This window comes from Anastrepha obliqua, chromosome 5 (genome assembly GCF_027943255.1).
Source record: "Anastrepha obliqua isolate idAnaObli1 chromosome 5, idAnaObli1_1.0, whole genome shotgun sequence".
In the NCBI taxonomy this organism is placed as follows: domain Eukaryota; kingdom Metazoa; phylum Arthropoda; class Insecta; order Diptera; family Tephritidae; genus Anastrepha; species Anastrepha obliqua.
In genome coordinates, this window is record NC_072896.1 from 30,161,449 (window position 1) to 30,233,537 (window position 72,089).

The window sequence follows — 72,089 nt, forward strand, 5'->3', positions numbered from 1 at the left end:
ATCGCAATTCATTTCTTCCACCAATTCACGGCTGGTTTGGGAGCCGTTCTTCTTCGAAAGTGATTTGAGATGTTCGCCAGCGAATTCAGAAGGTCTTCCGCTGCGGGACGTGTCTTTGACGTCAACGACGCAATTTTTGAACTTTGCAAACCATTTCCGTGATGTAGATTTCCCTACGAGACCTTCTGTACACACGTCGCAAATATCCCGGGCTGCTTCGGCAACTTTTTGACCTCGATGAAAAATAAAGAAGAGCAGATGTCGAAAATGTTGATTTTTGCCCCCTGGGTATTCCATTTCTAAGCATGAAAACTAAAAAAAAATTAAGTAACTCAAAAATACGATTAACATGGTTTTGTAGAGCTGAAAGATTTCTATCGTATAAAACAAACAAACAGCAAACAAATCGTTGTAAAATAAAAGAAAATATAAAAACGCTATGAATTTATTCCCCAACCCAATACCAGTTATTTTTTATAAAAAAAAGTCGTAGAAATAGATATACTTTTTTTTGATCCGAGAGATCCTGATTTAAGCCCTATTGAAAATTTATGAGCTATTCTAAAGAAACGGCTAATATCTGACGAAATTTCCTCAAAGAGCATCGACGAACTATGATGGTCAAGAATTTAGAAGAAATTGCGTGATCTTCCACACTCAACTATTAAAAAACTGATCGAGGCATGCCAAGACGCATAAAGGCTTAAGGTTTGTGGAGAAATTATTAATATTAAGATTTATGTAATAAAAGTTACCGTCAAGCGAAACTGGCTGAATAAAAATTTTACTTCTTTTTATAATCTCTTTTTCATTTTTAAATATTTTGTGAACTTTAATTAATTATCTATCTTGAATTATTAATAACTTGAATTATTATTTACTATTTCGTAATAAATAAAGCATTTAGCCTGAAAGTGTGTTAACATTAATTTGAAAAATAACTCTACAGCAATCAAAAATGCATGAATCTGGTAAGCACTCAGCCAGTTCTGCTCGCCACTGTACATATACCACAATCGCTCACCAATCCAGGACAAAACACAACGACACATGCACCTACATGAGCACATATGTGTGTCTATATCGCCGTAAAATAGGCAATGAGGCAATGAAGTCACTCAATGAAACAGTCAGACAGCCGTAAAGGCAGGCGACCGGCAGTGAGTTGCTTGTATTGAAAAATGTCATTGACGGCAAAAATGTGTGTAACATCAACGGTTTTCAATTCGCATAATGGGCAGTGAGTTGTATGCGCGCACAAGTGTACAAATAAATAATGCATGCAAATGAACAAACAACAAATTTAACATGGGTGTGCGTTTTTTCTTTTATATGTCAAACGCAAATAGTCTTAACGGAACTGTGAGATGTTTTTTTTATTATAAGTTTAGGTGCGATCAGATATGGCGAGGAAAGTGATTTCTCAACTTAGGTTGCCAACGAAGAAATCTTTAGTCACACGGATGAGTGGTAGTAGGCGATAGTATCGAGTAAGTTATTTTCAGCTTTCCAAAAGCAAGGAAAAATTCTAATCTAATGCAAAAATTCAACTATCGGAACTATAGGCAGGTCTGGAGAGTATAACCAAGCCTTATTGTAGAACAATAAATATCATTGACAGCAATCATTCGGAGATCATGTATGCCTTTCATCGATAAACACAGTATAATACATATAAAAAGGCACAGGAGTGAGTCAATCGTATTTACAGTACTTGCCAAAATGATCGCTCTCTTAAAAGAGCTATACTCGCACGCTTCCAGCCGCGTGAAACATGAAAATGTTTCGAATGAAGGCGACGAAGTTCAATACGGCGTCAGAGAAGGCTGCGTACTTTCTCTACTTTTATTCAGTTTAGAATTGGACCTAATAGTGTGTATAGTAGCCGATAGTAACAGAGGTATTTCCTGAAGTTTGTGTAGTCACCTAGAAAACCTAGACTATGCAGATGACATCTGTTTACTATCCCGTAAATATATATATATATATATATATAATTGGCGCGTACACCCTTTTTGTGTGTTTGGCCGAAGCTCCTCCTCCTATTTGTCGTGTGCGTCTTGATGTTGTTCCACAAATGGAGGGACCTACAGTTTCAAGCCCATTCTGAACGGCAGATATTTTTATGAGGAGATTTTTCATGGCAGAAACGTAAATACTCTCATATATAAACAAAACTAAGAGCGGTAAGCGACTCTGCAGCACAAATTGCAAAAACAAAAGTAATGCGTATCAACACCACCAAAACGCAAGCTCTTCAAATTGCCGGCACGCCATTGGAAGACGTGGGTGAATTTTGTTACCTTGAAAGCATTATCTCAAAAACTTTAGTTCTATAAACATTAGAATGACTTAAATTTTCATCTCTCATAAATTCACATTGGGAATGAGACAGAGAGCAGACTCTATCTGGAGGATGATGAAACCACATATGTAGCATATTTTGTGCAACAGTATTGCCTTGGCATAGACAAGACTGCATCGAGATCAAATGGATCCGAATGAAATCAAAACTATTTCTGTTGCAGATATTCTGAAACTTGAGCGCAAGACGAAAAATGTACTGAAAGAATTAGGCTTTCAACCAATTCCCAATCTGAGATGGCAGAGAACATCTAGGTTAAATAGAACCAGATGTAATGCAATCATTTGATAGTAGTGCTAGTCAATACATCCTAAGGTGTGCGTACATTAGGATGGCCCAAAAAAATAAATTTGTTTTTCAAATTCTATAAAATTATAAATACCAATGCAACTCGAATTATCGTGGAACTTCGCCACATTGATGGGAAGCGAAGGAACGATGCGAGACGAACGCGCAAGCAACCACAACTGTCGCATTGATACAAAGAAGCAAGACGAACAGTAGACGAATATAACTTACGATTGAGTTTATTGCTCACAAAAGACGTAATTAGCAAAACGGTATCCCTGTAGGATGAACCGTGGGACTTGAGTTGCTTTTAGTGGCTTTAAAGTCCCAGCCTTAGTCAGTGGCTTTCGAATGCTTTTACACCTCGTTAAAAAAAATAAAAAAAAGTAAAGTTAAGCTTAGTTAAGATAAGTTCCAAAATTCCACCATAATAAATCAAAAAGTGGAAGAAAACGTTTCACTTGTGTACGGGAAGACCGAGTCCCTCCAGGATCGTCAAAAATCCCTTTCTGTCCTTTCTGTTGGAAGAAATTTGAAAATCCGATAGTACCGAACAGCTAGAAAACGACTTCTGCAAATAGGTTTAAAAGGATGCAAAGCCCGAAAAAAGCCTGTGACTTTCAGAAAAAAGAAACGTTTAAAATGAGCTCTCCGCTATCAACATTTTACAAAGGAAGATTGGTGGCATGTTCTGTAGCCTGATTAATTGAACCTCGAGCGAGGCTTAGTCTGCATCAACATTCGTAGGTTCTTACTCCAGTCCAATTTCGAGGAAATCACACAAATTTTATAAAACGATTTTTTTTTAACAAGAATGTACAGTGTTTTTATAGCAATTGATTATGAAATGCTAGCATTTAATACCATTACTATAATATTATATTTTGGTTATGTGCACACGCATTTTATGTATCTATGTATCCTGTATATTTTACGATATCAGTTGGTCCAATAGAACAGTTAAAGTAAAACTTGCATTACTCCTGTGCTTTGGGGAAACTTCCGAAAAGCTGGTAGGTGTGGATGAGTGTATGTAATAATGAACCCACTTTTGCTTTTGGCTAAGTTTCTTGGTGCTTTTGGTTTTTACTTTCAGCTCTTATAAGTAAGCTTATTTAAGTTAGTTAGCTTTGTTAACAGAATTCGATGAAATTGTTAGCTCAATTATTCGTTCGTATAAATGTCATACCAGAGAATGCATACCTACCTACATATGAAAATATTGGCAAGAATTTCAAGATAATATACGAGTATTTTATGCTGTGTTCAAAAAAAAATACCATAAAGATATGCAGGTGCTAAAATATTCTCGTCAACAACCGGAACCGCAAAGCTCTGTATATGGGAATAAAAATGGTTTGAGGTATTACACTTCAACATCAAATAGTCTAAAATGTCTCCAACTCTGATTTTATTCATAGCAATTACATACATTCACTTATACTCGAAGATTTGGAATTGCCTGCTAAAGAACGACCACTATCAGAAAAAAACGGCTTCTATCATTTAGTGTGTCATGTCTGGGACTTCAAGTCTGGAGACCATCGAATGGTTGGTTAAAGTGATGATTCTTCCAGAATCCAACTAGCGCTTCCGCACCATTTTGTTGCCACATCCTCGTTACCAACTTGTTTAACGGTTATTGACAGCATGACTATATCCAGTCTGTGGGGTTTAAAAACTTTGTTAGGTTGTTGAAATCTAAGCCAGACAGCTGTTCGAGACTCTCGTCCTTCCATAGGGCAGGGCATTCACAGAGGAAATGGAAGATTGTTTCCTTTTTCTCCGGTTGCTTTTTCGTTACCTCCAATGTTCCGATGTCCCGGGACCAAGATTAAGGTAACTGCATGGTTTTCACTCAAGGTGGTGGGGCTATTCCTACTTTTTTCCACCCCTTTAGAGGTTGTTGTATCCGAACCCAGTGCCTGGATTGCAGCTTGGCTATCCGAAAGAATAGCAATATTTCACTTAAAAGAGAAATCTGCGAATAGTAGCCTACAAGCTTCCTTAATTGCCAGTACTTCCGCCTGGAAACCACTGCTGGTATAAGGGATACGCACAGATTTCTCCATTTTAAGTCTGTGAGAATATATACCAGCTCCAACACCACAGTCCATTTTACTGCCATCTGTATTGACTGTAGTGTCTTAAGTTATTTAGACAGAATCCCTTATTCCATTCTTCCTTAGATGGAAAGAGAGTGGCAAAATTCCTATTGAATGTTACCGTCGGGACGATGTAGTCAGTCCTCACCGAGTTTAACTGAGTTTGTCGCAGTAATAGACGTTTTTTCTTTCCAGCAACCCGCTTGATTTAACCTAAATGCACTCATGGTTGCCGTCTTCTTAATATGTAGGTCTATTGGAATGACGTGTGTCAGTGCATTGAGAGCCTCTCTAGGACATGATCTGATAGTACCGACCGTTATTGCACAGGCTGATCTTTATATCCGCCGAGTAATTTGGTATTGTACTCTCTCCCTAGAGCTTTCCACCAAACTACCGAACCATACAATAAAATAGGTCATATAACCGCCTTATACAACCGTAATGTATGCTTAGGTTGAGGACCACATCTTCTTCCTCGCATGCGTTTACAGGCATATAAAGCAATTTCTGCCTTCCTTACACGTTCTTCGACGCTTAATTTCCAGCTAAGCGTGGAGTTCAGAACTACCCTTAGTACTTACTTTGCGCTGGAGGTAGGGTAAAAGTTGGTACCTTATACATGGTGATGAAAAGCACAAGTTCTGTTTTACGCGGGTTTAAACTTAGGTCACATCCTGTGGGCCAAGAGTTAAGCTCACCTAACGCGCTTTGGATGATCTCACTGATCGTATTAGGACACAGTCCTGACGCCATTAGCACATCATTGGCGTACGCCACCGCCACCAACAAATGGTAGTCACGTACCAACCCATTCTGCTACGGTGACCGCCATAACTTGGCTTTGGCAACCTTTGGGATTTTGTCAGCGACAGGTGTCAAGTCACACCTCCTAAGTCAAACAAACGTGTGGCGTCTACGAACTGGAACATCTTTCTCATCCTTAACTTAAAAGTATCGCTCAGAAGAAATAATGAGCTCACACCTCTAGATTGTCGGCATTTGAAGGTTTTGAAGTTTTGAGCTTCCCTCTCATTCCTCTATCTTTTCCAGAATCTATTTTGTACCTCATTAACGTTGTGATCTGTTAACAACTCAATGTCAGTAGAAAATTTTTGGCTGCTTAGCATCAAGTGTTGGTGGTGGTGGAGATGCTGTCTTAGTGACACATCCCAGGCCCAATTAGCACAAAAGATGCCATTTTGATACACAACTTGGAGAGCCACTGCTTTTTATTAGTCGAACCATGACTATAATTTGACTATGAATCTGCCTATGTCGTCTATTCTCTTTTTTGCAATTCGCTTCAAGTTAACCGTTGAAAATTCCCCCGTATTCTGTGTCGTAGAGCACCCGTACTTGGGTACTCACACAGATAGTGAAAGCCAGCGTGAAGTGCTATTTCTCCGCCTAGCCAAATGTCTGCTTGTAAGGTAAAAATCGAGTGTTTCCATCTTGTCACCGCCTATACGAGGTGTGTTCAAAAAGTATCACAAATTTTGTGTTTTTTTTCAAAATTATTTATTTATTCATTAATATCTATTTTGTCCCTTTAAAAGTAATCCCCATGAGATATTATGCACTTATGCCAACGTTTTTTCCAATCTTCGAAGCACTTCAAAAAATTATTTTTTTTTTTATCTTGTTCAGCTCCTCCTTCGATGCCGCCTTTATATTCCTTCGATGCCGTCTTTATCTTGTCAATCGTAGCACAGCGTCATCCTTTCATGGCCCTCTTCAGTTTCGGGAACAAGAAAAAGTCACAGGGGGCCAGATCTGGGGAATACAGTGGCTGTGTGTTGTTTTTGGCCAAAGGGTCCCGCACAAGCAACGATGTGTGAGCAGGTTTGTTGTCGTGATACAGGAAGCAATTTTTGTTCTTCCACAAATCCGGGCGTTTCTGGCGGATTGATTCGCGCAAATTGAGCATAACTTGCAGGTAATATTCATTATTGACCGTTTTACCCTGTGGCAAGAACTCACGATGCACAACGCCCATGCAATCGAAGAAAACGGTAAGCAAAACTTTTACATTCGACCGAACTTGGCGCGCTTTTTTCGATCTTGGTTCGTGCGGCAGCTTCCATTGAGATGATTGAGCTTTGGTTTCCACGTTATAATCATAAACCCACGATTCGTCACCAGTTATGACCCTCTGGAGCAAATTTGGGTCGTCGCGGTCAGAGTCCAACATCTCATTAGCAATCTTCATGCGATGTTGCTTTTGATCGAAATTGAGCAGTTTTGGTACGAATTTTGCGGTGATCCGTCTCATGCCCAAATCATTGAAAAAAATCGAATGGCACGAACCAATCGATACTCGTATGTCTAGGTCCTCAGCAACTTCTCTAACGGTGATTCGACGATTGGTCTATACCATTTTCTTCACTTCATCAATTTTTTAGTCTGTTGTTGAAGTGTTCGGGCGTCCGTCTTTTCGTCGTTCACATCTTCTCGGCCTTCTGAGAACATTTTGTACCACCGATAAACGTTGCTTTGGTCCAAAGTACTCGTAGCTTCTCCGTATGGCACAGTCAACATTCGGAATGCATCCGCGTACTTAAGGGAGGAGCCTGGTTTAGGTAAAAAAAAATCAATTTTTTTTTCGTTTTAAGCGATTCCTAATATATTTCAGAATATTCACACAAAGTTACAGAACCTAATTCTCAATATTTCCGTAGATACAAAGCCAAAGGTAGGCGAGCGTTAGGTAGTTACGCAGTGACCGGACAGCTATAGTACAAACTTTATCTTCTTTTCTCGACTTTTCATTTTTATGATTTCTTTGAATTGGCGTACATGAATGAAAAAAAACTAATGAACCTTTTGAAATGAATCATATCTTGTTCCCTTCAGTATTAAATTCTCTTCTATTTGAACTAACAAAATCAAGATTTTTATACCAAGTTGAAGTGAATTTTTTTTTATAGAAAGGCATTTTTTTCTTTAAAACCTCCAAAAAGTTGAAATTTTGGAATTTCTCTCAGTTTTCTTAGTTCATCTAGAATAAAAAATCATGATAATTAGAAATCCATTTGAATTTTTTGGTTTAGATAATAATTACGAGCTGTATCTTGTACGCGAGTTGCAAACTCCAGCGTTGCAGCGCTCTACTAATTTCTACGTTAAACATTGTTTTCAACTTATTTTAACCAGTACAAAAATTTTTTATACTTTTGAAATGTTCATTAAAAGATAGAAAAAACTTTGCAGTGCTAAATTAATTTTTTTCTTAAAACAAAAAATCGCAAAGAGATGCAATTTTTAGACCTCATAAACCAGGCTCCCCCCTTAATTTTGTGTTTCTCACAAAATTTGATACAGGTTTTTTGATCCATCTTTTTGAATAGGTAAAAAGACGAGCCGAAGCACGTGCAAGCAAAGCAGCTGTCAACAATTAACTGAACATTCAAAATCCCCACAAAAAAAATCTAAATTCGAATATACGTAACCTGCGAAAATTCAAAATTCACGACACTTTTTGAACACACCTCCTTGCAGTGAACTTGCAGGTAGAGAGCGGCATATCTCACATCGCATATCAGATCAACGATATTGAATTGGAAATACCCTTTCGTGCAAGCTCGTTGGCTGGTACGTTGCTGTACTCGTATGTCTGCTACAGTTTTGTAGTATTTGAAGTGTTTTCAGAGCTTCTGGAGTGTCTACAAACATGAGAATGTTGTTGTTGGAGACTATTCAGATATTCTATAGCGGAAGCTAAGCAGGAAGAACGGCTATTGTGTTGCCAGTTTTTTCTAATTAGAAGCCTTTATCAACTCTTATCTCTTGTTTGGAGCGCTTTTTTTAATCAAAGCGCGTTTTGCTTCTTCTTTCAGCTTGAAATCTGCATTTCAACTAATATTTGTGGAATTTTTTTTTTGTATTTTTTTTTTGTGTTTTTGTTTCTTCAACTCACTCAAGTACGATTCCATAACTACGCATAGTCTATTTTTTCCTTGTTAGCGTCAACACTCATTACAAACTCTTGTTATTTATTTGGAGTCGTTGCACTACACGCTAAACATTTTTCGTAGAATCACAATCACCATAATGGTGTTTATTCTGAACACCAGTACACGGTACTGGGCTGTTGTTTTTGCGCCGTCCCACATGATGTCGGCATCTGATAGCCCACACAGCATCGACCTTCGCCAAGTGATCTCTGGCCGACCGCGACATCTGTCCCTTGCGGATGCCAGTCCAGTGCCATTGTCGTGATTTTGCAAAGCTGGTCAATATTTTGGACAGCAAGCAACTGTTAATCATTACTAAGTATCCTCAATGCTTCACTTTTGGTATGTTTAGGTACTAAGCGACAGCAAATCTGCGCTCAGGGCCTTAGATAGCTCTCCAACCACTTGAGGGGTAGTTGAGTCCTGTTGCTAACATGGGTCTCGGGACACGTGTTTTTTTTTCCATGCTCTCTACGCGCTTACTGCGTTTCGAGTAGTTTATTATTTCAATTAATTTGTATTTTAGTGCAAATATTTTTATACATATGTGCAGTTTGACATTCAGATAGGTTGCAAATATTTTCGATTACATATTTTATAGTTTAACAAAGCCAACTGAAACAAAATGCCTGGGATTGGATACAAGCAGTTTATTAGTTATTCTACTATATTACTATTATGATAAAGTCATGAGGTAGGAATGTTTGAAGTATTGAAGTTTTTTAAATTATCGATAATTTTTTTGATAAAATCATTAAATGATGTTATCAAACTAGGATACTTTGAAATTTGTTTAATATTAAATGCTGGAATATCATCGTTTTGTGTCTCTGTCGTGCACTGTGAAAGCGTGGGCAGTCGTGCAAAAGATGATGCATACTCTGCACAGTGAGCTGGTCACACGGGCATTAGTCTTCGTCAATGACCTTGAATCGCTTTAAGTATGCCTTATTGTAACCATGGCCAGTAAAGAGTTGTGTCAATTCGAATGATATCCCAAAGAGTTGTCGGTATAGTTGCGTATCTTCAAGAATTGGGAAGAAAGTCTTCGTAATGGAGCCATTGCGAGCGAAATGCAGTGTATACTCGATCAACTCCTTGATTTGCAGCTTCTTTTGCCTGCTCATCTGCGCGCTCGTTTCCTTCAATTTCGATGTGTGATTTGACCCGGTAAGAGCTAATTTTGTGTCCCTGGCGAAAAAGGTGGAGGTGCTGATGAATTGATGCTATTAAGGGATTGGGATTGCTCCGATTTTGGATCACTTCCAAACAAGAGCGACTGTCGCTATATACTACTTTGGGCAAAAAGTAAGGTGAATTTGGTTGTAAAATGAAAAATCTTTATTTATTCTTGTAAATCAATTTCATCCCCTTCAAAATAATCCCCTCTCGATGAAATACACTTATGCAAACGATTTTTCCAATCTCCGAAATATGCCAAATAGTCCATTTCCGGTATAGCCATCAGCACCTTCTTCGATTCAGCTTTTATCTCCTCAATCGACTCGAAACGCGTTCCCCGGAGTGGTCTCTTGAGTTTTGGGAATAGCCAGAAGTCACACGAAGCCAAATCAGGCGAATACGGTGGTTGCGGAACGATATGCGTGGAATTTTTGGCGAAATGGTCACGAAGAACGAGTGCAGTGTGAGACGGTGCATTATCGTTATGCAAAAACCAAGAGTTGTTGGCCCATAATTCTGGTCTTTTTAGACGAATTGCTTCACGTAAACGAAGCATAGCTCTCAAATAATAGTCCTTATTAACAGTTTGGCCAAGTGAAAGGAATTCATAGCGCAGCACACCACGAAAATCGAGAAAAACTGTCATCATGACCTTTATTTTTGAACGACTTTGACGTGCTCTTTTCGGTCTGGCCTCGCCTTTAGCACGATATTCGCTTGATTGGACGGTTGTTTCAGGGTCGTTAGCATAAATCCAGGTCTCATCTCCCGTAATGATGCATTTGAGCTTGTCCTGATAGTCTGAAAGCATTGTTTCACACACATCAACGCGACGACTTTTTTCCAAGAAATTGAGAGTTTTCGGTACCAAACGAGATTTGACTTTTCGTAGGCCCAAATGGTCTTTCAAAATGGTTTTCACAGATCCTTCTGATATTCCGATCATATCAGTAAGGTCTTTAACAGTCAACCGACGATTTTTGAGCACTAACTCCTTCACTTTATTGACGTGTTGGTCATCTGTTGACGTCGATAGTCGTCCGGAGCATTCCAAGTCATCAACACGTTCTCGACCCTCTTTGAAGTCTTTGTACCACTTATAAACATTTTTCTGCGACATGGTCGAATCACCAAATGCTTTCTGCAACATGCTTATCGTTACCGCAGCCGAAATTTCATTCCGCAAACAAAATTTGATGGCACTTCTCTGCTCAATCAAATCAGACATTGTAAAAATCGAAAAATGCACTCTTGGTCGTTTGGTAAACACAAGCGTAAATATATTCACATGAAAGTTTGCCCAGATGTTATTAACAGTGCTGCCAACTCATGAAAAAAATAACTAGAGCGAAATTTTAATCCTGCGGAGTTAGACAAATAAATTCCCCTTACTTTTTGCCCACAGTAGTATGACTAGTTTTTCCGTTTTCAATTCTTTCTGAGCCCACTTCAGTGCAGCGTCAATTGCTAGAGCTTCAGCCCTTGAAAAAGGTAGGCTTCGCAGAGAGTACACTCTGCCCAGCATGTGGAGAGGAGAATGAGGCGGCTGACCACTTTCTGTGCGTCTACCCCGCCTTCGCTCGAATCAGGCTTAACGTCTTTGGCACTGATGTATTAAGAAGCGAAGACCTTGGCTCCTTTGCACCACAAGATCTACACAGATTCCTTCGAAGGTCGGGTAGATTTAAAGAAAATTACAAAAGGAACCCGAGTGCAGTGCAATGGACTTAATGTTGTCTGAGTGCTGTACTTGCTAGTTTGTCTCCACAAAAAAACAAAAAGTGTGTTTTTGTGGCGCGCTGTTCTGCCCAGAGCTTTTACCTTTAGGCATCGTTAAAAATATCTTTTTTCTAATAACAATTGCAATACATAAATAAAGTTGCATACTTACCGGCGCTTTAGCCCACTAATCACTTCAAATGCACAAGAAAACACATTATTGAGTTTTTTTTTTCTTTTAAATATGTATGTATGCATATTTATATATATCTTTTTATTATTTTGTATTAGAAGTATGTACTCGTATGTATGTATCTTGTGGTATGTACTAGCATATAATTTATAATTATTATTTATATTTCAATGTACACATTTATGCATGTTTGGTATAGGTATTTAAACTTATGGCTATTTCATTAATCTTTATGTAAAATCTAGGTATATAAAGCCTTGCATATTTATAGGCGCACAGACAGGTCAAAATACTAAATCATTTAGATTTTATGAACTCCAAAAACATGTCAATATAGAAACTACATGAAAATGTTTGTTAGATGGAAGTTTACATATGTGTGTGTGTGTGTGTAAACATATATATCTCGTATGTATACAGAGGGCATCATACCAGGCTTAGCAAAAATTGACCAAATTCGTTTTGTGTTGTTTCTCTTTGTGAATATTTTCCTTTAGTTTTTACGTATGTATGTTTTTTGTATGTATTTGAATTTATATTAATTTGTTTGTTAAGAAATTTCTTTAACCTAACTAAATGCGTAGATTCTCTCATTCATATTTTTATTCGTACAATTTGAAAGAGTTTTTCAAGAGTTTCAAGCTTCGCTTGGTTTCTTTGTTTTGCTATTTTCACAAGCTGCTAAATTTTTCATACTTTTTTTACTTTTAAATTTTGAAGTGTTTACACTCAGAACTCATTTTGCAGATTTGTCGATTTGTTGTTTTTTTTCTTTTTATTAAAATTTAAATAATACATTTTTCTGCAGTGTTTGTTGTTAAGTAAATTCTGTTTGATTCGAGCTCATTTATTTTTTTTTTTACTATTTATTATTGCATTAAAACTTTAATTTTCAACTAAAATAAGTCATTTCGAATGCTTTGCAGGTTAGTCAGGGGGGAGCGCAACGCGATCTTTACGAAAGACGTTGCTTGATTTGCGTCGAAAAATTCCTCATAAAAAAAAAATAGAGTTAAACCAAGTCTCGACCAAAATTATAACATCAAAATCACAGTGGGACTTATTGCGAATGCCACCCATATTCTTAAATTAATTTTCAAATCTTTAAAGCAGCTTACCCTATTAGGACTCGTTAGATTTTGTTGTTGGGAAGATCGTCCTTTTGAAAATTTTGAAAAGTGCGAACCTTTACATGAGCTGGCAAGAAAGACGTTCGATTGATGGTCGGTATTATTACAGCACACAACCCATGGGGTCAGCATATGACCACCATTGGAGTCATTGAGGACCCAATGTGCCTATCTTGCTTGGAGGAAATGGATAGCACTGAGAACTTTCTCTGTGAGTGTGCTGCCATTGCTAAAGCAAGGCTACGAATTTTGCGTTCCGATGTCGTGAGAATGAGTAATATTCGTTCTCTAAAACTGCAGGATACTTACAGGTTTACCAAAGAACATGGAAAACTCTCATAGGACTAACTATCTCTGTCTCTGTTTCTATTCTTTCCTATCTCTTTCTCTGATACTTTACTCTTTGACTATCTACCCTCTTTCCAGAGCTCTAAATATGCGCAATGGGCTTTTTAGCCTGAGTGTTTTAGGAGCCCCCAAATCTGTTGGTGCTCTTTGGCTCGACCAATTCAAAATTTCAATTTCAAAATTTCAGTTTCAACTGGCTAAAGCGGGGAATTTGCGTAAAAGCAGATGGCACAAACCCGAGCTTAAAATTAATTCTCTGTAAAGAGCTAACACCTAACACCTTTCTTAATAAGGCTAAAACAGGAAATAAGCGACTTATTGATTTTAGAGTTTTTAACAACATAGTCAATAGTATCTTCAGAAGAAAAGAAAAGCTTAAAAGAGGAGATGTGAATCCATTTTTTGAATGCCCGAACATTCCCTTCAATCCTACAGTTAATACCACATCCGATGACTTGGTTTGCTTTTTAGCCCTTTTACCCGTCACTGTAGTGCATTGTGCTGGAGGCTGCGAGGCAGTGTTTGCACCAATACTACTTGTCAACAGCAGCAGCAGCCGCGAACGATCGAGAGTTGACATCGGCAAAAATATGAGAGGAGTTAGCGTTAACTCCCGCAGCAGAGGATGCAGCAGCAAAGTCAGCAGAGATTTTAGCAGTTACAGAAGTAACAGCGGCAACGGTGAATGAGAGAGAGGCATCATCATCAAGTAATCGCTGACTCCTATAGCAGGAAATGAAGCGGGAAGTGCAGGATAATCAGCAAGAAAATGTGTGACGTTCTGTTATCAGCAGAGAGTAAAGTTTTTTTGGTTTTGCTTCATTTCTTTTTTACTAAAATTCGTATTATGCACACAAGTGCAAGCATTTTCGAGTAGTACTTTAATTTCAGCAGTGAGCGCACATAAGGCTGAGGCCATTTCATCGCAGCGAAAGTTAAACTACAACAACTGAAACTCAGCTTGCATTGCGTTCGTATTGGTTATGAGTTCAATATTATCATCTCGCAACTCATTAACAATAGCAACAATGCGGCTACTCTCAACTCTGAGTGCAGCGATTTCAGGTAATGTAGACCGCAATGTTAGTTGGTCACGCATGTTAACATTATCCATACGTCCGTTATCAATTAATAATTCCTGAGATGGAGAATCAGAATTCAATATTTTTTTGGATGCGGAAACGAATTGCTCCACCTACTACTTTGAACGTGTGCTTGACTATTCAGAGTAGTCAAGCTATTCGGGCAGACAGTTGTAATAGTGCACTTTGCACATTGAACCTTAGGCGACGATCGTTCAACTTAATGACTACACTTTATAGTATTTCAAGAAATTATAATATTGAACTAAACTAATTTTAGAGTCACCATCTCAGTTTTATTTAGAAAATTAATTGCAAATCAGCACTGCACAAAATATTTAAGTGCACACCAAAAGTTAAAACAACTTTGATGGGTCTTTACCGACAATCAATCAATCAATAGGACTTTATACGTACTACGTATAAGTTTTGTAGACAGAATTGCTACAGTCTTTCGCACCTTTGGTATAATATCCTATTCTGTGTCCTCGCCGCAAAAGGATTAAGGGGCAAAATATATTCAATGTACCCGCCCAATAATTTCATTTTTCATACATATATATTTTAAATTTAAATTATTTTTATATAAATAATTGTGGTGTGCATCTAAATGTTGGACCAAACGGCAAATTGGTTTTTTATGAGAAGATTTTGAGTGGGTGCCAGTACATGGGAGTTCAGATTTATAATTTTCTTTGTGCAAGTTTTACTTTTTTGACTTGTAAGTTAAATACTTGCCGGTCTAAGAGAAAAAAATACATATTTTTTATTTTCGATAGAATTTTTTTCGTATTTTACAATAAAAAATTAAACGAAAAATTTCTTTTCCATTAAAATTTATTTTAAAAAATTTGCTTTATAATAAAAAAAAGGATTTGCTACGGTAACATAAACAACTAAATACGCATGCCGTAACAAAAACTACTTCAAATATATAGGCGGCCACTAAATCATTGAATGCGCCTTTACTAAGATTAAAAAATGAACAGTAATTCCGGGCAGCCCTAAACGATATTAGCATCGCATCCAAGGTCAGCCTTATTTGAGTTCCGCATCACAGGGATATTGAGGTAAGCCGATTGTAAAGCCGATGAGTTAACCAGAAAAGTTACTACTCTTCAACAGCTTAATGATAGAAGTACCATACCGATGGTCATGAGCAAATTATTAATTAGGAATAACATATTCAAGAAGCCAATAGGGCATGGAGAGATGAAGATACAGGCTAATGTGGCCGCAAGTAAATAAGAAAAAGACAAGGAAACTGCTGAGCCTTTCCAGAGAGGATATCTCGAAGGTCATGGCTTGTACCCTATGTTCAAAAAGTACCGGGAAGGTGATGTTGACTGTTTTATTCGATTGCTAAGGCGTAGTGTACCATGAGTACCTTCCATCGGGCCAGACAGTCAAAAAAGAATATTATTTATCCGTTCTGAAGCGTTTGAGAGATGCTGTACGTCGCAAACGGCCGGAAATGTGGGCAAACAATTCTTGGATTTGGCATAATTATAATGCACCATCGCACCGAGCCCAAATTGTGCTGGATTATTTGACCAAACTCCAAGTAAATACCATCGTGCAAGCACCATATTCACCTGATATAGCCCCGTGCGACTTCTTTTTGTTTTCCAAGTTGAAGTTACCACTTCGTGGAAGGAGATTTCAGTCAATAGAGGCAATCAAAGAGAATGCGACGAAGGAGCTGAAGGCCATCCATTCGTCGGCCTACCAGGGGGGCAAATGGAAATAAATTTGCCTGAAATTTAACTTTGTTTTCTTTTATTTAAACATTCACGGTACTTTCTGATCATAGGATAAACAGGCTATTTGGTAGGCATGTCTTGAAAATACTTATAGGAGTGATAAAGATTAAACGACGAAACGTCTGAACGTCTAAACATTCACGGCAGTCATAACTGGCTTCCGATCTGTCGCGGAACAAGCAATCAAAAAGGGTAACCCTCACAACACACACTGTCACAGGTTTAAGCAACCGGAGGAGAAGGAAATAATCTTCCATTTCCTCTGTGAATGCCCTGCCCTATGGTAGGAGAGAATGTCTTCCCTTAGCAAACCACTGTTCGAGAGTCTCGAACAGCTGTCTGGCTTGGAGTTCAAGAACCTAATAAGGTTCTTTAAGTGCACAGACTGGATATAGGCTTGCTATAAAATGAGCTCCAAGCAAGTTGGTATTGAGGATGTGGCAAAAAAATTATGTAGAATCGCTAGTTGGATTCTGGATGGTCCAAGTAGGTGCTTTCTCCCATGAATATTGTAGCAGTTGTAGAAATGAGGAAGAGGACGATACAATTGAACACTTCCTTTGCAGTTGCCACAATTATATAAAATTAGAGCAGATTTTTTAGGTAAATATTTTTCAATTATCTTACGGAACTGTAGATGGGATCAATGCCGCGCTTCTTAAGCGCCACAAAATGGTTTCACGAAGAAAAACAAATCAAGTTACCGTGTCGCACAGTGGTATCTCAACGAACCTGTAAGGTCGAAGTGAGTTGGTTGTGCAGACCGGGTACCAACATAACTCAACCTAACCTAACATACAGAAAAAATTCTGTGGAAAATATTTGTGTTTTTTCTCTTTTTCTCTCATTTTAATTTTTTTTTCTGTTTTAAATATTATTTTGATTGAATTGAAATTTTTTTAAATAAACAAACACATATTTTTTCGATAGAATTTTTTCCGTATTTTACAATAAAAAAATACAAAAAAATTTAATTAAAAATTTTTCTTTTTTTTTAAACAATTTAAATTAAAATAAAAAATATTAGTTCTTGCAAAATAAGGAAAAATAGATGTGTTTTTTTTTCTCTTTCACTTACTTTAATTTTTTTCAATATTTAAAAATCGTTTTTGTGGGTTCAAATCCCATGTAAAGCACGGTCAGGCGGCCTCGGTAGTCTAGCGTAAGTGCACCAGCCTGCCACCCCGGAGGTTGGGTGTTCAAATCTCACGTAAAGCACGGTTCTCGCACTTTTCCAAAATTACCTACTTTCCCTGTTTCTGTTTGTACAAAAAAAAAATATTATATCTTTCTTCAAAAACGTATCCTTTCCATCCATTGTGGCAACAAGCAACAACAAAAAGAAATATACAGTTAGAAATTGCATCAGTGGCTCCAGCAAGAGAAAGCAACGACAGATGGGCATTCTCACTATTTAGGACTGATAGTGGCAGGCTAATCACCTACCCTGCCAGACATCAGATTAACGAAACCAACGCAGGACTGAGTCTTGTCGAGGCCCTATGCTCCCGAGAGGGGTGAATAAGGAGAAAAAAAAAAACCGGAAAAAATTCTTTACAAATTATTTTTTTTCTCTCTCTCTCTTATTTTAATATTTGTTTTTGTCTATTTAAAATAAAAAAAAAATTATATTGAAAAACAATTTAATTTAAAATTAAAAAAAAAAATTATTTGTTATTGTAAAATACGGAAAAAATTCTGTGGAAAATTTGTGTGTTTTTTCTCCTACTCTTATTTTAATTTCTTTTTCATTTTAAAAATTTCTTTGTTTTATTTAAATTAAATAATAACTTATTTTTTAATTAAAAAGAAAACATTTTTCTCATTTCTTTCCAACAAATTTTTTTGAATCTAAGCTTTTTTTAAATTGTTTTTTTTTTTTTAAAGACAAAAACAAATTTGTTTGGGGTACGAGTATTAATGAACCCCACTGTAGATATTCTACATATATAAATTATCTTTGTGAACTAAAACCATTTCTTTTTTGTCATATCTTTTTCTTCTCTAAATGTTGTTGACATACATAAGTATGTACATATATATATTAGAATGTCTAGCTTCTATGCCCTTATATAATACAGAAGCTATCAAAGAGAAATGTTAAGCAAAATTGAAAATTATTATAAATTGTATATCAATTTAAATTTTCATATTTTTCCCCTATAGCAAAATATTATAACCAAATTTGTAAGTCTTAACTAAGGTTCAAATGCTTTCTCTTTTTCTAAAGAGGTATTGTCTTTTCTAAATTTGGTAATAGTTATAATAAAATTTCACTCTCAAGTTAATGAAAAAAATTTCGCCCATAAAACTTCAAGAATGCAATTTGTCGCTTACATTACATTTAGCTTTATTACACTCAGACGGATATTTTTCACATCACTAAAAAACTGTTTCCATTTTGACTTGCAGACAGTGCAGTTGATAGGATAAAATGGGAAACAAATTTTAATACTAAGACAGCCAAAAACTAATATTTTTTCATCGAAAATAGTTCATTTCCTATACATTTATTTTTGCTAAAGTAGTTTGTAACTCAAAAAGTTTATTAATGAAATATATGCACATACATTTTTTTTTTAATTAATAGGAATTTAATGTTCACTTTTAAGGTTAAGGATGCTTTTTGAATTTTAATATTAAAGCTTCGAATTTATTGCTCTTAAAAATTGTTCACGAGTTGCCAAAATTCAAAACTAAACTTAATTGGATGAATATAAAAACAAAAATTATTAAAAAAACACTAAACCAAAAATCTCGAATAAAATAGAAGTTCAAAAAAAAAAAAGAATATTAAAATAGAAATCAAAGTAAAGTGAAGGTGAAAATAAAAAGATTTATATCTTAAACGTTAAAATAAAAGTAGAAATAAATATTTAAATAAAATAAATATATTAAACATGAAATTCAAAACACCAAAAAGTCAAGATAGTAGTAAGAAGTAAGAATAAAAATATAATTAGAAACATAAAAAAGTAAAGGAAAAGGAAAAATAAAGAAAAATAATTAAATCTAAATAAATCAAAATAAAAGTGAAAGTGAAGTCATAAACATAAATAAAAATCATAAAAAAATCAGAGCTAAAATAAAAAAATAAAAAATAATAAATTAATATAAACTAAATAAAATAAAAATAAAATAAAAGTACGTTAATAATAAAAATAAAATTTAAAATAAAATAAAATAAAAGTAAAAGTAAAAGTTAAAGAAAAAATTTAAAATAAAAAAGTTAAAATAACAATAAAAATGGAAAAGTAAAAATAACAATAAAATTTTAAATAAAACAAAAGTAAAAGTGAAATAAATATTAAAAATTATAATAATAATAAAACTAAAATAGATAAAAATTGAATAGGAATAAAATAAGAGCAACAGGAAGCGTAAATATTTAATTAAAAATAGAAATGTAATAAAAGTACAAACTAAAAACATTGAACTAAAAACAAAAATAAAAATAAGAGCAAAGGGATAAGTATAAATTAAAATAAAAGCAAAAATAAAATTTGAAATATTATAAAACCAAAAAATTAAAAGTAAAAGTAAAATATAAATTAAAAAAAATGTAAAATAAAATATAAATAGAAATAGAAATAAAAGTAAAAGTAAAATAAAAATAATACATAAATACCCTATGATCAAAAAGTACCGGGAATGTTTAATTTAAACGAATTTTTTTCTTATGTTGGTAGCACTGCAAGGCACACATCTGCCACTTTTTAGCGCCATCGGATCATTAGTGTCTACCTGGGCAGCCGGTAATGTAGGCAAACAATTTTAGGATTTTGCATGATGTAACGCGCCATCGCACCGAGCCCAGCGAGTGCTGGATTATTTGACCAAACACCAAATAAATACCATCGTGCAAGCATTCACCTGATATGGCCCCGTGCGACTTCTTTTTGTTTCCCAAGTTGAAGTTACCACTTCGTGGATGGAGATTTCAGTCGACAGAGGCGATTAAAGAGAATGCGACGAAGGAGCTGAAGGCCATCCCCTCGTCGGCCTACCAGGGGTGCATGGACAATTGGGTTAAACGCTGGCACGTGTGTGTTGCTTCAGATGGGTCATATTTTGAAGGAGGTAAAATAAAATTTGCCTGAAATTTAACTTTGTTTTCTTTTATTTAAACATTCGCGGTACTTTCTGATCATAGGTATTTACTCATTCATTCCGTCATATAACGATGCAAAATGACAGTAGGTGTGGAAATCCGGATCAATACCAGCATCAGACGATGTAAAGAAAACTACTTTTTAATATACAAATACAACAAATGCTTTTTGACGTGCGGCAAGGCAAGTGCATATCTACGCCTCTATCTCATCTAGAGAGAAGCCGCACTAATTTTAACTGCCCGATTTCCTGCTCTATAACCGGCACTCTGAACTTCCTAGGCTAAATAAACTCATTCCTAGCAAAGAGTTCATGAATATTCGATCCACAGCTACCATCTACGTGTACAGGCCTTCATGGATTCGCACGAAGAACATAAATTTAGAATAAATCTTAGGAGTTGGTATGATTAAATTCTAGGTTTTTAAAATAAACGATTTTTTCGTTGTCTACTTAAAAAGTTAGTCCTTTTGGACGCTTTTAATATTTTGAACATTTTAATTCAAAATATATTTTTTTGTTTAATACATAATAAAAACAAAAAATTATGATTCACAACCCACAAATATTTGTAGTTCGATGCCTTTAATTACGCGCAGGGGTATAAATTATTTGCCAAAAATATTTCTAAATATTTCGTAAGGAACTTAATTTTTAGTCTGCCGCGAATGAATTAATGCTTTCTGGAGTTTAGCAAGTGGTTATGAGGAACTATGAATTTTGAGTTTCTTTCGCAGAAATATTTTCTTCTAGACGTACTCCATTTCCTTTGCATGTTTTTGTGTTAATTTTTAAAGCTTTATTTTAATTTTAGGATAATTTTTTTTGTTTTTGTTTTTTTTTTTTCTTTTTGTTTTGAGTTTGTAGCAACTGCACTGTCTGTTTCGTTCTCTTTTTTAAATTTGTTTTATATTCTATGCTAACAACAAACACACAGGCAACAGAGACAAAAGATATACCTAAGTATGATGTCTTGAGCAACTTTCGATTGCTTGTTTAGAATTTCATTTTGAATAATTTTTTATTGTTGTTTTGGTTTTTTCTTTGTTTTACTCGCTCCCCTTTTGTATGTATATATGCACATACAAATATTATCTGTAATAAGCTGGTTAGGAGCGATAAGTTTTTATGATACACCTTCGCTATTGTTGCATATTTTGATATGTTGGCATATATTTATATGGTTTTTATTTGTTTAACGTCCATATCCTTTTATGCTGCACTTACTTTACTTGAGCTTTGGTTAATGTTAAATGTTTGATTTGAGAATTTTCGCCAAAAGAAATTGTACAGAAAAAAAAGAAATTTACATATTTTATTATCTAAAGCAAATTTCTTAAAAACCAAAAAAATAAAAAATATATTTAAAAAGGAAACATTTTTGTTTAAATAAAAAAAAATTTTTTTTTTAAATTTTAATAAAAAACAGTTAAATATTTTACTTTAAAAAAATAACTTTCTTAAGCAAGTTTAAAAAAATGTTTCATATATATTTTTCAGAAATAAATTTCTTAAAAACCAGAAAAAATATTAAGAATATAAAAATTGAAAATTGAAAAATTGAAGAAATAAAAATATTCTTTTAAATAAAAAAAAAACATCGCAAAATAAATACTAATATTTTATTTTCCTAAACAAACAAATGTAAAAAAATATTCATCGAAATATTTTATTCAAAAATATTAAAAAAAAATATTAAAAAAAATTTAATAAAAAAGATTTTATTAATCTAAATTAAATTTCTTAAGCAACTTAAAAAAATACTGTTAAAAAAATGTGTTCAAACAATTTTATTTTTTTTTAATAAAGTCAAATTTAATTAAATATAATAATATTTATTTAATATAATAATATTTATGTTCCTTTTAACAAACTACGTTTTGAGTAGCTTTTTTCTGAAATAAATTTCTTAAAGAATCTCAAAAAAATATTTTATTTTTTTATTATTATATTATTTTCAATAAAAAAATAAAAAGAAATAGTTTATTATATCAGTTTTCTAAGGAAACAAAGGAATATTCTTAAAAAAATTTATTCAAAAAAATTTTATTTTTCTAAAATCAATTTTCAAAACAACTAAAACAGTATATTATTAGAAAAATAAAAAAATTTATGTTTTTCTTATTTTTTTTAAATTTATTAACAAATGTTAAAAAAAATATAAATTTGTATAAAAGATATGGTGTTACAAAACAATGTTAAAATATTGTAATATTTACGTTCCTTTTAAATAACTACTTTTTCAGTAGCTCAACAAAAGCCTTTACACTTTTCGCAAATTGGCACAATAATATTTTTTTTAATGTACATAATTTTTTCTTAAAAACATTCCCCTTTCATGCAAAATCTGCCTTTAAGCAAATGCAGGTAAAATACTTTCCCTCTTCCTCTTGGTTTTGCGTTGTGTTTTTTGTTTCTTTCCTTTGTTTTGTTTAGAAGCAAATTATTCTGTTGCTTAAAAATGTCCATACATTTTACAAATTTGCTGATCATCAAATTTAAAAAAGAAACTATTTTGTTTTACTTTCTCTCTCCCCCACCACTTAAGTGTCCATATACTCGACACGCGCTATCGGCAAACCCTCTTCGTCCTGCTCGAAGACAACAACTTTACGTTTCTTGCGTTTCACTTTGTATTCCGCATGCGTGGGCCTTGCCGTTGGATCGATGCTGTTACCGTTACTTAACGCTGCTGATTTATTTATCGTCGCCACACTATTTCTAGAATTACTGTTATTCTCTCGATCGTTGTCTCGTTTCGATTTGACATTCGCTATGGTTTTTATTCGTTCGTCATCGCTTAGGCTTGCTGTGCGTTTCTTATTCACGCCATTAGTGTTTTTGTTGTTGTTATTATTATTGTTCGCTTTATTATCTGTACCTTGGTCCCTTTCGTTTTCCTTCAACAACTCACCTGTGCTTTGTGATTGCTGCTTTCGTTGTTGTTGTCGCTGTTCTTGTGGTAATTCATTTGGTAGCGCTGGCAGATCGCAACGTTTTTTCAAGTGTTTGTAAACGAGTTCAACTCGTTCCACCAAACGATTTACATATTTCGTTGCTGTTCGATCGACCACTGAGGGCGCCTTGATGCAATCGTTGCCACCGAATTCACAAACCTGTGAAGAAATTATAGACAGGAAAGAAATGTTTAGAATTAGCACTTTTTTGTTGAAGAGAGCAAAAAATAAAGAGCGGGAAGACAGATGGAGTTTTATCTTATCGTGTGCTATCTCAAAAGCAGAAGCAGGACCCTCAAAGTGCTGAAGATCTTACGTCACTCAATTTTCAAACTCATAACGGTGATCACCAGTCACTGGGTGATCGGAACTCATGCGGAAAAGCTTGGATTTCCGTACAACCCCCCTTGTAAAAGCTGTGGGGATCCGGCAGAGAAAGACACTGTTGAACACTTTCTTTACAAATGTATGGGTCTGGGGCTAGGCTCTTGAGGATTCTAAGTGTGTCCCTCGAGGATAGCTTGAGTCAGTTTTCCAGCCTAAATTCCGTTTCTCTCCTCCATTATATCAGGGATGGCTGTAAATGGTTTTCTTCAGTTTTTGGAATTTTTTACAGAGAGTCGTCTACATTATTGTATCAAAACGGAACTCTAGTGCTATTTGTAGTGTGCCCGTGGTACTCTTGCCATTTAACCTACCTACCTAAGGTTGCATTTAGTGATTTCAACCAGTATGTGCATCTGAGCTCTTAAACATGGGGATTATAATCCCCTACCTATAGTATGGTAGTTAGCTTAGTTAGACTTTTGGGATGAACTCCTTTAATTATTTATTGGAAATCATTAGCCCGATATGTGAAGGAGGTTATAGTTTAAAATAGGTTAAATCAAATAGTTCGCAGAACGGATTAGGGTTCGCGAAACGGAGCTTAGATGTTTCAAACAAGCCTTGTGTTAACCGGAAAGTTAAGCAGCAGATATCGAGACGATTTCAACACATCTCCATCCAGACTGATACCACAATGGAGTCTCAAGGTTATGTAGGGTCTCACCGGATAGCTTTTCATTAGCTGTTACCCGGTTATCCACACTACTAGAAGGGGAGCCTGTGGGGATCCGATTAGATTATTTCATAAGCTCGTTCAGAATCTCAGACTTTTGGTGCGAAGGAAACACTGAGCCCACCGTGTTCGTGGACGGCAAAAAGGCCTCGAAGTTATATTGAGTTTCACACCACAGATTTTCATCGAACAGTGCCCAGTTTTCCTTTACGACCAGAGGATACTCCTCTTGTAGCTGTTGAAAAGTTACTCTTTAAAAGTTACAAACGAAGGAATGAACGAACTATCGAAGGTTACCCTCAGTAGGTAGGTAGGTGGTCTGGTGGCTGCTAATATGACACTCTCAATAATCAGGGTTTTTTACAGTCAGTGCTGTCTGTGTGTCATTGATTTGAATGTTGCGTACAAGTTTGATCTCTTTCTCCCTTCATGTAAAAAGAAGTTGATATCATAAGGAAAGAAGTAAGGCGCCTCACAGTGAAGAAGCGAATAAAATCTAATAGCTGACGGTTTACCTTTCTTTTTTGGCGAGGGCACACAAGCACTCATTTTATTACGGACGTATAGAACGGATTATGGTGTTTATGAAACTTCCTCTGGTGGGTCAAGCTTCGAGGTGTAGAACTTGACCAGTACTGGGGAAATAAAACCACCCTGCTATTTGTTAATTCTTTGCTTAGACGTTTGCTATCTAAAAATAATTGATGAGTCCAAACACTTACATAGTTCATCCACCAGCGTAGCAGCATCGATTAAAAATATGAGTTCTCAATGTCGTCTAGTACCGTCGACTATCGACTTGGGGCTAGGGGATAGGTCTAACGCTAATGGGGCAGTTGATATCGACTTTGGTAAATACTGAAAGGGTTTCAAATACTTTAACTCCTACTTAAGAGTTTTCATCATTCCTTTGAGAAGCTGCGGTTTTCTTAGGAAACAGGGAATATAATATAATACCCCCCTGATCAAAGAGTTCCCGGATCAACCGCTAAATGAAGCTCAAAGTCACCTCATTTAAGTTCTGGTTTTTTCTTGTTAGGTTGCCACATCTGTAATAAACCTTCCTACCGAAATTTTATCGCCATTGCTTGACATTTGTAAAAATTACGCCGGCTTGAGTAAATCTCCCTTTTATGAGTCGGACAGGAAACTCAGACATCAGACAAGTGAGTGGAGAGCTTCGAAAGAAGCAAGAAAAAAAAACAAAACACGTCGTTTTCAGTCATAAAAATAGCGATGCTCGCGGTTTTTATGGATTACAACGGTTTTGTACACCACGGATTTTTGTCAGAAGGTCAGACGTCACACGACGTCTACGTAAAGCAATTCGCCAAAAAAGAAAATATTTGCGGGAAGAGAACCCATGGATTTTGTGTCCTGATAATGCACCATTGCACAGTGACGCCATTATCGGCGAATTTTTGACCAAGCACGAAACAAATACGATCCAACATGATCTGACTGCCTGCGATTTCTTTCTGTTTGATCGAGTCAAAAATCACGACGGGGACCGCGTTTAACAGTCAAAAGGAAGTAATGGAAAAATCGAAGACGGCTCTGATGGCTATACCGAAAATGGGGTTTCAGAAATGTTTCCAGGTGAATCAAACGCTGGCATACGTGCGTTTCAGTTGATCGGCAGTACTTTGAAGGTGATAATATCATTTTTTAAGAATAAACTTGTATTTGGAATTTTCTGAATATATTCAGAGAACTTTTTGATCAACGTGCATATAATTCTCTCAAGGTTTTCTCAAAGTTTTCGCGAAAATAAAGTGTTGACATACCACCTGTTTCTGATTAATGCTCTCTAAGTAGTATTTAGTAATAGTAATTTTATCCACTTACCCGATAATGCTGCAAAATACCATCAGTTGGTGGTACATTTAATGATCCTTTTGCCGGCGAAAATTCCCAAACAAAATGGTTGCCAGCTTCGATAACCGACTCGGGCTTACAAATGTATTTAGAACGTTGTTTTTGGGGATGGAGTTTTAGGCGCCTGAAAGTAAGTAAGGAAAGCATAAAAATAAACACCAAGTGAAATAATGGAGTGAGAAAATGCAGAGCTTAAGTAAATTGAGGATTTACAGATGTGTAGTTTTTCAAGAAATTTTCATAGAGATTTCAATTTGTACTTTCTGGAATTTGTATTTCTGGAATTGCTGAAAACCATGGAAATTTACAGGGAAATAAAGGGAATTCGTTAAAAATCAAAACCTGATTTCTTAGTTAAAAGTGTGTTTTGATCCTATACGAAACCTTTGGAAACAAATTAATAGCACGAGGAGGAACTTTTATTATTATTTTAAACAGGAATGCACTGGGTTTCCACAAAAGGCAGTAAAGCCCAACTTGAATACTGATCTTCAGACATGATGTATATCACCTCTTACTGTCCCAGTCCGAACGCTTCGAGCGGTGGAACTGTTAACCCAAACCAGAGACTGGATACCCCACGAAGTGGTAAACTCCGTATGCTAGTAGTGCATATTGTACAAGCGAGACATACTTTACAGCGGAAAATTTCATTAAAGAACCGGGATGCAATGAAATGCAAGAAAGCCTAAAGATATTAAAAAATAATAAGAGTTACGGAATAAATGCAGAACTTTTAAAATATAGTGACGAAATTGACGAGCGAGTAAACGCCACAAATAAAGCTTTCGTCGCTCACTTAAAGCTATTGAAATCTTAACTATCTCTCTATCGAGATCTCAACAGATGAAAATGAATAAATCGAGACCTACACTAACACACAGTAGCGAGGTATGGATACTTAAGGCGGTGTCTTTTGCCTTGTCCAAATACTGAGATCTGAAAAAAGGCAAAAGTATATTTTCTCTTGAGACTGAATACCGAAACATATCGAATCAGATATAATGACGAGATCGATGCAACTGATACCTCAAAAAATGCGATACGTTTCAACAAAAGTGAAAGAATTAGAATGGCAAAAAACAGAACTGTCAGTATAGCGTTCCATAGACTACTCATTGGACGCAGAGGACGAAGGAGGACAAGCAATGCTGACCTGCGGAAAGAGGATCGATCGAAGTGGAGCGCTGTAGTTGCAGAAGCAATGGTCTGCAAAATACTGTAATGCTAATAAGTATAATGAAGGAATGCACTGCGACTACTGATTAGGACTAATATACTTGACTGCCCGCATAAAATTGGTGAATGAATTTGAGTACCTCCGCAGGCTTTTTGATCCATTCTAAATATTATATAAATTTAGCCACCTAGGTGTACGAGTTTTCGCCTTGCGAGTGCTGCATATTCGCAGAGAATGTGCCTTAGAGGAACTACAAGTTCATTAAAGGAATCAGGAGTTTAGTAAATGGTATTTAACTCTTATTTTCCTTTTATTTACAAAGCCTTTTTATTTAAAAGAAATGCATTTGCAGCTTTCGACCCTCGATATCGCCACTCAATTCAACTGATTATGGACTGCTATTGGCATTAAAAAAATACTTCGTTAATTAAATTGTTTGGTATTAAACCACCTCGTCTTTATCAGACCAATAAACTCACTTTAGTAAGACATTATCCCTTTCACTCAGCAAACCCCTCATTTCCACTTAAATTACAATCGCGGAAACCATAATTACCAACACTTAATGTAGTTGTTTATTTGCCGGCTTCTTGCTGAAGTTCTTGAATTTATTAGTCGCAACTCATGCGCCAATATTCGATTGAATGGTGCACAGCTGCATACATTCAAACTTAATCCATTTTTGTACTCACCTGCGTGTCTTTCGTTGTGTCACCAAGGAGGCGCGTAGTCCCGGGTTTTTATGGGCGTATGGCTGTTGTTGTTTTTGTTCCTGCGATAGCATCTGCGAGTGGCTTTGCAATATCAACGGATCGTCGGGGAATTGTAGATAGAAGAAGGCATTTTGAAAGGAGTAGGCGCCAAGATTGCGATAACGGAAGCGATGATTGAGCGAGCTGAACAGCAACAACAAAGTAAATAAGATAAGACATGACAAGTTACAAAATGAGTATTCCATATAAGATATGCTTGTAAGCAATTGAGCGAAGGAGTTGATTTGAGGTTAAGCTGCAAAGCAGGCAGCTCGAAGCAATTAGTGCAGATATTATGTTAATGTTAATAGCCTGTCTGTTTGTGTGATAGGCGGCTACTTCCACTGCCGTCATCGAAGAAAGCAGCGCAGTGATGTTGGCTGCAGCAAGCGCACACACATCTACAATACAAACACGTGCCATGTACCTACGCAGCGCATCAGCTGCTGCTTTATAGGCAGCATATTTGTGCGTATATACATACATACATACATACAGTGGTGTTCACAATAATAGCAGCGCGATGTATTACAAAGTTTTGAATATTTATTTATATGTTGTTTCTTTTTTTGTTATTTTTGTACAAAAATATATTCTACAGAAAAAGCAAGACTTTGTACAAAATTAAAATAAGCAAATTAAAAAAAAAACTGGCATACAAATTTCAATATTTTTAGTCAGAATTTTTAAGAAGATTCAAGATTCTAGCTATGCAGTTTTATAGCCCATGCGATTTTAGTGTAGCGCCAGTTTAAAGCAGCTGAAATATTTCACTGATTTTCGATAATCTATTTTCTTGCATATAACGAATGCTCAAAGTTTTATTAAAATAAAATTGTTAAAAATCAATGCACCAATTTAGCACTTCAAGCTTCCACTTTATTATAGCAAATTCAATGGGCTATCAAGTTGCATACCCAACATTTATCTAAATATGCTGCTTAAAAAATTTTAAATTTTTCAAAAAAATGTTTAACCAATAAAAAAATATTAAAATTTTTTTAAGAAAAAAAATAAAAAATTAAAATTTTTTTAGAAAAAAATTAAAAAACTAAATTTTTTTTAGAAAAACTTGCCACTTAAAAAATTTGAAATTTTTCAAAAAAATTTTTAGAGAAAAAGAATTAAAAAAAAAAGAAATTTTAGGAAAAAAACATTAAAAAAATTTTAATTTTTTCACCAGCTTATTTAGATTTGAAATTTTTTAAATCTTAAAATCTTTAAATCTAAAAAATTTAAGTTTTTTTTCCCAAAAATTTCTTTGCGAATTTTAAATTTTTCTAAAAACAAAAATTAAATTTTTAAAGAAAAAAATATTAAAATTTTCTTAGAGAAAATTAAAACTTTAAAATTTGTTTAGGTAAAAATTAAAATTTTAAAATTTTCTCTAAAAAAATTTTTAAAGTTTTTTTCTAAAAAAATTAAATTTTTTAGATAAATTTCAAATTCTACAAAATATCTTGGGAAAAGAAATTTAATACTTTTTTCTTATTTTTTTTTACTTTTTTTCAGAAAAATTTTATATTTTTAACCAACATATTTAGATAAATTCTGGGTATACAGCTGGTTAAAAAATTTGAAATGTTTCAAAAAAAAATTAACTAGCAAAAAAATTAAAATTGTTTTAGAAAAAACTTAAAAAATTAAAGTTTTTTTAGAAAAATTCGTCGCTTAAAAAATTTGAAAATTTTCAAAAAAATTTAAGAAAAAAAACTTATAAGATTAAAAATTTTTTCGCCAACATATTTAGATTTAGTTGGTTACAAAATTTGAAATTTTTTTAAATCTAAAAAATTTAAATTTTTTTCCCAAAAATTTTTCTTTAGAATTTGAAATTTTTCTAAAAAAAAAATTAAAAATTAAATTCTTTGCTTAGGTAAAAATTAGAATTTTAAAATTGTTTTAGAGGAAAATTAAAATTTTTTAGAAAAATTTACTGGTTGAAAAATTTGAAAACTCAATTTTTCTAAAAAAAATTTTAAAATTTTTTTCTCTATTAAATAATTTAATTTTTTTTTTAGAAAAATCTCAAATTCAAAAAAAAAATGTTTGGGAAAGGAAAATTAGTTTTTTTTCCTAAATTTTTTTTTTTAATTTTTTTCAGAAAAATTTCAAATTTTTTAACCAACATATTTAAGTAGATAAATTCTGGGTATACAGCTGGTTAAAAAATTTGAAATTTTCCTAAAAAAAAATTAAATTTATTCAGAAAAAAGTTTTAAAATTCCTTTAGAAAAAATTTAAATTTTAAAATTTTTTAAGAGAAAAATTTAAATTTTTTAGAAAAATTTGCTGCTTGAAAAATTTGAACTTTTTCTAATAAAACTTTAATTTTTCAATTTTTCTCTAAGAAATTTTTTTTAATTTTTTTCTAAAAAAATTTAATTTTTTAAAAAAATTTCGAATTCTAAAAAAATATGTTTGGGAAAAATAATTTAATTTTGTTTGTTTAGATTCAAAAAAATTTCAAATTTCAAATTTTTTAACCAGCTGTATACCCAGAATTATATAATATTATCTAAATACGTTGGTTAAAAAATTTGAAATTTTTCTGAAAAATATAATATTTTTAGAGAAAATGAATTGGAAAAAAAAAATTTTAAAATTTAAAACTTTTCACTAGTATATTTAGTTAAATTCTGGGTATACAGCTTTATAGCCCATGGAATTTAGTAGAATAAGTGTAAGTATTTTTTTCCTAAAAAAATTTAAATTTTGTACTAAGTCTGAGTTTGAGTCGTTTTTGTTGTAACAAAAAATATAATTAATATAAAAAAATTCGACTACTATTTTTGCTAACACCGCTGTACATATGCACTTGCTTCTGCCTGTCTGCGTGCCTGCCAGCCTAACGGTGTTTGTGCATTTGGTTGTTACTTACTTAATTAATTCGTTGAGCGTGTCGTTGTGGCGTGGCACTATGAATTCATCCAAATCCACCATCGCTAAATATCGGTAGCGATGCATTGTGCGGTAGAGGCAATCGTTGAGTGCCGCGAAGAGTCCCTCTGTGCGTATTTCCTTTTGTGAGCGCATACGCAAATTCCACGGCAGGATATTAATCGTTGGCTTAGCAAAGTGTGTACTTTTGTAACGCCTCACCGGTGGCAATGTTGGTTGTAAAGGTGGTTTTGGTGGAAGTTGCGGTGGTGGTGGTGGTGGTGGTGGCTGCAACGCGCCGGTTACTTCACCTTCAAACGCTGTAGCTGCTGTCGGCCGTGTTTGCAGAGTTGAATCTGAACCTGAGGCAGCCGTGTGATTGGCACTCACACTGTTGCTTTTGTGGTCGACACCATTACCGTCGTTGTCTTTGTTATAATTGTTATTGGTATTGAGATTGTTGTAACCACTAAGCACAGCTGGGTCGTTTATAATTAAGAAAGCCATGGCAAAGAAATACAAAGAACAAGAAAAGATGTTGAGTTTAAATTGGAATTTAAGTTTACGTTTTCTACATCCGTAAATTGATGAAACCTTATAATATTATTCAAGAAGTAATTTCGCTTGAAAGATCCAACATTAAGTTACTAGCAATAATTGAGGATAAGAGCCAATTTACATGATGACTTTTCACCCTGGATGCTAGTTTGCTTTCACACATTTTCGTATTCTTATTCAAACGGAGTACTTTGGGCTCGCGCTAACGAACGAAAGAACCGCAGCAAATTATCAACAACATCCAAAAAAAAAGCCGGAAACAAAAAGTCATCGCGTAAATTCACGAAGACTTCCGAAGACTTTTTTTCGCAGGTAGTGATCCACATTATGGTATCAAAACGGCACTCTAATGCTACTTGTAGTATACCTGGGGTACTCCTACCATTTAACCTACCTATCTACCTTCGAAGACTTCTTTTAAAAACAATGTGCAAAAAATCCAGGATGAAAACACATTGTGGAAACTCACTCTAGAAAGTGGCTCTGCAAAATAAAGCTACAGGCACAGTAATTCAAAAGAAATGTTACCCGAAAGATTTAATGTGGTGCCATTGGGACTGTTAAGTATAAGGCAGTCCTCGAAAGATGCGGCTCCAAGTAACGAGAACTGACTGACATGAAGTCACTAGGATTGATTCAAGAGGAGCGGTCGCTTGTAAGATTCAGCACGGAGTCACTAAAACTAATTGAAAGCAGATGTTCCTCAACCCATCCAAAAAGAACTCAGTGAGGAGATTTTAAGAGGGGATGGCTTACAATAAAAATTCTCTATGACCGACTTCAGATGAGATGTTGTACAAAAAATCTAGTACAAAGTCATTGCAACTGAAAGATGTTCCTTAAAGGTTCCCAAAAGAAGCCACGTGGGCTGAATCAATATGAGATATACCTCGAAATGTAAACTACTTAGTCACCGTAAATGGTTTAAAGTAAGATACGGATAAAATGATTCGACATAAAATAAATTGGACTGACTAGAGATGAAAAGTTGCTCCAAAGATCTTACCTGAGGTTAATGGACTCGAACCATCCGAAATGGACTCAAAATTACAAATTCCTAAAAATATCCAACATGAAATGTATAATATGAGTTCAAGAGGGGATGGTTCTAAAAAAAAATCACTGGATCTAACGTCAGATAAGAAGTTGCTCCAAAGACCTCACGTCTGGTCACTATAATTCACCTCCGAAAAAGGGCCAATATCTCTAACTCAATACGACATATTCCTCAAAATATCCAGCATGAAATCACTTAGATAAGCTGTTGAACACAAAATCCACGCGAAACCACTGGAACTGCCGGGATGTTGTTTACAAATACAACTCGAAGTCTAAAGAATTGACCCGAAATTAACAGTAGTTCTAAAGGAAAATCACTTGTAATCAATAGAGCCACAAGGACTGATTCAAAAGAGCTGTTGGAAATGGGATCAATCATGCAATTAATAAGACCACAAAACAAGAAGAAAAGTCACTAATTGAAAATGAGATATTTTTAAAAATATTCAACACGAAGTTATTGAAATAATTGGAACCTCCCGAAACTAGGCAACAAAGGGCTACTTCTCAAAGATCACGCGAGATACCTCGGAGTAATACTAGACAGTAAATTGTTGTGGAACCACAATGCTGAGGAAAGGGTGAAAAAGGCCAGTAATACGCATGTAAAAGAATTCTGGGCGCTACTTGGGGTCTATCACCCTCTCTGATGCATTGGTGTTACACGGCAGTAGTTAGACCGATATTGCTGTATGGGGCTTTAATGTGGTGGACTGTGACAAGAAAACTGACATACTTAATGGCACTGGAAAGGATGCAGCGACTTGGTACTCTGGGCATAACAGGAGCGATTAAAACCACTCCAACGGCGGCGCTGGAAATGATACTCAGCATGCCGCCTATTGACCTTATGGCGGAAAACCTGGCAGCGAAATCCGCGAGGAGGTTAGTGGCTGCTGGAATATTCACCTGTAGAACCTTCGGACATAGCTCATTAGGAAAGTGGAGCTCAGGTTGCACAGGCTACATGACTTTAAAAAGTTCAGTTCGCATTTAGCAGTAGCTCGGAAGAGTATAATCATAACTTTGATTAGTTGGGACATTGAAACTGAAAAGGCTTAAGAAAAAAAAAAGGAAGAGGTACCTAAGTTTAATATTCACACGTTAAGAGAGTTCATAAGGTACAATTATTTACCCACTGTATTGAAAACGCGATCTAGAGATGATAGCCATTATAGTTTGTGCATCTAACTATAAACCAGCCCACTTCAAAACACAGGACAAAACCACTCTGCCAAAATGTGTCTGAGAGTGGTCGCCGCAGCTGAGTTGGCTTATGCGTGGTTTATTTGATGTTTGTTCGAAGATGTGAGTTCTTATCTCAACTGCTTGGGCTTTAGTATGACAAAAAAGATCATAGAAGTAAAAACCCAAAAGGAGTTCTCATAGTCTCTCATATTATATTTTACTAGGGAATGGGTATCGAAAGAGGTATTCCCACCAGTAACACTTGGTATCACCCTGGTTTTAGGACAGATAAGGGCAAGTTCCCAGACACCGTATTACCATGAGCTACGAGCTTTAGTGGCCGCCGAATGGGTTGGTGCATGACTACCATTCGGAATTCGGAGAGTGTAGGTTCGAATCTCCGTGCATGAACATCAAATAACAGAAAAAGTTGTTTCTAATAGCGGTCGCCCCACAGCCGGCAATGGCAAACCTCCGAGTCTATTTCTGCCATGAAAAAGTTTCGCATAAAAACCATTTGCCGTTCGAAGTTGGGTTAAAACTGAAGATCCCTCCATTTGTGGTGCAACATCAAGACGCATACCATAAATAGGAGAAGGGGCTTGGCCAAACACCTATCATAAGTATACGCGCCAATTGTTTATTTATTTTTTATGAGCCTGAATAGGAATTTTGCCACACTCTTTCCATCTAAAAAAGAATGGAATAAGGGATTCTCTCTAAACAACTTCGATACCACAGTCTATACAGATGGCAGTAAAATGGATTGTGGTGTCGGAGCTGGTATATATTCTCAGAGACTTGGAATTGAAAAATCTGTGCGTCTCCCTAATACCAGTAGCGTCTTCCAAGCGGAAGTACTAGCAATTGGGGAAGCCTGTAGGTTACTAATCGCAGATTTCTCTTTTAAGGGCAATATCGCTATTCTTTCGGATAGCCAAGCTGCAATCCAGGCGCTGGATGCGACTATAACAACCTCTAAAGTGGTGGAGCAAAGTAGGAATAGCCTCACCAACTTGAGTGAAAACCATAGAGTAACCTTAATTTGGGTCCCGGGACACCGGAACATAGAAGGTAACGAAAAAGCTGATGAACTGGCAAGAGGGGGATCTGCCATGAATAACGCTCTTGCAGTACCAGTACTCACCCCACTAGGTGCGGTCAAGAATGCAATTTCCCTAAAATACCTTCGAATTGCAGAGTGTAGATGGAGAGACCAGACGAAATGCAAAATCAGCAGAACGTTATGGCCCACCTACAACCTCAAGCAATCGTCGACATTAATAAACAAGAAACGACGGGACACCTGTAGACTTACGGCAGTCATAACTGGCTTCTGGTCTATCGGAGAACAAGCCGCCAAAATGGGCATCCCTCACAACACATACTGTCATAGTTGTAAACAACCGGAGAAAAAAGAAACAATCTTCCATTTTCTCTGTGAATGCCCTGCCCTATGGAAGGACAGAATGTCAACCCTGGGCAAACCGCTGTTCGAGAGTCTCGAGCAGCTGCCTGGCTTCGACGTCAACAACCTAATAAGGTTCCTAAACCGCACAGACTGGATATAGTCCTGCTGTAAATAACTGTTAAACAATTTGGTAACGAGGATGTGGCAACAAAATGGTGCGGAAGCGCTAGTTGGATTCTGGATGAATCACCACTCTAACCAACCAACCAACCATGAGCCTGAGTGTGTCCCATAGTAAACAACCCCTTCAACCTAATCTAACCTAACAGTTGATATACTTTTCGAATAAACTGCGCTCCAAACTGTACACTTATTGTAGAACTCTATGCTTTCTATGGGTTTCTATAGCAAAAAAACCAATCGATTCAGATGTATATCGTTTGGACCATCGAAATACACATCGATTTGGATAGTCCGGCGTTGGTGATGTAATCATATAAAGTGTCACCGGGTGCCTAAATATCCTCATTTACTACAAGTAATTTATCGAAATGGTCTATAAATTATCATAGGTGGACTTATAGGTCCTCAATAGGCCTCCATTCATTCTTCTTCGAAATCATCGACCACAACAAATTCTACTTTGAAGCTTCAGCGCTGAGAAAATAAACACAAGAGTCTATTAACAAGCCTTATGAACTCCCTCCAACCCTATTAGTAAATTTTAACTTTCCTTGCAAAGCTTTTAATCAATCCTTTCCGACACATGAATGATAAAGCCTTGTATTTCTGGTATAGTGAACTCAAAAATCGCAAGCTTTAATGTACTTTAATAAAACTCAGCAACCTTCAATCGAAATCAATTGTCCTTAATTGAACTTACCATCCACTTTAGCGGCTTCCTGGCCCATTAGTGAAACACCCTTGCCCATCACTTCTGCCAAATCCACATCCCAGGCCGTCGATGTGTTTGGTATATCGCCGTCAATGTAGTGCTGCAACACACAAGTGGCATGCGGTCCCAAAGTGTGATTGTAGAATGTGAAGTGAGCAACACCCATGAGAGCGTAAAACTCCAGAAACTCCATTAGATACAATGCCTGATCATAATTGAAATGGAAGGGTTTCACACAGACGGCGATTTTATCCGGTATCTGTTCATCGGTGGGTAAACCGAATGGCAAATATTGTGCACCCGCCGGTGACATTGTCGCGCGCATTTGATGTTGCTGCCGACTTGTAGTTGCATTAGTTTGCGCGGCAATGCTGCTATTCACAGGCACCGGTGGGGTGCGGAGATGCGCGAAGTCCGAATCCCAGTCTGTGTTGCGCAGTAGTAAGAGATTACCTGGTGGGGCGCGTAAACGCGCCACAATGCTCACATAATGCGGCACTTCCAGCTCGGCTGGGCGCACTGGACAGAGCACAAAGACTGCGCTGTATTTGAGGTTCCAATTTTCGCGTATAACCTGGAAAGTAAGAAAAGGAGCAAACATTAAAAAGGCGTAACGTAAAGCGAAACTAAGTCTACGTTAAAAGACAGCAAAATCACAAGTCAAAACTTACCTTAACGCGCGCCATCACAGTCGCGGACGCATAGGCCGGCGTATGCTGCTGCTGCTGATGTTTTTGCTGCTGTTGTTGTGGCTGCTGTGGATACCAAAAGCGACACCACACCCGCTCGGGTGTACGCGTCTTTGTTGCGCCTATGACACGCACCAATTTCGCGCCATCACGTCGATCGTAATAGGCCGAAAAGACGAAGAACTTGAACCGTGTGCCATTGACAACCTGCCAAGCACCATCATTTGGCTGCACGCCAAGCGGAAAGTGTGGCAACGTCTCCTCCACTTTTGCGGGCAATATTTTTCCCCAGGGTATGAGTGGTGTGCCCATAGCGCCCGCTCGTACTGCACTTGGTCCCGGTGCACCGCTATCAGCGCTAGCACTATTTCGTGGTGGTGAGGCAGAAACGCTGCCAGAATTGAGTAGAACACCCGCCACACGTCCGTTTGAATCGCCATCGGCATCTGTGCACATGAATGAATGCATAAATAAATTGAATAACCAAATAGAGAGAGAGAGAGAGAGAGCGAGAGAGAGGGAGAAAAGAAACAGAGCTTAGGTGATGATGGCATGACATTCTATTGAATTGACTAGTGGATAACTGCATTTTATCTGTAGACATGCATCGCACGCCAAACCACTAGCCATCGGAGGCAATTAGAAATGTGACCGAAATGTGCAATTTCCGCCTTCACAATGGGATTATTTCACTTATTCACTCATACATATTTATACGTACATATGCCGTTATATGGCCATCGACACAGCCTTGACAATAGTGGTCCTTCAGTTTGCTGAAAGCATTTTGCGGCATTCCTTTCTAACCCTTTCCCCACTTACTGCTTTTCTTTTCGCTATGTTATTGCTCATGATTCATGCACACATACACGCGCACATATGTGCTTTGCGATTTTCAATTATTTACTCACCTTGAATTTTTAATTTATTATCACGAAATTGTACAAATCCCAATTTACTATCAGTCAATAGACTTTCATCCAGTAAATCGTAGTCATCCTGCAAAGAAGGAAATATTAAAATTGTTTTAATTAAAAATGGTATACGACGGTATATGGCAAAATAGGCTAATGTCAAGTGATCCAAGTAATCCAAGTATTTTGGACATTGTCGTAAAATTTTCTGAAAATTGGTTCAATTGTAGGCTTGAGTGTAATAAGAAGTAAGGTGAAGCAATTTAAAAAAAAATCATCATTTTGAGATTTATTCAAAGTTAAAAATTCAGGTACAGGAGCATTGCTTTTTTACCTATTGGCTGTATGTTTCTTACGAGTACACTTACTTCAAAGGTTAATGGAATCTCACTATGAAACTTTAAGGGCTTAATGAGCATAGTGACAGCATTAAAAGAAAAAATAAGAAACAAATCTGCGAGGGAATGGTTTTCAAGAATAACAAAAAAAAAAAATTTTTCCAACAAATTTTTGCCCAAAAAAGTTTGACCCAAAATTTTTTAACAAAAAATTAAATTCTTTAACTAAAAATTAAATTTGTTCCAAAAAAATTCAAAAGTATATTTTATCCTAAAAAAGTTACAAAAACAACTTTAAAAATTAACAAGAATCAAAGATATTTTACTTTCAAGAGCTTGAAAACAAAACTTAAAAAAAAAATCCAGAAACAAATCTTTAAATTGTAAAAAGAACCATAAATATTTTACTTTAAAAAATTCTATAAAAAGAAATTTAAAAACTTTTATTGTAATTTTTTCCAAAAAGTATATTTTGTCCTGAAAAAATTTCAAAAAATTGTTTAATGTTTAAATGAATCAAATATATCATATTTCACTTTAAAAAGTTCTATAAAAAAATTTTCAACAAAAAATTTTAATTTTTTCCAAAAAACATTAAAAAATCCCAAAAATATCTTTAAATTAAAATATTACATTCTATAAAAAAATTTCAAAAAATTATAATTTTATATTAAAGAATTTTTAAAATGTATATTTTATCCTCAAAAAATTAGAAAAAAATATTTTTTAAAGCTTCAAAAACCGAAAATATTTCGCCTTAAAAAGTTCTATAAAAAAATTTTTAGTAATAAAAATTTCTTATAAGGAATTAAATTTGTCTACAAGCATATTTGAAAAATATATTTTGTCCTAAAAAATCAAAAAAAAATCTTTAAGTGTTAAAAAGAATCAAAGATATTTCGCTTTTATAAACTATAAAAAAATTTGAACAAAAAATTAAAATCTTTTTCCAAAAACATTTTTAAAAAGAATTTTTTATCTTAAAAAGCTTCAAAAAAAAAAATAAATGTTAAAAAGAGCGGAAAATATTTTACTTTAAAAAATTCTATAAAAAATGTTGTTAAATAAATTTAAATTTTTTCCAAAAAGAATTAAAAAAACATATATTTTGGCCTAAAAAAAAAACTTCTTAATGTTAAAAAGAGCGAAAGAAATACTTTAGGCACTCCAAAAATAACAAAAAACTAAAATTTTTTTCAAAAACATTTTTAAAAACTATATTTAATCCTAACAAATTCCAAAAAAAAACTTTAAATGTAAAAAAAAACCAAAAATATTTCACTTTAAAGATTCTATAAAAAAAAATTTTCTACACAAAATTTTAATTTTTTCCAAAAAGCATTTTCAAAAAGTATATTAAAAAAAATTACAAAAAAAATGTTTAAATGTTAAAGAGAACCAAGAATATTTCACGTTATAAAAGTATAAAAAGTGTTTAACGAATATCAAATTTTTTCCTAAAAGCATTAAAAAATATATGTTATCCTAAAAAATTAAAAAAAAAAAATGTTTATGCGCTTAAAAGCCCAAAGATACTTCATTTAAAAAAATGCTTTAAAAAAATGTTTAACAAAAAATTAAAATTTTTTTCCAAAAACACTTTTTTTTTAAATAATATTTTACCTTAAAAACATTAAAAAGTACTCCATAAAAAATATTTAACACAAAATTAAAATTTTTTCCAAAAACATTTTTAAAATGTATATTTTATTCTGTAAAATTTCAAAAACAAACAGTCTTTAAATGTTAAAAAGGACAAAAATTATTTCACTTTAAAAAACCTTAAAAAAAATTTTACATTAAAAACATAAAAAAAGAAATTATACATCAATTTGTTGTTTCTAATTTGTTCAGCCTATTTATTATTCTCAAGCCTACAAATAAACCAACTTAAAAAAAAATGTATCTACGGCAATGTTGAAAATACTTGGATCACTTGAAATGGAATCGCTCTATACGGCAACCAGCCACGGACATAGGCGAAGTCACACTTTATGGTGGCATCGCGAGATTTGAGGCGGTATATCTGTTTTGGTGTTCAAACTAAATTTTCATATAAATTTTTCCCATTTTTCCAAGCTCTCTTGGATAAAGAGTAATACGTGTACTAAGCCCATTAAAATATATACATTGTTGATCTGTTTATCATGCGCACGGATGGACAGACATGACTAAATCGACTCCGCTCTTCATTCTCAGCATTTGATGTGCATATCTATCTAACCATATCTATCTCGCTTCATTTATGCAACTCCGAAGCTAATTTGAAGTTTCCGGTTATGACTCCAACTTCTCCGATAGTAAAGGACTTTTTTCGAGCGATTGTATACAGCCACTCAATAGAGAATCCCCAGTTTATTTCTGCCATGAATATGACCAGAATTTTTGAAATAAGGTGCGCGAAGCCTGTTGGGAAAATGCGAATGTCAAAATGTCAATGAATTCTTAATACTCCTGCACAGTTTTGAACAATAAAATCAATTCGCGCTTATGCAAAGCAATTTGCTGTTGCCATAACATATACAACTACCCACAGCCATGCATGTATGTTTGTGTTACGAGTATTTCTTGGTTTTGCATTAATTACCGATTTTAACACAACCTGCAACAATTCACATTGTTGGGACACTAAGTACCCGAAATATGAATGGTAGACTTTTTGCAACCATGAATAAAAGCACATTTTCTCACACATACAAACCGAATGGCAAGAAAAAAATGTTGATAATTCAGAGAAAAAGAGTTAAAAGGAAATCAGCTTTTGTAAAATACATTTACTTGCCTCTACATTTTGCCATTCACAGTCTTTATTAATAAATGCAAATCCATTTTTCGCAAGCGGGGCAGTGGAAAGCAAAGCTTGATGCAGGTGGAAAAGCTGAAGCAAAAAAAAAAAAACAAAAAAAAAATAAAAATTAAGTGAAATTAATGCAATAAAAAGTTGTGCTATCCCACGATACTCGTACACACAGGAATCTATGCAGCCAGATAGTTGCACAAACACACACACACGCAAGCACAACTCGGCGCGTTGGGTCAGGAGTTCGTTGCACACAGGTGAGCTGAGCGCAAAGGGTATAAAGTAACAGGTGGAGGTGGCATGAAAACAAAAAGCATTAAAAACGATAAAAGCAATGAAAGTAGTAAGGGCAGAATTACAAAAACAACTACATGCAATGCATTGCGAGAAAGACTACAACTGCTGTTGAATTATGATTTTGCATAATTTTCAGCGTCGGTGCGACGCGGCGCTTTACCGCTCCTTGCAGTTGCCCCGTTGTTCAGTTGTTGTTTTTCCATTTCGAATTATTGTAATGTTTTTTACTGCGAAAATCCAAAAACAAAAAAACAACACTCAAACTCGCTGCGCTGCAACTCTGCCAGGCTTAACTTTTGCTATTGTTGCAGCGCATTTTAATATTGTTCAACCACATCGCTCGTTCTTAAGCTCGGCGCTTACACACATACATACATGTATGGTATATGAGTACAGCGCGTTTCATAGCTATAGTACAGAGACTTATTGACAAGTTTTGATAATTTATTTGTTTCTCATTTAATTTTTAATAGTTTTTTTTATGAAAATATAGTTCATTCTTCTGGAAGATCTATATAAATCCAAACTTCAAATTTTGTAAAAACTACAAAAAACTCAAAATTTTTAGTCAGAATTAAAAAAAAATTAAAATTTACTAAAAATTCTGGTTAAAAAGTTTAATACAGGGTGGGCCATATAGCGTTTGCTTTTTGAACCACCTATTTTTTTGAGAATGGTAACACAAATGACATGTCAAATGTGTTCATAATTTACTTAAAGGTTTAACATTTACGAAATGGGACGCTATACGCTTGAACAAAATTGGGAAATATTGAAAACCTATTTCCAAAGTGGTGAGTCTTCTTCTTATTTTCTGATTTTCACATCGGTGGCTACGTCAATAAACAAAATTGTCGAGTTTGGGGCTCAGAAAATCCACACGTTACTGTAGAGAAGCAAATGCATCCACAACGAGTCACTGTTTGGTGCGGTTTTGGTCTGGCGGAATCATCGTGTCATTTTTTTTCGTAAATAAGCGAGGAGCCGCGGTTACAGTAAATGGCAAGCGTTACCGTGACATGCTCAACGAGTTTTTGTTTCCAAAAATTGAAGAGGATGATATGGACGACATTTGGTTTCAACAGGACGGTGCAACTTGTCACATTGCCAAAGTTATAGACAAATACTATGCGAACCATCCAAAGACGATTGATGCTTTAAAACACGAAATCGAAGTTGCCATTCATGAAATTGGAGCTCAAACAATCGAAAATGTGCTTAAAAAATGGGTTGATCGAATGGCCGACTGAAAAGCCAGTCGTGGCATTCATTTGAACGACATTATTTTTCATTCATAAATGACAATGTTCAATCTTCAAAATAAAAAAAAGGTTTGAAAAAATATTGATTAGTTTTTTTTTTATAGCCGATTCAAAAAGCAAATTTTACATGGCCCACCCTATATTTTGACGAAAATTTGCTGAATTCTTTTTTTAATTGCCAAATAGTATTAAATTTAGATTTAGAAGCTTTTTGTAGGAGAATTTTCTAGATTTCCAAAAAAAAAAAAATATTGAAACTAAATAAAAAACAAATTTGTGTTCAAAACTTTTCAATAAATCCTTGACGCTGACTTTTTACTATCAAATACTTTTTCTGAGTATTCGAAATTCCTGTGATTCGAACTAAAGCTTTAGGACTTTTAGAACTTTCAAAAACTTAATTTTTGCAATAAATGATAATGTTTCAAAAATATTTCCTGAAAATTTCAAATGAACTAAATAACTGGCTTCCGAGTTATTCGACAATAAGAGCGAGTCCCTCGTGTACCTATAGTCAAGGCGAGTTCTTTAATTTAAAACCCGCTCGATAAGTTTTAAAGGATTTTTTTAAATTTATTGAAAAAAAAAATACTAACAGATCGAAAGATTTATATAATATTTTTGTAAAAAGTTAGGTTAGGTTCACCTGGCTGGCTGGCATTTCATTCGGTTTCTAGCTAATGCAGAGCAAGAATATAGAAGGTATTATTGGGGACAGGAACAGATATCGCGCTGTTTTGAATTCGGAAAAAACAGACACACGGTTGCAGCGGCACATAAGAAGTAGAAGTCCCAGTTCTTCGGTCATCTTCATCTCAAAATTGGCCGAAAATATTTCTCCCGGTAACCCATTTTGTTTTTTAATTTAAGAAAAGGATAAAGTCACAATTTCTGTAAGTCGCGTAGCATGGGAACATCCCATGCTATCCGAGCGGTCCAATCAATCGTCGCTGTCTCTAATACCGGTCGCCCCACGGCATAAAACTTCTTATAAAAACCCATCTACCGTTCGGAGGCGGCATAAAACTGAAGGTCCATCCATTTGTGGACCAATGCCAAGTCGCGTTGGACCCTTATGATAGATACTCTTGTGAATACTTCAATTAAGATGTTGGGCATGATTTTTGAAGATATATTGAGCCGATCTTGTTAAAGTTTTGCACAGTAATTTTTGCAAAACAAAGTTATTAAGGCAAATTATGACAAAAATAACAACTTTTTCTAAAATTCATATTCTAATTTTTTAAGTTTCCTAATTTATATATATCTAATAGATTTTTTTTTTCGAATGGATCCATCGTGAGTTATTCTGGCAACGCCAAGGGAACTTTACTCTGAAGGATCAAACATTTTTAAATTATATTGAGAGTTACTAGTAAAACAATGGACCTAAGAGGTCTAAGTGAGATCTTTTTACAGATCTGCCAGCTCTACCTAACCTAGCCCTATATTTGAGAGAATGGCGTAAATGACGTATTTCATTAGTAAAAATGCTGTATTTTTAGCCTTCAAACTCTATGAAAGGCCTTAATATAGTTTTTCCATCGCTTCAACAGTAAAAAAATATTTTCGTTTGAGAATCAACAGAAAAATATTAGGCTGAAACAATTTTCTTTTATGCATTGATATTTTTTTGCACGCCACTGTATGTATATAGAAACACGCTCGTATGCATGAATAATATTAATGCTGCATTTGCTTATGTCAGTTAGTTATTCTAATATTGGCCCTTTTGCCGTTGGCCTCTGGTAGTTTGCTCTGCCAGAATGTTTAAATATATGTTTTTGGTTTTTCCATAGCAAAAACTTACCTTCACATTATCATAATCCGGCATTGAATCACCCGAACGTGAGCCAAAGTTATTTGCATGCCGCACCACCATCATCCCAACGCGAGAACGGTCGTCGATCATGAACAGCTTTGCCAGCAACAAGGAACCAGAGCCAACCAGAGGTGGAGGAGCCAAACGGTTTTGGAAAAGAAGAGAAAAAATGTGCGACATTATTTTACAATTAAAATGCAATAATGTTGTTCTGTTTTTTTTTTTTTTTTGTTGTTTTCGGTTCAAGTAAAGTATGCTAATGCATTATCAAGTCATAATTAAATAAAAATATGGAAACTGGAATGAGTAGGAAAAAATTCCAAAGTGAAAAGTGTAGAAAATGTCTGGTGACTTATACGAAATCAAGGTAGAAATCATTAAAATGATATTATGAACTTTGTTGCTAATGTCCAGTGCAGGTTGCTGGTTACTGATATGAGATTTAAAAAAGTTTTTTTTCTTTATCTGAAAGTAAGTTTCAAAAACTTTCTTCTTTTAGTGAAATTAAATGCGTAAATTCTTTTCAGTATCGGGCACTTCTTAGAGTTATTTTTTCTACGGAGAAACTCCGCTTCTAAAAAATAAAAAAATAATTGGCGCGTACACTTGTGTTAGGTTTTTGGCAGAGCTCCTTCTCCAATTAGTGTTAAGCGATCTAAAGTTTTAAGCCGACTCGCAAATGATTTTTATGAGAAGCTTTTTTTTTCATGGCAGGGGTCGGTATCCATCTGGTATCGCTAGGGACCAAAAGGTCTATGCGTGGCTTATTGCCAACCAGGCTAACCTAACCTAACCTTTTCATGGCAGAGATACACTCGGAGGTTTGCCATTGCCTGCAGAGGCAGGCATTTGATATTCATGCACGGAGATTCCAACCTTCTCACTCTGAAATGGTAGTCATGCACCAACCCATTCGATAACAGCGGCCGCCATAAACTCCGCTTCTGGTCACAGTCAATTGGTCAAGGGATAACTGGCTTTGGCTCAATAGTTTTCGCCATTTCTTCACGTAACGGTAAGATGAATTTCATCAGTAGTACAAAGTGGTTAATAGAATCTTATCTAACCCCCAACTTCCTTCCTCTCAGTTCCCTCCTTTCTTTTCACTGACAAAGAACGAATTTGTTTTATTTCCCATGTAACCTAACCAAACTTCTGGCCACGATAGATGGTTCTACATTACCGGAATGACTCGAATTTATACCTGGCCGAAGATGTTACTTCACCACCACCAACAACAACAACAACCCAACTCCAGGAGTAGTTCAAATAAGTGCTCGAATCAATAAAAGTAGTGTCGAAGGATACTTTAACTGTGTTCCCTAATCAGGAGCTGCATTTACTTTAGTACCGTCGTTTGCAAACTTTTCGAAACTAAACCTATAGTTATAATCCCTTTCGACAAAAATTTTAGAATGAAGTTTCCTTCAAAGAGAAACTGGAAGAAACAGTAACATAAAGATGTATAAAGGTCTGAAGGTATGCTCCGAGAAACTTAGAGGTTCTCTCGTTCTGAGTACCAAGCTCCACAAGCTCTGTTATGTCTTTCATGCTCAAGAAAGATAAAAAATATACTTGTGACTGGTGATCCGAATTTTATGAGGGTGGTTCAATAAGTACCCGTGCTTGGTGACAAAGGGCGTTCCTGAGGAAAGTTGGTATTAGCATCTTGTGCTGCCATATATCAAACGACGGCATTTCAGTCTGATTAACAGCTTAGTTTGAATTTGGCAGCTATTCGAGTAAGATGAGTTTCGAGATTTTCGCTAAGATGGAAAAAGAGCAGCATCGTTCGATAATTCGCTTTTTGTTTTTGAATGAGAACAAATGCGAAGAGATAAAAGCAAAGTTGGATGCTGTCTACGGGGACGCCATCTATGACCAAAATTAGGTATTGATTCAACGAATTTAAGTGTAGGCGAACTTCCGTTTTTGATTAGGAGCAACCAAGACGCCCGGCAGACTTGGTTACCACTCAAACGTAATATTTTACATCATAAGTTGGCGATGAAAAAATTGTCGGCCCGATGGGTGCCGCGATTGCTCACAAGCAACGACAAGCGGATGTGGCTATTAATTTCGAAGTAGTGTTTGGAGCAATTAAAGCGAGATCGGAAGGAATTTTTGCGTCGAGTTGTCACCGTTGATGAAACCTGGATTCATCATTACATACCAGAAACTAAGCAACAATCGAAACAATAGATTTCTAGCGGTGAATCTGCTCCAAAGAAGACGAAGACAGTCCTATCGGCCAGAAAGGTCATGGCTTTGATTGTTTGGAATGCGAACGGCGTCATTCTCATGAATCCAAGGAGGAACGATCACTGAACAATACTATAGTGAGTTATTGAACCGTTTCACAAAAAAATTAAAGGAGACACGACCGCATTTGGGGAAAAAGAAGCTACCGTTTCACCACGATAATGCACAAGCACATTCATCCGCAACTGACGCCACCAAATGCATGAAATGCATTATGATTTGCTGCCGAAAATCTCTAACATAAAGAAATGGCTCGCCGGAAAAAAAATTACTTCAAACGTGGAAGTCAATGCCCAGACAGAGGCACATTTTGGAGTGTTCGAGAAACCCTAGTTTTTGGAGTGGTTAGAAAACTGGCCGCAGCATTGGGAGAAATGCATCTTTTTAAAAGGGAACTATGTTGAAAAATAAAAAACGCGGTTACTTATTTAATCCTACTTGTAGAGAACTCGATCTGAACTCGCCGGGATAATACGTACAGATGTATGAGAAAAAAAATGCGGCATTATTTTTATTACTCATTTTATGGTTTACTTTTACTCACCTCCATCAGCACGATCATACCGAATACGCCGAAGAATGCAATAACAATCAGAAAACTCATGCCAGCTCGTTCCCGCGGTCCCCAATTCGGCTTCTTCCCGCGTTTGCCCGGCGCATTGCTTCGGCTACCGCCGGCACCATTGTCACTTGCGCCCACACCTCGTCCAACCACATGTGAATGCGCGTGGTGTGAATGATGATGATGGTGGTGGTGATGATGGCCATATTTATGATAGAGCGCATACTCATCATCGTCATCATCTCGGCTCGTTAGTAATGCATTCGTTGAATTTGTTGAGTATACGGACTGCATTGAACTATTCGTACTTTCGCTTGTAGTCGATCGTTTGAGTGTATTTTTTGCACTGCTCAATTTAAGTGGCGCTGAGATGTGTTGTTTTTGTGTTTGTTGTTGTTCATCTTGTTGCTGTTTCTGAGATTTGTCGTTGTGATTCTGTGGGAAGTTACCAGCTGTGGTGTTTTTTGTTGGAGTGGTTAGTTTAGATGCCCCGACTATGGAAGAGGAGGAGCCCATTGTGCTGACTGGGGAACGGTTTACGGTATTTGTTGTAGGCGGTGAAGTTGAGGAAAGTAATGTATTGGAGCCCCCCTTGGTAAGTGGTTTCTTACGCTGTGGGGGGCTCCACTTGAGAGACATTTTTTATGATTTGCCACACTTTTGCGAGACGCTATGAACAAGTTTTTGCGTTAGCGGTAATGCACTTCAATTTTTTTCGGTTCAATTGTCACTTTCACTTTATTTACACAAAATTAATCGCTGAGTTGAAGAATTATACGCAAATTTTTAAAACTGTTTTATAATTTTGCTGAAAACGAAAAGGTTTAAAAGTTGGCATTTGCCATTTATCATCTATAATAAAACTAAAATATCTAAGTCTCTCCCTAAAAAAGGAATGCTTTAGAATGTTAGTAACCAAGGGCCCATTTGTTTTATTTTGCACCAGACTCAGTTTTACTGCTTGCAATCGTATGATCTCTCTCTATTCCTCTGCTATCTGAAGTATTTTTTTGTATCCTTGTTTACTCTGCTCGGGAGCATAGGGCAAGACTCTTCCATCGTACAATGTTCTGGTTCGCGTAGCATTGACCTTCGCCAAATAATACTTGGCCGACCGCGGCTCCCTTGCAGCTGCTGCCTTGCGGGTTAAAGTCCAGAGGAAGAAGTACATTAAAAATAGTGAAGATATTACCTGCATTTTTCAAGTGGAGATTCTGAGAGATATTAAAGAAGATTTCCCAGGGATTATTTATTTAAGATTGATTTACTGAAACTGAAGATCACCCGTTCCCACGGCAGTCGGTTATACGCTACCTGAACAAATCGGAGTTATATCCATACCAAGACTGTGACTTCAGCAGCATTCCCCAAAAATTTATGGGAAAAGTTTACAGTCTTACAACAATAACAATGACTAAGGATCCGCTTCTCCTACAATAGCTGCCCATAAATTCAAGAAGACAGAATAAAAGTCTCCTAAAAGATGTCAGCATGACGAATGTTGAAGCTTTGACTGGCCGCTGTAGGAAAGTGAATATCCACTAACAAGCAAGAAGGCTTACTACTGTACTTATAGGTGAAGTCTAGTTGCTAATAACGAAGTCTTCTTTCCCTGTAATAATGAGTCGAAGAAGTACTGTGGTATAATGAGGAAATTACATTCCTAGGAACTGAGTGTCGCTGCCTGCCGAGCAGAAAACGCTATAAGAAAAACTTTTTTATGAGTTTTCATATCAGCAATGGGCTTCGAACCCGGACCTGGTTGGTCGGTCGGTAGAGATGCTGTCTGAGTGACACAGCCCAGGCCCAATTAGCACAAAAGATCAAGCATTACGATACACCAACCATCTTAATTTGACTATGAATCTGCCTATGTCATCTACTTTATTTTCTGCAATTTCTTTCAAGTTAATCATTGAAAATTCCTACAGCATTCTATGTCATAGAGCACCCAGACTTGGGCACTCACACAGATAATGGAAGACTGTCTCCCTAGAATCTACGGAAATCCCGGTAATAGCTCAAATTCTGAGTTTGTATCCTAAGTTTACTTTAAAAATATACCGAAAATTCGTAATCCCAATGTTTTCCAGGTTCTGAAAATCCCAGAATCGATTTGTACTAATAAATAAATTATAGGTGCGTAAGCTTTTGTTAGGTGTTTGGCTGAGCTCCTCCTCCTATTTGCGGCGTGTGTCGTAATGTTGCTTCACAAATGGAGGGACCTACAGTTTAAAGACGACGCCGAACGGCAAATGGTTTTTTACGAGGAGCTTTTTCATGGCAGAAATACACACGGAGGTTCGCCATTGCCTGGCGAGGGGCGACCTTCATTAGAAAGAATTTGTTCTATAATTTCATAAGTTCTATAATTTTCTGTTTAATAACTATAGCCACCAGTTCATGGAACCTACGGTCTTGCGCATATCACGTACTCGTAGGCACCAGTTACGATCTGTTTTAGAATATATTACATTAGCATTTAAATTGTCCAGAATAATTTGTGCGAATGTGCGGATGCGGGGACCATATGGCACAGAACTTTGGAGCTCACGTTGATTCATACTAACCGACTCTTTAGACTTAGGTTAGGTAGATACCTTAAAAGGTTTGCGCTTCGACTCCATGGTGTTTGGTGCTCTCTACTCATCACAGCACGTCATCCAGACCCAGTTCCCTTATTAAGATGAGATAGAGCTCGGTTGGTTTGACGTTCTTCTGGCTGCAGTTGGCCAAGATGTCTCAACCTTCCCCGCGCTATAGCGTTGTATTCCAGCAGAAAGTGAATTCGAGTATTCTGAAATTGGTCGCAGAAAGGGCAAGGGTCCGCAGATGATTACGCAGCCTGTTAGACTAAGGTTAGGTTAGAATGGTTGCCCTAAGAGCGGGCTCAAAAAATAAAACTCATCCTTTGTGATGCCATTGCAAAGTAAATAAGATGAAGAAAACCGATAGAATGAAAGTAGAGGAAGATGAGGGAGGTGGGAAGCAGATGGCGTTGAGAATTTGTGGATTACGAACGATGACTGATTTGCGGTCGTGTTAACCGCTTTTTGAAGCTGACGAAGATCATCAGATTTTCGATATCAAGGCGTAAGAAAGAAATGGGAAACAATATGTCTTAGTCACGCGAGAGCAGAGCAGCTAAGGAAAAGGTGCTGAGATATTTGCATCTCATCCTCCATAAAGCTGACGCAAAAAAGACGCGAAGTATAATAAATCCAAGTCTCACGGCATGCATACTTCGCAGATAGTGACCTGTGTGGACACCCACAAAATTTGAGAGCTAAGATTTTGTCATCATCATAAGATCGCTCGAACTCCACCGATCCATACGTGGCCAGAAGGACTGTTAAAAGGACGCTTTAGCTTTAAAAAGGAATCATAAATGTATGACTAATTAAATGTAAGATTTAAAAAACAAAAAAAAATACATAGCAAGGACGCGCAGAGTGACTACTGAGAAACTCCATAGGAAGCGCTGCAACCGCTGCAATCCGCATAGCTTAAGTTCATGAAATAACGAACAATTTTTTTAAAGTGTGTTAAAAAGGTGCTGTTTACTCTAAGACAGCAACATATAAAATGCTTACATACACATTCGCAAACCTATCCATGCACACACATACAAGAGTCAAACTACATTAGTTGTCATGGTAAAGTGCAAATAATAGTCACATTAAATTATCGAAATAATTGCATGTCATTCACCCTCAACTTAACTGGCGGCAGCCCAGTGCCAAATGCCCTCAACACCAAAACTACTACCACTACGAGTGTAACCAACCAACTGTTGCCATTCGAATCGCCAGCAGAAAAGTGTCAAGTGTCTTCGAAGCAAGTAAGCAAAAATGCAACAAAAAAATCTTCCATGTAAACAGAAATTGCCGACATTAAAACTTTGTAGGCAAATAGAGGACAAGTGACTACCAAGCCCTTAGAAGGGGATCACCGAAAAAAGCATAAAAAACCCAACGCTAGTAATTCAAATCGTCGAAGACGTAAATGAAAAAAGCAAACTAAAAGGATTGAAAAAACTACAGGTGTAAACAAAAATATCGTGTTGCTTCGTTACAATTACGAACGCACAAAAACAACAGCAACAATGTCAACAAGCAGATGAGCAGAAAACCCGCCATATCGAGACTCATAACAATAAAGTGTCAAAGTCAACTGTTGTCGCCTAAAAATACGTAGCCAAGGGGCCGAAGTGTGTGACGAGCGGGTCGGCTTTGTTTTGAATGGCAAAACGCCGCGCCATGCCGCGTGTGAGCCCAAGCAACACATACACTCATACACACACATACTCCTGAGAGAGCGCACCTGAGAGCAAAGGCGGCGCACAGCTGTGCGAGAGCGCGCCAAAGGCTGTGCTGGCTGTGAAGAAGGAAATTTCGCGTTGCCTGCCGAAGTCAACTAACTCCTCACTTGATTTTGTGTGAAAAATCAATAGGCGGCGACAAATGCCACTGAAAAGAATTGATGATTTGAGTGTATTATATAAATCAAAGCGCTGTTTAATCTGAATTCCTGCATTCTTCAATTGTAATGCACACTTCCGGCTTCGTATAAAGCCTTTAACTTGCTGCTTAATCCTCAGTTGCTGCAATTTACAATGATTTAGCTGTGTGTCCTTGCCGCTAACAAACTCTTCTGGAAGTGAATTTCTGTGTATACCTTTTCACTGAATTATTTACTTTACACTGCAATTAACGCATTCACTTTATTCAATTTTATCACTCGTGTTTTTGCGAAGGTTTTCCTTTAACTTTTGTTACAATACAATTTTGTAAAAATTAGCACTTTTTTTTAATTCACTTCCGCGTTTAGTTTGCTTGTGCTCTGTCTATTTGAAATTTTCGTTTGTCTTTGTCGTTTGCACCTGATTTCATTCATAGGCCACTCTGCCACCAACTGTCAAGTGGTCCTCGTCGTTGCTCAGTGGCGGCAATAACAATCGTGTTAAGGACATGCGCGCTGCTCGCTGTGTCAACTTGGGTGGTATTGCCAGTTGCAAGCGAGCAATTTTGTATATTGAAATTTTCGTTTGTAAGAAAAATTGTGAAATGTAATAATATAAATTGTGACAGACGTCGGCATACTTAAACTTTCAGGTGAATTCGGCATACTTAAATTTTCGATGGTAATTTTCTCAATACTAAAGTTTTCCAAATACGTGATAGCTAAAATTAAATCCATAACTTGCTCCAATTTTTACGGCATACTTAAGAGCGAGCAATTGCAAAGATTTATTGACGGTATAAAACTGGCTTAAAAAGAGGCTTGTGAAAATGAGCTGGCCAAGTAAGCTGACGGCCGCCGTAGCCGAATGGGTTGGTACGTGACTACCATTCGGAATTCAGAGAGAATGTAGGTTCAAAAAAGTTTTTTCTAACACCGGTCCCCCCTCGGCACGCAATGGCAAACCTCCGAGTGTATTTCTGCCATGAAAAAATTCCTCATAAAAAATATCTGCCATTCGGAGTCGGCTTGAAACTGTAGGTCCCTCCATTTTTGGAACAACATCAAGACGCACGCCACAAATAGGAGGAGGAGCTCGGCCAAGCACTCAGAAAGGGTGTATGCGCCAATTATACATATATATAAGTATTTTTCTAATAGGAACGAGTTTTTTTACGAATAGATCGTAGAACGAGGAATATGGGAAAGAATTATCGAACAAAACGGTACATATTTGATCTAAATCATATAATCTAACTATGTTAATTTCATCGCCGAAATAAAACGAAAGGACAAACGCAAAGATATTTCAGTTTTTAATCGGATTCGATTCACATTTCTTCATAATGGGAGAAACAAAATTCAAAAGTATTGTTGTGTCTTATGATTACAATAATTTTTTTTTGATAGAACAATTGCACAATAAGGTCAATTTTAATTTTTTTCACAAAATATTTATTTATTCATCAATTTTTATTTTATCTCCTTCAAAGTAGTGCCCCTCGTATATAATACACTTGTGTCAGCGTTTTTTCCAATCCTCGAAGCCGTTCTGATATGCACTTTTTGGTATATCCTTGAGCTCTCTCAGCAATTCGGTTTTTATCTCCTGAATCAGCGCAAAATACCGTCCTTTCATGGGTCTCTTCAATCCTGAGATCAGGCAAAAGTTGCAAGTCGCCAAATTTGGTGAATACAGTGGCTGTGTGGCATGATAACAGTGTTGTTTCTGGCGAAATAATCTCTCACAAGCAAATATGAGTGAGCAGGTGCTTTATCATAATGAAAAAGCCATGAATATTTATTTTCTACAATTCCGGGCGCTCTTCTAGGTAGATAATACTCATTATTTAGCGCAAAAACTTGTGGTGAGAACTCCTGATGCACTACGCCATGGTAATCGAAGAAAACAGTGACCAAAAATTTGACATTTGACATCGACATTTGCTTTTTTTGGTCTTGGCTCTTCTGGTCTCTAGCATTGGGACGATTGGGCTTTGGTTTCGATGTCATAACCATAAACCCATGATTCGTCACCAGTTATGACCCTTTTAAGCAAATTTTGGTCATCGTTGACGTCATCCAACAATTTCTGAGCGATGCTCATGCGGCGTTGTTTTTGGTCAACTTCGCTGTCACACGCTTCATGCCCAAAATTTTCGAAAGGATTGCATGGCATGAGCAAATCGAAATGCCGATGTGCTGACATCCTCAGCAACTTCTCCAATTGTGATTCGACAATTCTCTATAATAAAATTCTTCACTTTCTCAACATTTTCATCGGTTGTTGATGTGCTGGGGCGTCCAGAGCGAGCGTCGTCATTCACATCGTCTCGACCTTCTTTGAAAAGCTTGTACCACTTATAAACATTTTTTTGACTCAGAGTACTTTCACCGTATGCCACTGTCAACATTTCAAGTGTTTTGAGCACATAATTCCAGTTTTTATACAAAATATGATGTAACATCTTTGATTAATTTTTTTTTTTCGTTAGCAGAAAATCGCCGAGCACGTAAAACACTTGTCTTATTTATGCCTCCCACAAACAAACTAAAAATGCGATATTGCGTTTCAATTTGCGTATACAATATTTCTTATTATATTGATCAGTAGCAGATCGTTTTTTGGGTTGTGCAAGACTGCAATAACAGATTTGCTGTCGCTGCAAATAATATATTTTTTTGCTTACTTAGGAGACAAACATTACCGTTTCATGCAGCTGAGCAGGCAGGGCACCGATTGTGGCATCGGCGCTATTTATCACAGCAAAAGTTGTGCTGGTGTTCGATTTAGATCCCTCTGTGCACATAAGTGCAACATAAAAGATAATGTATTGATGAACAAAATATGTATACACTGAAACAAGGTATAAAATATGTCCCATATTAAATGCTAAATTACCCACATTTACGTTAAGCAACGTAACCACGTGCATTCGTTATACAATTGAGTGTCTATCCCCAATTAGGTAAATACCCTAGTATGAAAGCATTTATTTATAAATGCCCAGGATGGATAAATAGCCAGGCAACTAATTAATCGGCAATCTTCAGCCCCATTACCATTTAAGAGTCATCAAGAGTTTGCTGATCCTCGGTTTAACGGTACCTACCCTTCTCAATCCTTCCTTGACTCTACGAGAGCGAAGAAGGAGCCTCCCGGAACTAGTATAGACGTATACTTCACCGCGGTTATAGTGATAAATTTGAAATTTCTACGAATACTGTAGTGCCCGTAGCCAAAGTGAAGTCTTAAGAGAATTTCTGTTTTAAGAGAATTTGAGTTGTTGAGCGGGAAGCCTTCCTCTCCTCTCCAGTACCTTTTGCTTCTATAAACAAATCGCTATAGCCAGTAGAGCTATTGTTTCCACGCGCCAATAAGTTTCCAGGCAAGTACGGCAGTTAAGTGTTAGATCATCCGCCTTATTCGCCTGTTCTTATGCCGAGTAGCTTCTATCCCTTTTCTTAGGTGAAATTTGTCCGAAACCATTCGGATTCTTATTTGCGTTCGGTTTGGGTTTTCAATAGTTGTTTAGCAAAGTAACGTTAGTCGCCGTAGCCGAGTGGGATGGTGCGTGACTACCATTCGAAATTCGGAGAACGTAAGTGAAAAAGTTTTTTCTAATAGTGGTCGCTCCTCGGCAGGCAATGGCAAGCTTCCGAGAGCATTTCTGACATGAAAAAACTCCTCATAAAAAATATTTGCTTTAGTTCGAAGTCGACTTAAAACTGTAGGTCCCTCCATTTGTGGAACAACATCAACACGCACACCACAAATAGGAGGAGGAAAAACGGTCAAACACCTAACAGAAGTGTACGCGCCAATTACTTATTTATTTTACTTTTAATAAGAAAATAAATGTTGTATGGCGAAATTTTTCCCATAAGGGGAGCTGAGGGTTAATGTTCTCTCTTTAGACTCCTTTTTTAAAACCACGTAAAACAAGTTTCAGGCCACATGAGCCATTTCAAGTTTTGCGGCAAGATTTTAAGTTTCTTTTCAGCACTTTTGGTTTATCGGACCCAATTTTTACCATCTGGAAAGCGATACTATCCTCTCAATAAATAATTGCGCAGGTATTATTCGAAATTTTTATTCAATTTATTATTTGTTTTTATAGCTGAACAGGTTTAGATCTCGACCCTTGAACAACTGCAATCTGTCTGGGTCCAGCGCAAAAGCAAAAAATATTCGTACGCCTTGGAGACTGCGACGAGACCGTCGCACAGTGATTCAGGTATATGGGCTAATCGGACAAAAATCACTACTCCTGTATTACTTTACCGATTTTAATTTATTAAAAGCAGTTGTGTAGCTCATGTATAGAGTTACAACTGTAGCATGAAAAAAAAGTTCTGGGCTAAGTTAGGAGGCAGGAAGTATAAACGAAAAATTTTAGAATATTAAACATTGAACTTTTAATAATATTAATTTATTTAAAACAATAATTTTTGCTATACATTTCAAAAAATCAAAATTATATTTCCTCTTTAATTAGCTAGGAATATTTTTAACGCATTCACCAACTTTATATAATAAATTTTAAATAATAAAATTGAATGAAGAGATGACATCCCAAAATTAAATTTTTCGATTTTAACTGGTTGTTTAAGAACTTCTTTTGTATTCATTTGTTTTGGTGTAGCTCCACAAATGAAGCAAGTTTGAGTAGAATTAGTCTCTGATAAGGTATTAATGCAACTTTCATCAAGCATTGTAAAGTGAAATTTAAAATTTACAGTGTAATTTTTGTTTTGAAAATTTATAGTTATAGGTTTTAAATCGTTTATTTCTTGCTGCAGTCTCAAGCCGGAGGATGGTTCCATGTGTAGAAGTCCACGCAAGTGGGGAAAGTTACTGATCGCCATTCACTTGGGAGTGGCCAGGACGATTCTTCTACATATGGTTCAAGCAGCTCACAACGTCCGGGATTAGCCCACGTATCCTCTGGTTAGCTTCCGAACACCCGTTCGGGAGTGAGCTAAAGTGAGAAGGCGAAGCATCCCAGCATAGCTGGTTGTGCGCTGGGTTTGGGACCCGCCACTTAAAAAGCCCCCCCAATGAAAACAGCAACAAAGCCTCGGATGAGAACTTCCAACACTGATGACGACCCCTGCAAACGAAATAAGGAATACGAATTGAGGGCATGCACCTGGAATGTCCGGTCCCTTAATGGGGAAGGTGCCTCTGCCCGGCTGGTTGATGTCCTCGTGAGAGTAAAGGCTGACATCACTGCCATCCAAGAGATGCGATGGACGGGGCAAGGTAAGAAAAACATAGGACCTTGCGACGTCTACTACAGCTGCCATGTAAAGGAGCGCAAATTCGGTGTCGGATTTGTTGTGGGAGAGAGACTTCGTCGCCAAGTACTGTCGTTCACTCCGGTGGACGAGCGTCTCGCAACAATCCGCATCAAAGCGCGATTTTTTAACATCTCGCTAATTTGCGCCCACGCCCCGACGGAAGAGAAGGACGATGCGACCAAGGATTCTTTCTATGAGCGCTTGGAACGTTCCTATGAGCGCTGCCCCCGCCACGACATAAAAATCGTGCTTGGCGACTTCAACGCCAGGGTGGGCAAGGAGGGAATTTTTGGTCCCACAGTCGGAAAATTCAGCCTGCACAACGAAACATCCGGTAACGGACAGAGGCTGATCGACTTCGCCGGGGCCCGAAACATGGTAGTCTGCAGCACCAGATTCCAGCATAAGAAAATACACCAAGCTACCTGGCTGTCTCCTGATCGAAAAACGCGAAACCAGATCGATCATGTTGTGATAGATGGAAGACACGCTTCTAGTGTATTAGATGTACGTACGATCCGAGGACCCAACATCGACTCGGATCATTACCTTGTTGCAGCCAAACTCCGCACACGCCTCTGTGCAGCAAAAAACGTACATCTACCCACGCAAAGAATGTTCGACATCGAAAAGCTGCAATCACAACAGACAGCCAGAAGATTCGCCACTCGACTCTCACTCCTGCTCTCGGAGAGCACTGCCCAACACACCGGCATGCGCGAGCAATGGAGCAACATTTCTCGTTCCCTACGTACCGCCGCCGAAGAAGAAATCGGATTCCGGCGAGCCCGAAAAAACAATTGGTACGACGAGGAATGTCATGCTGCCGCCGAAAGAAAAGATGCCGCCTATAGAGCCACGCTGCGATCGGGCGCAACGCGAGCCATGTGGGATCGCTACAGAGAGCTAAAAAAGGAAGAGAGACGTATTATCCGACATAAGAAACGTGAGGCCGAAATACGTGAGTGCGAGGAGCTTGAGATGCTGGCCAATAGGAACAACGCCCGAAAATTTTACCAGAAAGTTCGGCGGCTTACAGAAGGTTTTAAGACCGGGGCGTTGTTCTGTAAGAACAAAGACGGCGATATGGTGACTGACGTACAGAGCAATCTTAAATTATGGAGGGAACACTTCTCGAACCTGTTAAACGGTGACAGCTGCGCATGTCATAGAGAATGTGAAGATCCCGATACCCCAATCGTTGACGACGGAATTGTCGTTCCGTGACCCGACCATGACGAGGTGAGAATAGCAATATCACGGCTAAAGAACAACAAAGCCGCGGGCGCCGACGGACTGCCGGCTGAGCTATTCAAACATGGCGGCGAGGAGCTGGTAAGGTGCATGCATCAGCTCTTATGCAGAATATGGTCGGATGAAAGCATGCCTGCCGATTGGAATTTAAGTGTGCTCTGCCCAATCCATAAGAAGGGCGATCCTGCAATTTGTGCCAATTACCGCGGGATTAGTCTTCTAAATATCGCCTATAAGGTTCTAGCGAGCGTATTGTGTGAAAGGCTGAAGCCCACTGTCAACCAACTGATTGGACCTTATCAGTGTGGCTTCAGACCTGGAAAGTCTACCATCGACCAACTATTCACAATACGCCAAATCTTGGAAAAGACCCATGAAAGGAGAATCGACACACACCATCTTTTCGTCGACTTCAAAGCTGCATTCGACAGTACGGAAAGGAGTTACCTGTATGCCGCTATGTCTGAATTTGGTATCCCCGCAAAACTAATACGGCTATGTAAGATGACGTTGCTCAACACCAGCAGCGCCGTCAGAATTGGGAAGGACCTCTCCGAGCCGTTTGATACCAAACGAGGTTTCAGACAGGGTGACTCGCTGTCGTGTGACTTCTTTAACCTGATGTTGGAGAGCATCGTACGAGCCGCAGAACTTAATCGCTCAGGCACAATTTTTTATAAGAGCGTACAATTGCTGGCGTATGCCGATGATATTGACATCATCGGCCTTAACAACCGCGCTGTTAGTTCTGCCTTCTCCAAACTGGATAAAGAGGCAAAGCGAATGGGTTTGGTGGTGAACGAGGACAAAACGAAGTACCTCCTGTCTTCAAACAAACAGTCGGCGCACTCGCGTATCGGCACCCACGTCACTGTTGACAGTTATAATTTTGAGGTTGTAAAAGACTTCGTGTATTTAGCAACCAGCATTAACACCGATAACAATGTCAGCCTTGAAATCCAACGTAGAATCTCTCTTGCCAACAAGTGCTACTTTGGACTAAGTAGGCAATTGAGCAGTAAAGTCCTCTCTCGACGAACAAAACTAACACTCTACAAGACTCTCATCATGCCCGTCCTAACGTATGGCGCAGAAGCTTGGACGATGACAACATCCGATGAAGCGACGCTTGGAGTGTTCGAGAGAAAGATTCTGCGTAAGATTTTTGGACCTTTGCACGTTGGCAACGGCGAATATCGCAGACGATGGAACGATGAGCTGTATGAGCTTTACGACGACATAGGCATAGCGCAGCGAATAAAGATCCAGCGGCTTCGTTGGCTGGGTCATGTCGTCCGAATGGATACAAACGCTCCGGCTTTGAAAGTATTCGATGCGGTACCAGCTGGTGGTAGCAGAGGAAGAGGAAGGCCTCCTCTGCGTTGGAAAGATCAGGTGGAGAAGGACTTGGCTTCACTTGGTGTGTCCAATTGGCGCCGGTTAGCACGAGAAAGAAACGACTGGCGCGCTTTGTTAATCTCGGCCAAAATCGCGTAAGCGGTTATCGCGCCAATTAAGAAGAAGAAGTCTCAAGCCTTCTGTTTTAACTAAATCGGAATTTTCTTTAACAAAAATAAATTTAATTGGTCGACAGAAAAATGTTGACGTAGAGCGAGGTTTATTCCAAAAAATATAACCTTTTTCATCTGACAAGTTAAGGGGTGACATGGCAACTAAAAATAAATATTCGTCAGTCATTTCTGTGGAGCTAAATACTTGTTTGTAGGTGCTATGCCCAGAGCTTCCATCGAATCCGTATTTACATGTCAGAGTTAAAGTTTCACTTTTTATATATTCTTTGTCTAATATTGATTTTAAAATGCTTTTTAATGTATAATCAAGAAGTTGTTGTAGATTTATTTCAGATCCTTGTTCTGTGGTTATAATATCTTTTGGTAATAAACTGTCTCGAAACTGTCGCAGTTTATAGATGCTAGGTAAAAATTCTGAATGCACACCATTAATAATTGATCTAAGTAAGTTATATTTTCTCTGAGAAAGTTCTAACTGAAGATAAAGCGCTAAAGTTTCCTGTAAAGTTAATGAATGTTTTTTTAATTCCTTAAACTCAACCTGACTATTACTTTTTTTAGATAATTCTTTTACCACAAAAGAAAGCTCCTCCAAGGTGTATTTTGAGACCAGTTCTTCAATTCGCCTCTTTTTAGTCTTCTCACTTGACTCCCCAAAAGCTACATATGGTCTTCCACGAGAAGTGCTTTGTTCAGCAAAAGTGTTACCTGGAACAGCTGGTTTTCTTAAAATAGCTTTTAGTGATGAGGTCATATATATTTCAGAGTTCAGCCATTTGATTTCTTTGGCTAAAAACTGTTCTTTTCTGCGAAATTTTTTTTCCCATTTAATATTTATTTTTCCACAAAAAATGCCAAAAGACTTTTCAAATTCCCGCTTAGTTGCTTTCGTGACAGTCTGAAGTCTCATTAGGTTTAGAACCTTTTCAACTAACTTATTTTTCCTTTATTTTTTGGGCAATGAAATCCATGTATCCACCAAATCTTTATTTTTTATATTTGACAAAGTACCTAAAAAATAAAAATTCGGAATAAAGTACAACTTTGCGCAAAAAAAGACCTATGCCTTTAAAAACAGAACAGTTTAAAATATCAAATAATAATATCACCTTTTGGCACCTTTTACCAAAAATAGAGTTTTCTAAAAATAATGACTACTTTACAAAAAAAATTAAGAAAAATATCAAACATATATTAAAATATTTACATACCTTACTGAATATTTGCCATAATAAACGAGTCAAACTATAAAATATCGAAACGTTCAGAACGAACTACCATACAATAATAAATGTTGATCAAATCTAAAAAAAACAAAATAGGATTTTATTTAGGTAGACTTTATCATAATTTTACTGATAAGGAAACAAAAAATAAAAATAAACTTAAGGTGATTTTATTTGAGCAATATAATGAAGATTTTATTTCCATTTTAGTTTTTCTAAAATATTGCTTTTAATTTTTTGATTTTTGTCCATTGTTTAAATCACTGTGCGTCGGTTGGGCGGGAGGAAGGCAATCAATATTATTAATAGAGGCAATGAATTACCTTAGGCTAGAGACTGCATATTCTATCAATGGCCTCTCTGATTTACTACAAGTCAATTAATAGATTCGTTTTATTTATCCCCATTTCTATAAAGAATCAGACATAGATTTTCATCAACATTTTTCGGCAATCTAGAATTGCTATTACAAAAGAGCTGAATACATAAATACCCGATATCGCAAAATTTAGTTTTTTATAACTTTTTCATTAAATAAAATAAAATGGTTTTGAGTGATTGAAATCTTTATTTTGACCTTTACTCGCTCCATTGTTTGTTTGTTTGTTTATTGCAGTTGTTTAGTTCATAAGGGTGAAATATGATTGAGATACGACGGCCATTTGAAAAATTATAAATCTTCCGATAGGGTGATTAATTTTGCGCCACCTTTTATTATTCACTAGAAGCTTGAGAACGCCATGCTGAGATATCTGGCCTATGCCGATGACATCTGGTTACTATCATCCAAGTTTTCTGATTTTAAAACTGGGCCAACGACCCTGCATCAGCAACTTCGTTCAACCGGTCGGTTAATGTCGCTAAAACTAAAACACTGCATCTCAACCACTTACCACAGTACCACTTGAAGTCCGAACAGAAAACTGTCAAACTTTCTACTAAAACTTGGCAGGAAAGACGTTCGGTGGATGGTCGGCATTATTACAGGACACAACCCATGGGGTCAGCATATGACCACCATTGGAATCATTAAGGACCCAGTGCGCCTGTCTTGCTTGGAGGAGGCGGATAGCACTGAGCACTTTCTCTGCGAGTGTCCAGCCTTTGCTAGAGCAAGACTTCGTTTCGATGTCGTGAGAAAGAATAATATTTGCTCTCTAAAACTGGAGGATATTTACAGATTCACCAAAGAATCTGGGAAATTCTCACAGGTCTAACTATCTCTGTCTCTGTCTCTATTCTTTCCCATCTCTTTCTCTGATACTTTTCCCCTTTCCCCCTTGACTATCTATCCTCTTTGCAGAGCTCTAAATACAATGGGGTTTGTAGTCTGAGTGTTTTAGGAGCCACCAAATCTCTTGGCAGAGCATTGTCCTCGCTAGTGGAGGCTCTGATATAGATGCTGAGCAAAGAGTATGCAAAGCGAAGTCGGCATTCGGTATTTTCGCGCCTCTATGGCAAAACAACATCACAAGTATTAGTACCAAATTTAGGATAGTCAATGCGTTAAATCTATGTTGCTATATGGGTTTATCACTTGGAAAGTTACAGTAGCAATCACAAAACACCTCCAAACTTTCACCAAACGCCGCTCTCGACGCATACTACGAATCTTCTGGCCGCAACTTCGAGTTGTTTAGGTTACGAAGCAGGCCGAGCTTGCCTGTGGGACGCGAAGAAGGATGAATGGATGGTTGGAAGAAGGACAATGGATTGATCAGTTCAAGTTCGAAAAGATGACGGCCACGTGGCCAAACGTGCGCCACAGTAGGGCCCGTTCCAGCAAGTAGGACGTGCAGTTGGAAGATCTCGTATAACCGGGCGAAAATCAAACGAATCCGAAGTGACAACCCTCGGCTTGTCATGGAACGAGTTCAAGGTCATAGCGCAAAACTGCGTCCGATGGCATTCCGTCGTAGTTGACATCCTATGCTCCACTAGGAGTTAAAGGAAAATACTCCACTAGGAGTTAAAGGAAAAATATGTATTATATTGCTGCACCTTAAGGTCGTCTGAGTATTTACGACACCTTCTTTTTCAATGCGTACGAGTTCTTGAATGTACACATAAAGGGTGATCAATTTGGAGGTATCGGATTTTAAATTGAAATAAAACAAAGTCTTTCTTATTTTTGTATAGAAGCACTCGTGACTTTTGTTTTTTAAAGATAATCCCTTTCAAATGTTGACCACAACTGCGCCAAAATTTGGGCATCCGTAAACACCAATTTTGAATTTTGAATGATTCGCTAGAGGACTTCGGTCGGTATCTCCGAAATAACTTTAGTAATGTTGGCTTCGAATCCATAAACCATTTAGACTTTACAAACGCCCACAAATAAAAGTCCAAAGGTGTCATATCATGCGATCTTGGAGAAGAGAAATAAGGGACGAATATTCCTACAGCCTATACTCCGCACCAAACGGTTGTTTTCAAAGGATGTAAGGGCTATTCTTCAATGGGTTCGAGCTGCTCTTCAGCCCAAATACGGCAATTTTTCTTATTGACTTAGCCATTAAACCAAAAATGAGCCTCATCGCTGAACGGTTATGTAGACCTAAGTTGACCTGAACGCGCTATGAACACTTTTCACAGAGCGTCGATTTTCGTCATACAATTGAACGATTTGTGAACGTTGTTGAGGCGTAAGTCTTTCCCTGATGAAATGTCAGTGAATACTGAAAAAAATTATGTATTTAGTTTGACAGTAGTCACGCGTGATCTGTCAAAACAAAACCCCTATTGGAAAAAGTACCTCCAATCTGAACAGCCTTTACATTCTTTTAAATATTATGGAATTTTTTAAATACTTATCGAATTGTGTAAATATCACGAGATGTTTACCTTGGCGCTAGTTACTATTTCGTTTTGAATATTTTTTTGTAAACAACAAATACATTTTTTATTTTTTTTTGCTACTAAGACTCACTTTCACTGACATTCATTTAACGCGTACATTTTCTAGCACTCAAACTGTTTTTTCTGCCAATAAAACAAAGAAAACTTTTTCATATTTACACCACGTGCGACAAATCATCATAACAACGTGACAGTCGCACAATATTTTCCACCTGAGGAATAGTGGAAATGCAGTGCTCTACCAGAGTTTAATAAAGGGTGTCAACAACAAAGAAAAAATGACAACACACAAATACATACGCACACTTGCATACATTCTTTTGCATGCGCTTTATGTGATATGTTGACAAAACGTGCCAAGCATACGGACGATCAAAAAGTGTGCGCGCACAAATGAAGCTGTGTGACGGTGTGAGTGTGCACAGATGTGTAGGCTTGCAAGCTTCCTGCAGCTATGTACAATTTAGTGCAACACTTGTTTGCCCGTCTAACTTGGCATGCCACACTTTGCCTGTCTTCAGGCGCTTCCTGATTCGAACAGGCAGGACGTACCTGGTGTGTTGGTTGTCTACTTTTTTTTCTTTCCATTTTCATTTACTTTTTGTTATATTAGCAAAGCAATTTTTGGTCGTTTGATGGATAATACAGGACATAAAACTAAATTGATAACGTTAAAGAGATGATGCCGAGATTGTGATATGATTTTTTCCACATATTTCTATCCAACATATTTTGTGTAGCTACTTTTTAAGCTTGGATTAAAGTGCATAAGCATACATGTATACATGCTTATATTTATGTATATGAAAACATGTCCTCTGTTTAGGACATCCTTTGAAATAGAGTCCTTTGAAATTACCACAGCTGAGGCGCAAATAGAAGCTTAAAATTGCTTGGGTTTATTGACAACAGCAATTATTCTTAATAAGGTTTACTTCTCAGCAGCTAAAAAATTAGAATACCAAATATTTATGTATGTATGTATGCTAATAACACAGAATGTTCCAATATACACAGAGCTTCTCGCATTTTAAAGCAAATCTTCCCTGCAAGACTATGTTTTGCTATAAATTATCTAAACTTGCAAAACAGGTGCGTCTTTTAACCCAAAATATTTTAAAAAATCAAAACCTTTATTTTCATACTTCTTCTTCATCTTGATTGGTGCGATAACCGCTCACGTGATTTTGACCGAGTTTAACAAAGCATGCCAGTTATTTCTTGCTCGTACTATTCGGCGCCTGTTGTAAACACCAAGTGAAACCAAGTCCTTCTCCTCCTGAACTCTCCAACGCAGAAGAGATCTTCCTCTTCCTTTGCTACCACAAGCTGGTAACGCATCGAATACTTCCACAGCCGGAGCATTTTTACCCATTCGGACGATTTGAACCAGCCAACGAAGCCGCTGTATCTTTATTCGCTGCGCAATGTCTATGTTGCCGTAAAACTCATGCAGTTCATTGCTTCATCGCCTACGATATTCGCCGTCACCAACATGCAAAGGTCCAAAAATCTTCCGCTGAATCTTTCTCTCAACCACTCAAAGGGACGTCTCATCGAATGTTGTCACCGTCCAAACTTCTGCGCCACACTTGTTAGGACGGGCATAATGAGAGCCTTATTAAGTTTTAATTTCGTTCATCGAGGGAGGACTTTACTACTCAATTGCCTATTTAGTCCAAAGTAGCACTTGTTGGCAAGAGCAAATATCATTGGGTTTCAGGTCACATTTTTTTTGTGGTGGGTGGGATAGGGTTCAAAATGCCTTCGCACCGTCGTTTACTGCGTCCAGTGGTGTGACCACTAAACCAATCTCTCCTCTCCTTCTGGGGAAACACCCTTCGCGGGATTACTTTTTGCATTACTTAGGGATGGCGCAGAACGGCATCCATAAACGGTAAAGTCTATTTACCCACGTCAGGGTCCACTATACTTGTAGCCAGTTTTCATGTTCGTCTTCTTCTGTCTCTATGCGGCTTTACTTTGTTGCACTGTGTCGAGGTCTATCTTTTTTTCCGTAGGACCGCGTTCCAGCTGTTCTCCCATTTTGCTCATTATCTTGCTCGACGCGATGTCACCAATCTGCGTCCTCAGAGTATTTCTTTCCTTAAGTCATCTGTCACAACTAAAAAGCGTATGTTCAACGCCATTATTCGATACTTCGCAGTATATGTACTTGGGATCGGTTACCTTGCCCATACGGTATAGATATTTCGGTAATACCCGCGGCCCGAGAGGAACTAAGTTAAGAAGTAAAATTCCTTTGGACTCATTTGTTTGTTGATGGAATAAGTTTCGCCGTCCATCTGCCACTTGGTTCAGTGTCACATTGTCTTTTCCAGCAAGGTTTGGCATCTCCGTTCCGTGATATTGGCGAGGACGTGTTTCTTCTTGGAGTCCCACGCATTCATTCGTTCCCGGGCCATGAGGTCGACAGGTATCTCGCGGCTGATCACAAAGACTGCAGCACTAAAGCTAGTGCGATAAGCTGAGGCTACTCTAAGTTCTGCTTTTCATTGCACAGCATCCAGTGCTTTGCACTTGGTTTTGCAGTTTAGCGCATTAGCGTCGCTGCCGTACAGGAGAATTGAGTTTGTGGCCGCCATGATTACCCTTCTTTTTCTCTGTGCTAGCCCACCGATGCTTGGCAATAATCTACTTAGCATACCCGTGACCTTTGCTGCTTTGGTAGCCACGTGCCGTATCTGGGCCCAGAAAGTAAGCATGCAGTCAAGTTTAATACCTCGGTACTTCACAACTTTTTGGGGTCTTTAAGAACGTGTCGTCTATTTGCATGCTGACCTCGAGTGGCATGTGTCCTCGTGCTATAAGGATGGTTTTGGTCTTTTGTTTGGCAAGTTCCAGGAGTCCTTAAGCCATATTTGCGTCCTTATCATAACTTGGTTAAGCTTCCTCTGTGTCCTGCTTGGTATAACCGGCGTATATCGTTCGCGTATCCCACTAGATATGTCGTCGTAGCTTAGATTCCATAGGTCGAGGCCGAGAATAGAGCCTTGAGCTGTACCAGACCTTAAGGCTTTTGTTTTCTGGCTATTTGGTGTATCGTACAGCAGTTCACGCGCAGTAAGGTAACTTAGGAGATTCCTTAGCAAGTATGCAGGTATTCGAAACGTTTCTCATAGTGCCTTTATAATGTCTATCTGTCGCAAGCTGTTAAAGGCGTTTCGTACATAAAGCGTTGCCCGGACGGTGATGAACCACATCTGCGTTGAGCGCGGTCTGCGTTGCTTTCCACCTCCTCTATTGCACCAAGAGAAACCGCGTCGGAAACCGTATTGCCTTGCTGACAATCATCCTGCACTCTCAACAGACTCTGCGAACCTGCGCTGTATGAGTTTCTCAAGCAATTTCCCGGCGCTGTTCTAGGTGTTAATGCTGGTTCCTAAATAAACGAAGGTCTTATCATTTGGGACAGAATTGGCGAAATTATTTTTCCCTACTACATGAACGTACAAAGCTGAGCCATTTCCTATCACAAATTACAAAGAAAACTCACTCAAAAACAAAATAATAAATAAAATGTTCGATATAGGCTATAAGTTGGTCGGCTAGCTCGTGCTTCAATCGAGATATAGAGGTAAATTGTATTTCTGGTCTGATTTTGTTCATATTAAAGGGATAAGCAATGATGAGTGATAAGAAGGGAAAAAGGAAGAAAGGATTTTTGGTCGGAGGATGATGATTAAAAGGTGGCTAATGACATTTGCGGTAACCGCTTCAAGCTACTGATGAAATTCACCTGGTGTGTAAAATTTAAACTTACTAAAATATATCCGCAGGTGTAGCAAAAAAATGAGAGCTCAGATGTCTCAATCTTAGTCCGACGAGAGCAGAGCAGTTGAGAAGAAGGTGCTGAGATGATTTCATCTCACCCTCCATACAGCTTCTGCAGAAAGGACTTTAAGCAATCCCAAGTTTCACTGCATGGTTCCGTTCACTAAGTTGCCGAGAGTTCCATCTTTCCAGAAGCAACCAACAGGTTCGCCTATCTTCTCATTATGCCGAGAAACCACCTCGAAAATTCCCTGTCTATCTAGCTTATCCACAATCCATTCTGTTACCACGAATGTCGAAGTATTCGGATGCGGTCGAGGGAGAAGTCAACATTTTCCGACTAATTTCGAGCACAGCAAAAGTGTCAAAGTAAGGTTTTATTTCTCTGACAATAGTTAAACAAGTAAGTAACCAATTAACTGGTTCTTTGATTGCGGCTACCTCCGCTTGGTGATCCGGTAGCCTGAATCTGAGCATAATGGGGAACCCCTCGCCGAATACTCTTTCACCAATTCTTCTGTCCAACTTCGAGCCATCCAAAAGCTGCAGGCCGGCCACGCTTCCTTTAAGGGAATATGAGTGGAAGAAGTCCCGCTCGAACCCAGCGAAAGTCTGTCACCATGTGATGGGTGACTTTTTAACCGGAGTGTCCGGAGCTCTTAAGGCTGCCTTGTAGCTCGAACCCCTCAATCTTATTGCAGATGTCCTGTTTTGCCTGCGATGCCCGCGGGTACTTCATTCAATATTGCGTTAAGCGCTAAAGTGGTTTAGTACGAAGCGTCCCACTGATTGGCTTAAGAACCAACCGCTACTTCCTAGCCGATGTCATCATCTCCAGCGAGCTCCATTAGACGACGTTTACTTTCTAATTCAATACATTTTTTCTCAATAGATTTTTTGTCTTTAATCCTAATTGTAACCAATACTTAAAAGCTAATATGCCATAAGTTTGAAAATATTAAGCTATGTGTAAGTGCTGCTGAAAGTATGCAAAGTTTTGAACCAGCGATTCGAATATGAGGATGGCCTATCAAAAAATAACCATTAAACTCGAATAAAATTCAATTGATTGTGAAATTTGTGCAGCTGAAACTTTTATAGAGGCTGCAATGGGTATCCGCTGCCAGCGGCCTCACTCATTCGTGCCCATGCAAAGTGCCGCATACTAATGAAATGCCGCCTGAGCGTATGCAACACAATCGAAGTGAAATTATAGCAATCCCTGAATTGTAATGTGAAACTTTTGCTTAAAATTATGACAACTTTTCGATGACAATGAAGAAGAGTTCAAGAGGAAACAAAAAATTCAACAAAAAATGCGCCTCCGGCTTGCTAGACAATAAAACGACGGCGGCGAAAGGTATGCAATGAATTGGAATCCAATCGGAAAACGATTAAAGGATAGACCTGGTAAGTGGGCAAAAATACATGCTTTAAAGGGTGTGTATGTATGTGTGTTTATGTTTGTGAAGACACATACATACATACATGTGCCTACGAATGTTAACATATAATACTTTGGAAAAGTTGGCGCCTCAATTTCATGGGTGGAGGCATTCAATTCTCGGTGCCTTCGGCGTAGTTCAGCTGACAAAAGAAATTAGTAATGACAACAAATGGCAAAAGTTGCGAACGAAAACAAAAGCAACATGTTACCGCATAATGCAAACAAAAACACCACCACAACAACAACAACAAAACCAATCAGCGACAACTTGTGTGAAAACAAAAACATGTGGCTTTGTTGTTGCTTTTGTTGCTGCATCTAAACCAAATGCAATTGCAAATGCAACAAAATGTGTGCGGCGGTCAAAGAAGCTACCAAATGAACGCAGACAAGTTTGCTATGTTGGGTCAAAAGTAATGGCAGTTGCAGTAGAAGAGAAAAGAAAGAGGAATGAAAACAAAGGGAAGAATAAGAAACTTTGTTGACTTTTGTTTCCAAAACTCTCTTTCTATTAGTCTCATTCTACGTTTACTATTAGTTTTTGCAAGAAAGTTCTTGCCTCTATGCTTTATTGCAGTTTGAAAGTCTGCAAGCACTCACACACACACACGCCCACATGCACACATGCACATAAACTCAAATATAAACCTGGCACAATCAGCCTACATTGCAATTGAAATGGCAAAAAAAACAACAAAAAAAGAGAACGCGACACAGTCCAACGCTCGCGTTGCAATACCGCCACGGGCTATAGTGAATAAATGAATGCTTGTTAGGTTGGTTGGCTGTGAAGGCCACAGGCAACACTGACGCGCAACCATTCGAAATCAATTGGCATTTCACGCGTCGTAACTCGATGCTCTTGCGCGTTGCATCTGTAACGCCTCGTCTACAAAGTGGAAATTATATAAGAAAGAATGTAATTTTTTAGGGGCTGCAAGCAGAAAAGCTAATAAGAGAATTGCAAGGGCGGTAAGTAGCCTTTAAAAATTATAACCACAAAGTGAATGGATGAATTTATACACGCATCTATGTGCGTATGTATGTATGTATGTGTGTGTTTTATTTACAGTTATTGTTTTGACATATTCCAAATTTTAATATGTTTTCCTTTTTTATTTTTGTCAAAAATGTTGCTCTATATATAAATAAAAAATAGATGGTTCAAAAATCAAACGCTATATGGCCCACCTGTACATTCGTACATCTTAATACATTTACACGCCACAACTTGCAAGAAAGTGTTAAATTCGGTCCTAAATGAACTTTATGTGCCCATTTTTCTCAAAATTTGTTTATTTGTAGGTTGGAATATAATAACAAGTAAATTGAAACGATTTAGAAAATTATTTAATAATTTTGAGATTTATGCAGTTGAAACTTTTGGTATGGAGTTTTCCAAAGCCAAATACCTTTAGTTTATTTTTTAACATTTTTTTATTTTTTTTTTTTTGTTTTGTGGAATTTTTGTTTTTGTAAACGAAATTTGTTAAAAATTTTGGAATTTTTTTTATGAGTTGTGAAAAATACCTACTCAGAATTTCTTCGCTAATAATCCCTGAAACTTTTTCAGTGGAATTCCTTTCACTTTTCTAATTGCATTCAAATACACTCAGCGAATCGATGAAAAATCAGAGCTACCGCACGTATTACGGTTAAGGGGGGAGCCTGTTTTAGAGGCTTCAAAAAATCGATTTTTTTTTTTTGCATAAATGTCTTCCCAAACTATCCAAGAATGTGTCCTCAAAATTTCAGAAGCAAATTCAAAAATTTTCGGAGTTACAGCAGAAATTGTGAGCAAGCATCGAGCAGGCATACGATCGCTCGAAGTGCGATTTCTCGGTTTTTAATTTTTACGATTTTTCCTAACTGGCGCGAAAGATAGGGAACGTTAAACGTCCTAAGAGAGAGATTACATTGATTGTATTCGGAATTAAATTCTCTTCTAGTTTAACCTAAAAGACATTTATGATTAGCCCACTTTTAAATAATCTAAAGTGAACTTGTTTTTCCAAAAAAATAAATTTTTTTTTTAATTAGCGAAAAATTTTTGAATTTATCACTTTTTGTTTAATTTTCTTAGTTTAACTAGAAGCTTTACCATACTGAAATAAATTTTTTTTTTTGGGCTTTTGGTTTCAGATGAAAATTGCGACCTGCATCTTTCCCGCCGCACACACTCGAGGCGCCTCGGCAAAATGCTTGTACCAGGCATAATATGACATATATTTTAATGAAAAAATTTGAGAAGACTGCTGAAATATATAATAATAAAACCTCAAAATTTCGTTTGAATCGAATATTTCTTTCCTTCCCAAAAAAATCCACGAAAAAATCGATTTTTGAAGCCTCTAAAGCAGGCTCCCCCCTTAAGTGAGTCCAACTATCAAAGTTTCAGGGATCACTGAGCCATAGTCTCAGCTAATAATGAAAAACATAAGAAAAAAAATTAATGGGAAGCGTTTTTCACAAATGACTAAAAAAACTGTTTCCAAAAAATAAAATAAATTATGGCCATACGAGGTGTGCTCAAAAAGTGTCGGAAATTTTGTGTTTTTTCAAAAATTATTTATTTATTCATTAATATCTATATTGTTCCCTTCAAAGTAATCCCCATGAGATATTATGCACTTGTGCCAACGTTTTTTCCAATCTTCGAAGCACTTCAAAAAATCATTTTTTTTTTTATCTTCGATGCGGTCTTTATCTCGTCAATCGTAGCGCAGCATCGTCCTTTCATGGGCCTCTTCAGTTTCGGGAACAAGAAAAAACCACAGGGGGCCAGATCTGGGGAATACGGTGGCTGTGGCATCATAAGTGTGTTGGTTTTGGCCAAAAAGTCGCGCACAAGCAACGATGTGTGAGCAGGGGCGTTATCGTAATGCAAGAGCCAATTTTTGTTCTTCCACAAATCCGGGCGTTTCTGGCGGAGTGCTGCGCGCAAATTGAGCACAACTTGCAGGTAATATTCCTTATTGACCGTTTTACCCTGTGGCAAGAACTCACGATGCACAACGCCCATGCAATCGAAGAAAATGGTAAGCAAAACTTTTACATTTCACCGAACTTGGCGCCCTTTTTTCGGGTTTCGCTCTTGGTTCGTGCGGCAGCTTCCATTGAGATTATTGGGCTTTGGTTTCCACGTCATAACCATAAACCCACGATTCTTTATCAGTTATGACCCTCTGGAGCAAATTTAGGTC

General features: G+C 37.0%; 1 protein-coding gene across 1 annotated transcript; it reads right to left on the bottom strand.

Moving 5' to 3' along the window:
* Positions 1-22,420: 22,420 nt before the first annotated feature.
* Positions 22,421-51,812, bottom strand: LOC129248424 (uncharacterized). The gene is made up of 10 exons (XM_054887966.1): positions 51,686-51,812; positions 46,991-47,816; positions 44,173-44,280; positions 37,663-37,750; positions 36,734-37,197; positions 36,051-36,636; positions 30,953-31,430; positions 28,012-28,215; positions 26,110-26,263; positions 22,421-23,360 (listed from the first exon to the last, which is right to left on the bottom strand). The coding sequence occupies exons 2-10, from the start codon at positions 47,645-47,647 to the stop codon at positions 22,788-22,790; spliced, it is 3,312 nt and encodes a 1,103-aa protein (XP_054743941.1). The 5' UTR covers positions 47,648-47,816; positions 51,686-51,812; the 3' UTR covers positions 22,421-22,787.
* Positions 51,813-72,089: the final 20,277 nt, after the last annotated feature.

Coding starts and splice junctions, on each gene's coding strand:
- LOC129248424 (XM_054887966.1), bottom strand. CDS start 47,647: ATGTCTCTCAAGTGGAGCCCCCCACAGCGTAAGAAACCACTTACCAAG. Junction 44,281..46,990: donor GTATGATCGTGCTGATGGAG/GTGAGTAAAAGT, acceptor TTGCTGGCAAAG/CTGTTCATGATCGACGACCG. Junction 37,198..37,662: donor TAATAAATTAAAAATTCAAG/GTGAGTAAATAA, acceptor TCATGTGCACAG/ATGCCGATGGCGATTCAAAC.